Genomic DNA, 72089 nt, shown 5'->3' with positions numbered 1-72089 from the left:
ACTAAGACAGACATGGAGAAGGAAGATACACAAGAGCAAACTCAAAGGTGGCTAGAAGATTTCTGTATTTTCTTTGTGTAATTAAGATTTTAATTAAAAAGATGTGGAACAAAGGTATCTAGTCTTTAAGAGTGGGATCTGCCCGCTGAAGTGTTTGATAGATTCTTGCCCAGCAAAAGGTTTTCTGCAATTCCCCTGGAGTAGGTTTTCATACCATGCTACTTAGACAGATTTTTTAAAAAAATAGAGATTTTCTCCTTTGTGTACAAATCTGCTTGCCAGTTTGGTTTTTTTAAATGACAAAGATTAAAAATGGTGATTGGGACAAAATGATCAGGAAGTAGAACCAATTTAAGGGAGACTAACAAATCACCATCTCTTGTGGGTGACTGTTATCCACAAAATCTGGAGTCGCATACTGGTTTTTGTGCATCTTCTGTGACGTATTGAGTCCTTTTGCAGAGTTTACAGAGGTGTCCATATATGACAGAGAAAAGGAACGATAAAGGTAATAGTTCAGTGAAGCTTTAGGAAAAGTCCAAATACCTGTTGGTTACCTTCTGCCCATGACACAAATGTCAGAGTTGTTATTGTAAGAGGATAGTCATTCAGGTCTTTGATTTTTCATTTGCTCCTCTAAGAGCAGCTAATTGCTGATTCTCAAAAGAACTCGGAGTGTCTCACATGTTCTTCTGTTTCAAATAAGTCTCTTCATGATGAATAAACCGTCAATTGCTTCTGTATTGTTGTTAGATGCGTACTGTGATGATGATTTAGAACCCATGCCTATTTATGAGCCTGTAAACCTTTTCAGTGCTAGCTAAATCCTGCTTTTCAATGGCTGACTGCTCCCATAAGTGCATTTCCCACATGTCTGATATTTATACAACTGGGAAATGATGATCACAAAACTACTAATTAAAATATATAACACATAAGCTACCCATTGTCTAATTACATTTCTCTCCCAGAAAATTGTGCCTTTCAAGCAAAAAAAGGCCAAATTCTCATTTACACCAGAAATAATCGTACCTGGAGTAAATCTAAACCCCTCATTGAATATACCACTAATTTACACTAGGGTAGCAGAACTGAGTTTAGACCAGTAACTCATAGGCAATTATAAACAATTTGGCAATTAAATCTTTGTTAAATTTATTTTGCCATTGGAATGAAATTTTTATGTTATTTCTTGTGGTTATAGATGTACGTTTCACTGTAGCTATTAAAATAGTTCATTATATTAATGCACAATATTGTATTTGCCTTAATATAAAAAAACCCACAACAAACGAGCTTTTGTTACAAAATACTGTGTACCACACCCACATTCCTACTAAAGTAGAATAGATTTAAACCTTACTTTGCATTTAATTATATGTTTACATTTAACAGTAAATATTTGACTCTTTTCTATTATCCAGTTCTTCTAAGCAAGTTTATAACCGTGTTTTCAGGGTTATTTTATACTGGTTGTGATGTTCGACGTAGTTCGGGTTGGTTAACAATATCTCCTCCAATAAACTGTTTCAGACTGTTTTTCCTGGTTCAACAACTGAGCAGTGCAGTACCGTGATGCATGATTGTGACCTAGCTCTCTGGCTGTAAACACGCTCTGCAGTCCTCGTGTATTGCTACTACAGTATGAAAAACGGACTGGACAGGTACAAGAAGGTATGTCTGACAAGCCTTTGGGCTAGCTGATGCCTTGCTGTGCTCTCTTGTGGCTGCTGCAATCCAGAATAAATCACGAGACTTTCGAGGCTGTTGCAGGATTTCATTGATGCAAAGGAGAGAGGAAGACTTAGGATGCTGTTGCGCTTCTACATCTTCCTGCAAACATAGCGCTGTACAGTCTCGCTGTAGTTAAGAAGTCACAAAATGAATGGCTGACAGTAAATGGATGAATTTGCATCCTAGACTAGAGTTGCAATGCTGCAACCCACAGAATGAAGGCAAGTGGCTGTGACAGGAGAATGATCTCTGAGTGTTGCTTGTAGGTAGTGCTTTAATTCACAAAACAGGCGGAAAATTATTCTTGCCTGTTGTGAAGTAGGAGTACATTAATTCTGGAGCTGAAAGACAAGCCATTTAGCAGGGAAATGGCAGTACCTGAGAGAAAGTAAATGACAAAGACTGGGCAGTGTTAGAACAGTTCCTTGCAGTCATTCCTGATGGAGAGAATGAAAAATGGAAGTTCAGATGATAAAATCTAATTCTGTAACAAGTAGAGGGAGAAAGCAGAGCTAGTGTATGGAGAATTTAGAAAAGCAAGAAGGCAACTTTGTGTTGAGACCCACTAGGATTGAAGCTGCTTAGTTTTTTGTTCACAGAGATGGTACATTCTTTTGTCCAAGGCACAAACCCACGCTTAATTCTGAGACCGTAGTATCTTTGCTAGTATCTTTGCCTGTCAATTTGCTATTGATTAGAGTTCCAAAGCTCAGAAAACACTTTTACTCACCCATTGTTCATGGTGAGTCAAGGGAAACATATTAGGAACGTGCTTTTCTTCCTTTTCCACAGATGCTAGGAATCACCCACACTTCTGTTGGTGGCTTTGTTATTTTACCATCTGGATGGTTTAGATTATTAAAGGTTACATGTATTTCGAAATCTTCCCATACTCTGGATGTTTGACTTCAATATTTGTACAGTAGATCTTTTGGAGCTCTGCAGCTAGAAAATTATGCTAATTTTTTAGTACACAGAAGAATGTAGCTCTTGACATTCTGGCTGATTTGCCAGACCTTTGCAAACATCCAGGCGTTAGTGGTACCTGTATATATAATATTTGAATTGCAGCTCTTTGTTTTCAAAGAGATTGGTCATGGGCAAATAACCAGCACCTTGCGCCTGAGCTGAAAAATGTAGGTTAATAGGGAAAGCCGTAGAAGTCCATTTGCAGCCACGCAGAGTAAAGCACAGAAGAAATGCAATAAGTGACTTCCCCAGTGAGCACTCTTTTTTTCCAAATACATTTGGAAATATTCTGCTTCCTGTTCCTGTGGCTCAACAGGCTGTTAGAGCAGCCAGTAATGCACACAGTGCTGTCCAAAAGCAACAGGATGCCACTTACACCAATACCACACTCTCTTCTGGATTCTTCTAATACTTGGAGCTCTAAGCTGCCCATATGAGGAGCTGCATCTGAGTGCAGGTAAGTGGAAAGCAGCCTCCTTTGCTCTGAAAGAAGCTTCTGCTGTATCTGCCAAGCAATAGCATTGAAAGGGAAAAGATGTGTCAGAGAAGGGATGTATTTCAGAGGAAAGGGACTGAAGTATGAATGTCAACAGGCAACTTGGGTATTCACTGAACACATCTCCTTTGAACCCATTGCTTTGGAAGCAACACTGGCCCCTGTGCACACAGTAGACGATATTGTTCTTCACCTTGGCCAGCCTCAGTTTGATTTTCTTTTATCATGTCCATAAGCAGGATCATGATCCTCATACTTCCTCCCGTTACCTTTAGTTTGTTGCCAGAGGAACTATGCAGGACCAGGTGTCTCTGTCTTCAGATCTTGTTACTCCACATTTTCACCCAACGTTACACGCTTGATCCACACTGGACCCAGTGTCTACTTCTCTTCAGTTTCTCAGAAAAACCAATCTCTGAGCATTACACCATTCTCTGAGCCACAAAGCTGAGCTGACAATATGGGCTGGGATAGCCAGGTCACTGGGAATGTAACCCTGACTCAGTTGCCTCCTTCTGCATGAAATCATGTTTCTGGCAAAGACAGGAATGCTGACAGCTCTCCTGCGGCAGCCGGCAGGGAGTCTTAGGTACCTCTTTCCTCCTCGTTGTGTGGTTTACATGTGGCTTCATTATCTTCAACGCTTCAGTCTCATTCATTTTCACACACACAATATCCACTGATGTGCTGAAGGGTTGCTTTTTCTGTGTGTGAAAAACAGTACAGTGGAATATGACTCCAGGTACACACCTTTGCTCTTAAAAGTAATTTTTGAAGTAATTTCAGCTGCTTCTGTTAGACCACACACCAAGTAGTCTCAGGCAATACTGCCTGCCTTGCCTTTGAAATCCCATTAAGGTTCCTTAAAATTGGGCACCCAACAGGCAAGACTCTCAGAATGACCTGGCACTGTGGAAATGGAGGCCTTCATGTTTGGGGTTATTAATGGGCCTTTCTGGTTTAAGTCTCACTCTTCTGAGAGGCTTTTTTTTCAGTCACTGAAAATCTAAGTACAGACGTTTCCCTGGGGCTTTGTGAAGGCTCTGATTTATCTATTGTTTTCAGTGCATGCTTCCAAGGGGCATTCTTATTTTGCCATTGTCTTGTTTTGCTTTTGTATTGCATTCAAATTTATCTACCCTTTATCTCAATAAAATTCCTTTCTTTGCTTTAAGGGTAAGCGTTAGCTGGACAGCAAGAGTTTTATAATTTAAAACATCTCAGTAAGGATTCCTTTGTAAGTAGCCTTTGAGAACGCCTCTCCTCTCCCTTTTGGGGCAGCTTATGGCAGATGGCACCTTCCTCTGGAGAGGTGGCTGAGGAAGGGGCTGCCTACATCTGCTCTGCCTGCAGCCGAGGAAGGGGTCTCCGTGTTCTCTCAGCGGCCTCAAAAGCGCCATTTCCTTACCCGGAATATGTTGAGAGCAGTGCAAATGTCTAATGCCTTCTGGGGGCGATTCCCAAAGGGGGGTCTGGTGCTTGTCCTGGAGGTGTGATGGGTTTTGCCCTCAGCACAGTTCCTGCCTTGCTGCAGCTCCCGAGGCTGCCGGCAGAAAGGGTTCCTGGAGCCCGCCTGCATCGCTGGCAGCAGCCCCTAACCTAGAAGTATTTTCTGCAAAAACAGGCTTGCCGTTGTCCACAGTAAAAGTTTTTTTGTCTCATGCTATAGTGCCAGGAGACAGATGTTTCTTTAGGGCAGTTGTCTCCAAACGTTTCTGATCACACGAAAATCAGTAAAAATTTTTTGATCATGCACCCCCAATATCTGTATATTTATTTATTTATAAATTAAATAAATGTACTACTGTGCTAATATATTATGCACATTATAAAACATACACACAAAAAAGATGAGATAAAGGTGAAATAAACATTATTTTAAAAATATTTTATTTTGTTTTATTTCATTTATTTTTTAATGGTACAAAAAATATCTTCTTCCTGCACCCCAACGGGTGCACACACCCCACTTCTTTGGAGACCACTGCTTTAGAGCATGCATGGCTTTTGTCTTGTGTAACTTCTCTCATGAATCTTACTACCTGTCTTGGTAGCTGGCAAGAATCTATTCATAGGCACAGTTTTCAACCAGAATGTCACTTTGCATGGTTGTATTTCTAAATCTATGAGTCAACGTTTTTAGTCTGCTCTGCAACCCAATATCTGGATCGCTAATCTGATTACAGCTGAGTAGTTTTGTTTCAGGGAATAGTTTATTTGTGAAAATAATTTCTTTTTCTGGGGGAAAAGGGGAAGAGAGGGAGGGATCAAACTATCTGAACATTCAATTGAATTTAGCAAGTAATGTTCTCTTTTCCTTCCCCTTCCCCCAAGGAATAGAAAAAAAATGAGAAACAACTTGAAAAAATGTTTAGGCTTTTCCAAGTGAAAAGAAGTTTAATTTTTAAAACCGCCCAAGAGTAAATGAGGGGAATATAAAAAGGTTTTAAAAAAATTCTAACAAAAGGAAATATTTAATCCTTGTTCAAGAACAATCTCTTGGTGAACTAAAAATGTGTGTAATGTGTTAGGTTTTGCTTTTTGCTGGGGGAGGGGAGAACGCTGAGATGGCTTATGGGATTTTTTGTTTCTTTTTCCTATGAAAACTGCTAAAGCTTTTGCATAAAACTAGCTTAGCTTGAATCTGAAATGATCTGAAATGCTCTCTGCATTCTTCGTGAGTGGGGAGTGTTCATAAAGTTCACCAGCCTCAGAAAAGTTTTACCCAGCCTCCTTTCCCAAAGGTTCTCAGCTCTAGTGACAGGCTTAATTGTCACTTATTTTGCTCTCTCCCCTTGTCATGCCTTATATCAGCCCACAGACACGGTGTCATGGGCATAATCAGATTCTCAAAGCTGCATTGTGTCAAGAGACAGTACAGAAGCGATGCCCCAGCAGCAATACTGTTGTCTGCACCGGTAGGCTTCCTGCAGAACACTTCTGCAAAATCTGTCTGTCCCTTCAGCTGTCCCCTGCACACATGGCCCCACAAACCCAGCTGCACAGCCAGGGGCTGATGGAGAGGCAGAGACTTCCAGCAGGCAGGGCACGGTACCTGAGCTGTGACTGCCAAATGTCCAACTCCACCGTACTGTCACCTCTCGGTGAAATTACACAGTGTGGTATTTATAGGGGGCCTGATGCTCAGTCAGGAGCAGGTCTTCCATCAGCTTCAGGGCTCCTACGTTGCTCTAATACAGTCCTCTTTAGGGTGGAAGGTGAGTTATGGGAGGCTGCATGCTGACTGCCTCGTGCGCTACTCTGCTTGCTTTTTCTGTGTGATATAGTGCTTCTGTGTCATGGCTGATGGGCTTATGATCACAGCAAAACTGGACTCTGTTGGAAATACCTGACACAGCTCTTCCTAAAGTTGCCTTATTTGTATCTTTGAAGTCCATGCTTTGTCCTCTTTCTGTGGATCTGCTCTCCTTTGTACGTAGGGAACGACCCATCTCCTCCTCTTCAAGCTGTCTGAACAGCACCTGGGGTACGTTCAGGACAGCCACAACACTGTGCAGGAGCTGAGCAGAAGGCACCGCTGCCGCCTTCTGCCTCTTCATGTCCTGCCGCTGGCTGGGTGTTACCCTGGGGCTCTGGTGCTGGCAATGTTTGGGGTTTAGACCCCTTTGCTGCTTCCTCGTGCCCTGCAAGTGGTTGATTTCCTCCTGTCAGCATTGGCTTTGGAAGGGCCAAGGGTGCCCGGGTGGGACCCAAACGTCCCTGCCACCAGCCTTGCCTCTGCTTTGCCTCCTGGTGCTCACAGGCTGCTGCCCAGGCAGCAGTAGGGGTGGGGGTGTGGGCAGGTATTTTGGGGACAGTAGTAGTTTTCAGCAGTACTCTGAGCCCGCCATCTTCCAGCAGCAGCAACTGGTGTGCCAGTGCTCTCCTTTGTGCCCCCTCCAGCTCCCACCTTTCCCGTGGCAGCTCACCTGCCCCGCGGCTCAGCCGGGAAGGCGATGCCGAGCTCTGCCTGTGCCGCCAGCCAGCCTGGAGCCGCCTCTGCCCCGTCGGTCCCCAGGGCCGAGGGTGAGACATGACCACATCTGCCCAAAGCACTCGCGCAGATGCAGCTCCAGAGAGTCCCTGCCGCCGCGTCTGACACACGGAGGGACTCCGCAGAGCAACACTGAATGGAACACCAGTCGCTTATTCGAGCACAGGCTCAGATTACCACTTTTTTATGAATCACAATAGTGATACTAATACCTGACGAATCTCCTGTGAAGCAGGAGAATAGATTGTCTTGGGGGGTTGTAGTAAGCATTACCAATAAAGGTTAATGTTTCTTGGGTGCTTTTGGCCACGCACACAGGCATTGATGTGCTGATGTCTTATTTGTAATGGACATGGTGCGTGTGTCTGCTGTGAGGTGTTTGCTGTCATCTCCCTCAGATCCCAGGGATAACTCCATACGAATGCAAGGAGACAGACTTGATCTATGGTTAAATCAAGAGCCCTGCTACTGCCTTCTTGGCCTGTGGTCCGTTCACTTTTAGCACAGCTGAATCTAACATCTTTAGAAAATGTCCTCGCCTAAGTGAAACTGCTTCTGGAAGGGTCTGGGAGCTCTCACAAAGCCAGCTCCCTCAGCCTTAACTCAGGTGAGGTGAACACGGAAAGGCGGGGTGAAGATGATGAGGGAGAGCAGGAAGACCTTAAAAACCTCTGTCTGCTTCCAGGTTGAGGTATGACTCTGTTCTGAGAGCCACAGCTGTAAAGTGCTGGAAAGCTGAGAGGCTGACGGTAATTTCTCTATGGAGGAAAAATCACGTCACTTGTGTCTTCCCAAAGCATTTTAATTCCTAAACAGTTCTGATTTTTTTTTTCCCTAAAGTTTATCTGCAGCTCTTAATTTCTTGTCACCTCAGTGTCTTGAACTATTTATGACTTTTCCATGATGTCTTCTCTCTTCTGTCACTGTATTACCTGGGGAGATCAGCAGCGTTGCACCAGCAACCGAGCTGGCTGATAATGATATTTGTTAACTATTTGCTATTTGCTTAACCTGCACTGAAGAACTGAGGCTAAAACACTGTCTAGGAAAACAAAAAAGAAATTATATATGTGATGGCACTTGGAGGCCTCAATCATAGCACCCTGTAAGACAATCTGGCCCCTGGTCACCGAGTTCACTGGAGACGAATTTGGCCTCTGGCCATAGAGTCTGCTATTTGATGCTGGTGCCTTGACTTTTATGAGCATTTGGAAAGTGCTTGACATTACATGAGTGGAGCACATCATGTGTGGGAAGCATCTCAGTGGGGTAAACTGTCCGGAGCATTGCTGGTGCTGCTTGATGAAGAGATGTTTCTCTGCATATAAAGGGCTCTGCTCATTTTGCTAACAGCAACAGTATGTAAATGTAACGACCAAGTGATATTTTGAGACAGTAGCCCCTCCAGTTACAGCCTGATTGCATTCATCAGGAACTGCTCTGCATTTTAACTGAGAAAGTGACAGTCACTTAAACCAGGAAATATTGTTGTACTTGACCTTCAATATTAATCTGGCACACAGAGCTATGGCAATGTTAGCCAAATGGTGGACGGACTCAGAGAGAGCAATACTTATAATGCAGTGCATCCATATCCCCACCATCATATTAGAATCATTGAATACAAAATAGCAGAATTTGAGACTATAAAATAAATGAACTGGATAAAGACTTCTGCCAAATCACATTAGGGGACATATCTGTGAAGGATACAATGCTCAGATTATTTTGCTAATAGTCACATTACTGCTCCAAATGCATTTTTTCCTTTAAAGTAGAAACCTGGGGGTCAGAGAAGAAAACTGTAGTGCCTCCGGTTCATTCTCCAGATGAATCTGGGTCATTTCTACTTCCTTGCTTTACCAGGTCTTTTCAAAACACCCTATAGCAGTGGAGGCGAGCACGCTGCTTCAGCACGTGGCTCTGCTCTCGCCCCTGGCTGGCCTCAGTCATCCTGGATGATGTTTTCAGTGGAGATGCGGCTCTCCGCCCGTGTCACGATCTGCCAGGACTCAGTCTCGCTGCCGACCCCAGCGATGGCACTGACGGGCAGGTTGCAGCCACCGGCGTCGGGGCGGCGCAGGGCCACCCTGCTGAACGGCGGTGCTCTGCCCGCTGAGCCGCGGGGCCGCAGGCAGCCCGGGCAGAGTGCCGGCTAGGGCTTTGCACGGTGGCGTTTCGCCCACAGCGAACGCGAGGTCTGCGCTCGGTCCCCGTGCGGCTTGCTGGAGGGCTTGCCACGGCCTGGCATCTTCGGCAGCGCGGGGCTGTCCCGTGAGGACAAGGTCGCCCTGTCCTGTTGGCAGCCCACACGGTCGCCTCCTCACCGCTGAGCCGCACTGCAGGGCGTCTCGCTGCGGTGCCCTCAAACGGACCATTTGGCCCCCAGGGAGGAAAGCTATCTTTTTTCCAACTATGAAAGAAATAACATTAAAACCAGTTTTTGTACAGTCACTGTTGAGGAGAAAATACAATCTTTTTCAAAGGGAAGAAGTGCTCAGGGAGGAGGCAAGAAGTGCTCCTTCTTTCATGCTCCTTCTGCATCCACCTCTGGCTGCAGAACCCAGTTTGTATGTGAAGCCCAGGGATGTAGGTCGGGTACACTTGTGCCTTCTATGTTTGCCATGTTCTGTACTTATTTCTCTTTTCACTCCGTTACCCACCCTTCGTCCTTCCGGGAGCCTAGACAGATAACCTTTTAGTAATAATCTGAAATTCAAATACAAAGAATTGACTCCTGAACTGCCCTAATATTTGAGAAAGGTTTTAAAATAAAATAGGTTTTTCTGTGTCCCATTATTGGCCTGGCAGCTGCATGTGTATGCTAGGTGTATTGAGAAAGGCAATATTAACAGAATGAAAAGGTCAGAGTTATATAAAAATCCTTTTAAAACTAAATAGGCCTCCCATACTGAATTCCCCACAGATACACAGAGGTTAAGAACTGAGAACATTTGGGCCTTTGGCAGGTCAAGTTGTGCATCTGTAAATGCCCCCCAGAAACAAAAAAACCAGACAAGTCTAGAAGTACAGCGATTGTGGTCAGCCAGATTCAACTTCTGCTGTACCTACTCTGCAAGAAGGCCGGCTGGCCAATACACAGCTAAATACCTCCCTGAGCAAGTCAAGAGCAGCCCCACGAATACCAGGGGGTACCACAGAGGCAGGCACCAAGGGGCACCATGCAGGGGTGGGCAATACATGCATGCATCATTCCCCATAACCCCATAAACAAAGGAGGCAGATATATGTGGGAGTCGTTAAAGGGGCCATGCACTGGACAACACACATGCATTCATTTATTTAGACATATTTCTAGCTGAGTTTAGAGGTACAGCAAGGTGCATAGTCCCCATGTGTGCTGTTATCCTTGGGGGGGGGCAGCGTGAAGGACTGGGGCTGCCGACACCCCTGTGGCATGCTAGACTGAAACAGCGGATGCCACGCTGAGATCCCATACTGCATGGGAGAGGCACAAACGGGACTGGTGAGGGTCTGGCATTGCGCCACAAGCGTGGCTGTGGGGTGGAGAGAGGACAGACAGCCCAGGAGCGCGGGGGCAGGCACCTCCTGGCCCTTGGGTCAGGGCCACAGGGGCTGCAGAGGACGTCACGATGGGAAGATGACATGCGGATCTCGGCTTGCAAGAAAAAGCTGCAGCTTGTATAAGAAAGAATCTAAAGCCACCCTGCCCAGATCAGACCAAAGGTTTGTCTAGCTCAAGCCCTGTCTCTCACAAAGCCAAAACCACTGGGTGCCTGGAAGAGGCTGTAAGAACAGGGAGTTCCCAAGCCAGAGAAGCTGTTTTTGTCTTTAAAGAGCCCTGAGCCCAAATTCTTCCATGAATTTGTCTAATTACTTTTTGATTCACGTAAGCTTTTAGGATCTGTAACATCCCGTTGCAGAGTTCCCCATCTTAACTACATGTTTGATGAGGAAGCACTTCTGAACCCTCCACCTCATTTGGATGCTCCTGTTTCTCGTGCAGGGAGCAGTCATTCCCTGTTCATCATCGCCATGGCTTTAGTAACCTCTGGCACATCTGCTTGGGCCACCCCTTAGGCTGGTGAGCCGTACCCTGTTTTGACAGCCCCCGTGCAGAAGTCTTTTCAGTATCTGTCCTTCCCTGTGCCTGTCCCAGGTCGGCTCTGTCCTTTGAGGTGCTGGTGGGGAATTCAAGCTGCATAAGGTATTCCCTATGCAGATGTTCATGGATTTATTTAGTGGTATCACTGTGTTTTCTATTTGGTTTTGTATTCCTGTCTTACTAATCTGTTTGCTTTTTTAATTGCTACTATGTGCCAGGCTGACAACTTCATAGCACTAGCAATTGCCACTCTAAGTCTTTCCTGATTAGCAATGGCTGGTTTGGGGTCTGTCATTTGGTATGTAAACTCAGTCCCATTTTTTCACTTCTGAAGCATGTCACATTTTTCTACATTGACTCTCCTTTGCCATCTTTTCACCTTTTTCAGTACTGTGATGTCCTTTTGCAGTGCTTTGCAATAATTTTTCATTTTTCTTACCCTGCATAGCTAAGTGTCATCGGCAACCTTGTGGCTCCCTTTTTCAGACTGTTTGTGAACAGTACAGCCCTCAATCCAGACACCGCTGGGGATTAATTCAAGACTACCCTCCACCAAAGAAACGTATCATCACTTCAAGATGTATGCGTACACAGCTCTTGTCACTGAATCGCTTTGCTCTCTTACTCGTGTTGTCTTATGACTAAATCAAGTCCTATTTCAGTCGAATGACGAAGCAGTTGCCAACAGCCCAACCAAACCTCGTTTGAGACCCTGTAGCTAAATTACACTTTCTGACACTGTATGCGTGAGGGTGAAAAGCAGGTTTCCACGTGCATGGAAGTCAAAGGCCTCTGATCTTAGACTAGTTGCATTACCCCCCATGCAGTAACTGCTGCCAGACACGATCTCTCTCAAGATTGCGTTATTCCAGGTTATTGCAATGTGAACAAACAAAGAAACCCTACAGGGCAGACATGAGGTAATCTAGTTTCGTGCACAGGCATTACTCTATCAAAATAAGAGATGGAGGAATCCTTCCAAAATGTTTGTATTTCCTATAAATACATTTCTTACCCTTGCTGAAACCTTCATATTCATCGTTTTCTGTGGCACTGAGCTCCACTGTTTAACTGTGTGACAGAGTTAAAAAATATGGCTTTTACAAGTTTTGAATGTTCTGCTCCTTGTGGGGCATGGTTCCCCTTGTCACATCATGACCAGTCCTCTGCACCACCCACCACAGCTGTGCTTCAGCCTCTTCCTTCCTACCGCCCTCTCCTCTGAGCTGCAGCCTTCCCCATCCCTGTCCGTGGGCTGGTCCCTCCGGGCACAGCCAGACGGCCTGGGCAAGCCGGGCAGCCGGAGAGAGAAACCACCGCCTGCCCGAACACGCCATCGCCTCTGTGCACCATCCCCACGCCAGCACGTCCACGGCACCACGTGGCACAGAGTCCCAGCGGTGGCCAGGGCTCGCACCGGCATGGCGCACGCCGCGGGGCCTGGGCACTTGTCCTGGCGCCAGCTGGCTGCGCCTGCCACGTGCGGGTCCCCTTGGCTCCACCGGTCTCAATGCCCAGCAGTCGGGCTCAGCCGGAGGGGTGCGCCGCGCTCGCCTCTCCTCCGAGCCCCAGGGCCTGCCGCGCCGGCTTGCTTTTCCCATAGCAGAGCGTTTTGCTTCCTATGGGGTTGATGATTGCACAGAATGAGGCGGCTCTGGCTGACCCGGTGTCCCACTTCCCCTTGCTCATTGTTCCTTCCCGCTGGTCTCACAGCCTTTCTCAAGGGCATTTTTGTTGCTGGCAAATTGGACGATTTGGAAAGTGTCTCAGTATGGCCCCGTGCACAATGCCAAGGGCTGGCTCCATGCTGCCTCGCTGGGCTATTGTAAACTCCCATGCTGTCATTTTCTGTTACTTTCCCACTGATAAGTGAGTGCGTGTCCCCATGAAGATGCATTCAAAACTTTCCCGAGTGGTTTGTGGGTTTTTTTCCCACACGTACTACAGCCTCACTGACTTGTTTCCGTGCCGTTTCCCGAAGACCCGCGTATGCACAGCCCTGAGGACAAGCGGAGCCGGGCGCGTGGCAGCCAGGCACTGCCCACGTGCCCCGCTGCGCTGGGGTGAACCGTGCACCCACCCCAGCGCGGTGCCCGGCACCCGCCGCACCACAGCCAGCCCTTACAAACCTGTCAGCAAAACGTCTGTACACCGTGCAATGCAACAGCTCAGGAGAGCTCACCCACTCTTGAAAGCTTTGTTTTTAAACACTGAAGCACACTTCAGTCGGCTAAAGGGGTCTGAAGGCGGAACGTGTTTGACCATTTAGCACCGCCAGTGTTAACCAATATTAGCAGGTGAAAAATTAATTTTATTTAGGCTGTGCTGGCAGGTGGGTCCGAGCCTTGTCGTGCAGGGGCTGTGCTGACGGCTGCCTCCGGGCCAGGGCAGGCGTTGGCTTTTGCCTTCCCGCCGGGCATGCCTTCTGCCCGGCCTGGCCCTGCCATCCGCTGCCCCTGGCCTGCTCGGCCCGGCTGCGGGCACTGCCCGGCTCCGTCGGGACACGCTGGGTGCCCACACTTCAGGCAGCTGAATCTGAACAGGAGAGGTGGGACTGGGTGTGCCGCAGAGGAGCGCAGCTCCAGTCGAATAGTCGCTATGTTCCCGAACGGGTGGTTGCGGTCCTGGTCAGGCAGTTTCCCTGTAGCTGGATACTTGGGAAGAGGTCTCAGTGAGCTCCCTACCTCGCTCAAGAGCAGAAGGGCTTAAATGGGAAGGCACACAACAGGAGGAGAGAAATATATACACACACATATATACCTGTCAGGCACTGCCTGCACGGAGATCAGAAATCCCTGCCTTTATACAGGGTGAACAGAGTGAAGCAGCCACACGTTAACCCCAGACCTGACACTAACGCTTTGTTCTGCCTGCCTAAATGCTCCCTGAAACCTTGATTAGTATTTCTGTTCTAATCCACTTGCTAGAGTTGATGTGCAATGTTAAGTACCTCTGTGTTCAACCAAAAGAGTGGCTGCAAAACAGTGGAGGCTAAATGATCCCTTTCCTACCTCACAGAGAGGTTTTATGAGGTCTAATCCATTACTGTTAAATCCTCAGAGGAAAGAAGGTGTAGAAAAGAGGAGTATTAATGTCATCATTGTAATTGACTGTCAGTGTCACAACACTAAAGGCAAACAATTCAAATGTCAGATCTCATGTAAAAATATGTTTAAATATTTTCTTTATAGTTTACAAGAGGAAATAATTCCCCTAGGCATGCAAACTGAGATTTTTGCCTTTTCACTGGTGTCTCACGTTGCTTTACAACATGCTGTTCACCTCCTGGTCTTCAGGAAATCATTTTCCTGTTAGGAAGACCTGGCAGACGTGTAGCTCCACATACACAGTGCAGATTGGAGGGTGCCCTGTCTTCCAGGGGTCCCTGGGGTATTTGCAATGGCAAAGGAGGCTCAGTGCCTTGAGCATGCTTGGAATTGGGAGGCTCCCAACAGCGGGTGGCCACTGCATCAGCGTTGGCCTCCCCAGGTCCCCCAGCCCTATTTGCTCGCTGCTCAGGCCTGTCTGGTTTCCGTGCCAGAGCCTGGCTGCGGCTGGGGCTGGTGGTTTGGGTTTGCTTGTTGCAGAGGACCAGGTATAATGAGCTGCCCTTGATGGGGGTCCTGCTGCATGCTGTGAAGGAGACTTGCCTTCCTATTGCTCCTGTCCTTCCTCCCATTCCCACATTTTGGGAGCCTCTCCAGAGAATTCGTAATTTAGGGCTTGCTTCCTGCTCTTGAGGGGAATACCCTGAACTCACAGCAAACATACACAGAGCTGAAGTTGCTTTAATTTGAACAGCAGCTGTGAATGTCATTGCTCAGGCTGTGCCCCAGCAGAAGCCTTGGAAGCCAATCTGTGCTTTTAAGGTTATAGCTACTCCCTTTTCAGCCTGCACAACCCAACAGCCAGGATGGAAAAGGAGGAGAGGCCAGAGATTCGTTTCTTTTCGTTCCCTTTACCGTAGCTCTCTAGCAGCTCTCCTCGGGTTCCCAGTGTGCTGTAGCTGTGCCCAGCTGCTTGCTGCTGGTTCATTGGTATGCAAATGCACAGAAAAACGTCTCTTACACTCTCCCTGCTCTGTGCCATCCTTGCTGGCTATATTGCAGCGTGTTGTCCTTTAAAATCCCTTCTGCTTGAAACACTTGCCTTGCGGCAAGGATGGTGACATTACCCCCTGCTCAGCAGTGAGACTCTGCTCAGCCTCTCCTCCAGCAGAGAAAGGGAAACCTTCACTGAACCAGCTGCTGGATGCAGACAGGGTGGGTGACAAGCCACCCTCCGAGTCAGTAAAAAATGAGTTCATTAATAAGGCCCTACAGTTCCAACACGCCTGTGTTGTATTTGGGGCCACTACTTGCTTTTGCTTTTCTGTGTGATAAGCACGCGTGTCCCCCGAGAGCTGGGTGGGCGGGGAGACGAGAGCAGCACACTTAGGACCACAACAAACTTACACTGAGGGGTTTTGAGCAGCAAAGGAGCCATGATTTCTGAATGGGTCAGCCAAATAAAATGTGAAACTTTCTTCGCCCAAGATCAGGTAAAATAGCAATAAACAAACAGGTTGGTCACTACCAGGAAATCTCTGCTTGGACAAGACCAACTTCCAAGCAGAAGAATCTCAAAAGGGAACTGGCAGAAGCATCACTGCTGGAGTAACGCGTGGACACTGGAAATCTCCCCTGGGAAGAGACAGAGGTACCCAACAAGCCTTTTTCATTACTAATATCTAGGAATCTTCAATTACTCAGAAGAAGGAAAAGCCCCAACGTCTGGAGGAGCTGGAGAACTTGGCAAGAAATACTAGGTGAGAAATATTATGGTATTAATTGTCCCACTAAATCTCTCCCCCCCGGCCCCAGGTCTGGTATTTGGAAAAAGCCATGGTCCTCAGAAGAGCTCCTTCCCCCTTCACCTAGCCGAGTGGATTTCTGCCTGTGAAAAGGAACCATTTACCTGGAGGAAAAGTTACACTTTCCTGCCATACCCAAGTGCGTATAAGCTCTGACACAGAAACGCGTCTAGAGATTACGGGGCAGTTCAAGACCCACTATCCCTTAAGCCTTTCAAGAGATTACTAGAAGGAGAGTTAAATCGATCTTCCAGTTAAAAGTGAATAGAGCCTACTGCCAAGTAGCTGAGCTCCACTCAATGGCTGTGGCAAAACGAACTGCCGTGCAGACACGTAGTGCCAGTCACGGGGGCAAAGGCAGCGTGGGAGCTTGCACCGCGCACGTCTGACCTGGGAAGCGGGCTGTGACCACGGAGCGATTTCACATCGTGCCCAACAGCTTTCAGATGACTTGTCAGTAACTTTTAGCGTTTCGCCTCTTGGCAGCACCAACTATGACGTAAGTTACTGGTTTGCAGCACCCCTTGCAGGTGCAAGACAGTGAAAAGGGAAAATAAACAAAAGTATTAATAATGGCTGTGAAAATTTAACTTTTATTATCTGTTCACTGTATACAAAACACCATTCTGCATAGTGATAACTCATTTGTTGTACAGTTGACAGTGCACATCAACAAACAAGTGTTCAAGAGGTATACACTTAATGGAAAGGGCAGTGATGGCCAGTGTACATTACACACTAAGATCCCGTGACGCCAGCTGTATGGTTTAGGATGGAGAAGTACCTCATAACCACTCAATACGCGAGTAATATAAATGGGATAACAAGCATTTACCAACGAACCAAATTAAGAATGAGGATGAAGAGGGAAAGCAGAACTAATGTATCCGATACACAATTTCCAGAGTGATTAAGAAGTTTTACAGAGGTGGCTGAGAAGGATCCATATTTTTTCAAACACTTCCATTTTTCAAACTGTTAAAATTTAATGATAAATAACAGAATCTCACAAATCTTTAGGGGCAAAATGCTCCACATTTATTTACATATGAAATGTGTTTAATACAGTTGTAATGGACATAGTGTATAGTAACATCTGACAGCAGCAAGACTTTTAAGGAACCAAACAATTACTACCGTATATCATGCAGCTATCTATATATACACAATTTGTTTTAAAAAAAAGTACAAAATTTTTTTTTAGGGATACATACAAGGTATAAAATGCAAAAACAAACCAAAAATATAACTCTCACAGAGAACTATATATGAAAGGGACAGTACGGTACCTTTTTGTACTTTGTGAAAGCGTAACTAGTGATATTAGATACATGTTTGAAATGGCTGAACTAGCTTCATACGGTCTGTGCTAAAGCTGAAAGCCCCAATTATACTTACATAGGCTGGTGTGTTAGCTTCTTGACAGTTGTGGTTGTATGTAACACTGAGCACCAGAACATTTGGCATTAGCGTACAGAGCCGGGAAATACCAACCCCTGTAGCAAGGGTTAACTATTTTCTTTCAATAAACAGAAATAAAGGAAAATACATAATGCTGTGTACTCGCTTCTATATAATGTTTAATAAATTACATGACAAAAAACATCATCATTATAAACCTATTCCTCTAATTACATCTTATTTGTTAAATCCAGAGCAGCCCAGCCCTTTTGTAACAATTTGAGCTTTGATCACAAGCACCTGATGGCCTAAAAAATCACTTCATGATACACAGAGTTGTGCAATTATACTTTTCAAAAGTACTGAAATCATTCTAGGGGGTCTGCACCCATTTTGGTGTTGCCACCTAAAACCAGCACTGCATTTTACATATGCAGTGGTACTTTTTCTTCTTCCTTTTTTTTTTTAAATATATATTTTTAAAGAGAAAGTTTAAAAGCTTCCTTAAGACATTTAGAAGCACAAGTTCTTAGAATTTAAAATCTCCCCTTAGCTTGCTTCCCCTCCCCACTCCCCTCCACGCACTGCCTTCTGATGCACTTCCATTAGCTAAACTTTCTTTCAGAAGCACTCAAATAAGAAACAGTTTAAGAGAACCTAAGGAACTGCCCCAGCATTCAGAACTCTGTTTTAAAGAAACTTACTAGAAAAAAACAGAAACAAAACAGAAAAACCCAAATTTTCCACTAGATACCGATACAAACACATAACAAAGAGTATAAAAGTTATTAGTTTAAATATGTACAAACTCTTCAACTCAAATACTGCTTCAATGGTTTTGAGGGTATAGACAATGAGGTGAAGGGGACACTTTTATGCAGAATATATTGCAACAGCCTGAACAGTACTGTTAACGCTATTATACCTTGAACTTTCTGTAGCAAAAATGTCATTAGTATTCCAATGTGGAGAGAGATTTCTGCGTCCCAAATAATCTGATCACTTTTCAGCTGAACTCATTCTTTTTGACTTAATGAAGGCCATGCCATGTGTTCTCATGTGAGTGTTTAAGGCCGCTTCAGTTTCAAAAGTCTTTGCACACACTTTGCATCTTCTGTCTGATGCCGTACTGTCAGATGATTCATCCTCATGATTGGGTTTATTTTCTTGCTGATTATCTTCCCCAGACCCATTTTGTTTTGATACTGGCTGAGGCTCCTTCAGCTTATGTACAATGAAGAGATGTCTGGAGAGGGACACGTGAGATGTGTAGCAGAGTCCACATTCCCTGCACTGGTAGGAAGAGCCATCAGATTTATGCTGAGGAATATGTTCATGAAACTGGAGAAGATTTTCTGTTGTAAAGCCACAAACAGCACACTTGTGAACTTTAAAAACATTTATCTTTAGCTTCTTCAATGGCTGAGTAATTGCACCTCGTGGAGGCCTGAATTCCAGTACAGGTTCTTCCAATTTACGCTTTGGACTAGGAACCTAAAAAAAGCCATAAATGGTATATCATGTAAGCATAAATATGCAGTTCTTTTCATAACTATTCGTGACTTGCAAACTTCAAAAACTTTCCCTTGGTAGATTCCAGTACAACTTTGATAAATACAATATTTGAAATAATACAAGCAAATGTATGTTGTACATGTTGGAAAACTAGGGGTTTTCTTTACTATAAACTGCATGTAAAATCTGTCGTCAGCTCTGATAGAGCTACAGTATCTAATACACTGTATCTACAGTAAGTAATATTTGCCAGCGTAACTGCATCCAAGTACACACACCAATGAGACTTCAGTTGTGTACAGAATGTAGAATATCAGTCTAGGAACTTTTCAGCACTACCTTCTGGAACTCCATTTTAATTACTTAATATTACTTCATGCCTGAAATTTGACTTAACAGATTATCTCCTGATTGTTAGTAACCAAACTAACGTATTGCCAAAGGATGAATCAACATGCACAATTTTTTAAACTAATTAAACTGATAATTTTTTATATTCTCCTTGTTATTCTTCTGACATGAATATTCCTCAAGAATCCTCTGCATCCTATGTAGCTCAGATATGCTCCATGATGTTTATGAAGACAATGTATATAGCTGCCATATTTTCAACACTTAAATAAGAAGACAATATGTTGGGCTGAAGGAGTGTCATGTAAAGGACAACAGCACATTTTAAAAAACAGATATGTTTGTGTCTCTGCTGTCAGCTTTGGACAGGCCATCACAGGTGAAATTCTTTATCATACAGAGCCCAAAACACTTAAAAAAATGTTGTTAATCTCTGCATGTAAGAAGTCTTTGGACAGCACCATCATCTTATTTTTGCTTTCCTCCTAACACTCATCATCAATAGAAGAATAGAAAAGAGTATTTCAGCTGGAAGGAACCTACAACAATCATCTCATCCAACTGCCTGACCCCTTCAGGGCTGACCAAAAGTTAAAGTGTGGTATTAAGGGCACTGTCCAAATGCCTCTTCAACACTGACAGGCTTGGGGCATCGACCACCTCTCTGGGAAGCCTGTTCCAGGGTTTGACCACCCTCTCGGTAAAGAAATGCTTCCTAATGTCCAGTCTGAACCTCCCCTGGCGCAGCTTTGAGCCATTCCCAGGCGTCCTGTCCCTGGATCCCAGGGAGAAGAGCTCAGCACCTCCCTCTCCACGTCCCCTCCTCAGGGAGCTGCAGAGAGCAATGAGGTTGCCCCTCAGCCTCCTTCTCTCCAAACTAGACAAACCCGGAGTCCTCAGCCGCTCCCCACAGGACATGCCTTCCAGCCCTGTCACCAGCTTTGTTGCCCTCCTCTGGACACATCAAGTACCTTCACATCCCTCTTAAATGGCGAGGCCCAGCACTGCACGCAGTACTCACGGTGAGGCCGCACCAATGCTACATAGAGCGGGAGATCCTGCTGTATTTCAATCAAGAGATTGAAAGCAGTTTCACTGTAAAGTTTGTATCAAATAAGCTCAAGGCTGGGTATTTGGAAGAAAGTCACATTGCTTCTACATAACCTGTAGCTTTTCTACAGCTGTAGTTGCAAAGGTTTTGAAAGGTGCTCTTAAACCACTAAGGGGTAAGTCATATTCTCCATCAAACCATCATTCTCAGTGATCAAATCAAACAGAAAGTCGTTCCAAAAACATGTGCTAGTTCAAGCATGACAGAATTTGTTGCAGGAACCTTTGAGACATTTTTTGGGCTCTACTTCATAGAAGATCAGTCATTTATGGGATCAAAATACCTGCATCTATTTAAGGATCCTGAATGTATACCCACAAAAAATTCACTCTCAGCAACCGAATGAATCTTCTAAGTGATTACCTTTGTGTCTTCTTTTACTTCCCTTTCTTCCATATTGGTTGATTCAGTCATTTCTTTCACGTCAGGGTCTTTAATGCCATGCATCAACTGAATATGTTTTTCCAACATCAACCGCTTGGTAAAAGTACGTCTTGAATCTGGGCAGTGCCTACATAAACACAAAGCAGACAGGCACAGATTCAAATGTCATGCTTAACAAAACTCGTAGTGTTCTGAAGAATATAAATAGGACTAGTAAATAAATCCAGACCAGAGTACAATCTATTGAAGATAGCGACAATGTTCTTCCAATCAATTGCACAGGTAAGTATTGTAAGAAAATGCACATAATTACAAAATAAAACTAGAAATGTTTGAGGAATTTATATTCAGAGCAAATGAGAAGTTCTCTGAAGATAATATCCAAAATTTGTAGGTACAAAGTGTGAGCCAGAATGAAACCTGGGAGCATCCGAGTTTGTTTCTTGGACCTCTGCTAATGTCACCAAACTGTACGTTCTATTAGACGCTTTCCCAAATCCTCCTTAATTTAAATTTCATAGGGAAAGCAATCACCTTCCATGTAGGATGAATGCTAGCTAGCTCCAGATGATGCTTAATTCTGCATGCAAATCCAAATACTTTATCTCCTTGGAACTAGTAATTCCTTCTCAGCTCCCTTTCCAACCTCAACCTAACCAGCAGAACAAACTTGTCTTTCACAATCTGTGCTTTGTTCTCCCACACAGAACCAGCTGCATCACTTCGAAACCCCTCATGTGCTTTTGGGAAGTGTATTCCTCCTGAGCTCCAACGTTGTAACATATTGTACAGGTGCCTGGAGGAGGAATGGCCGAACAAGAACTACTCTCTTTCCGAGTCTCTCTCCTAAGGTTTTAACTTTTTAAATGCTGTTTCATTTAACTTTATTAAAAAAAAAAAAAAAAGAAAAAGACAGTACTGTAGGCATTCTGAAATGAAAACAGGGAACCACAATAAGCTTTCTGCTCAAAGGGTATGCAAAAAACCAGACACTTTGTACTTGTCATATACCAAGAGAAAGACTGTCTAGGCTAGCCAGCTCCTGTAGGTTGTGTCAGGGAACCACGGTGCAGAGAGACAGGAGGTTATACAGCGCTTTGCTGGAATGCTGTGCTATGCACGGCAGTCTCAAGTTTCCACACCACTGGGCCTTGTGGGCCTTGTGCTTTCCATAACAAAGCAGAGATCATACTACGGCAGAGAAGGGACTGCTAAGATTTCAGCCACAGAGAATGTCTGCTGCTTGCAGCTTCCTTTTCAGGACTTCAAACTCAGTCCCGCAGCATGCAAATACATACAAAACTATGAACGAAGAGATACAACAGGAAGTTTGTATTATGTATCTTATCTGATTGACATGGATTTTTCTATTAAATTATGTATCGTCTCTCCAGCCACTCAAACATCACTAAGGCTTTTTAGACATTACGCACTGTTTTATGTATGAGAAAAATACTACAAATACTGGCTTTTGTAGATTAGAAGAGTGGGTTGTATATTTGAGAGACTACTGAAAACAAAGTTCACCACTGTAGAACTATCAGCCATGCAAGCTCTCAGCTCAGTGCAATTTCAGACTTGCTTGCCAAGGCCCCTGAAAGACAGCAGACATTATGTACATGCATTCTCAGTAGCCTGCTATGTTTTATGCATGCAGGATAGCCTAAATAGTTTGGCCTGTCTATGTATCTAAATACCTGATCCATTTGAATGAATGGGACACTGGCTTTTGTACAATCAAGAAAAGAAATTCAACTAACAACGTTTTTTGTTGGTTTATACTCTGTTTCTAAATAAATAAAAGTAGAACTTACGAGCATGTATAAACCTTCCTAATGCCTTTGTGCTTGATACGATTGTGACGACATAAACTATGGGATGAACTGAAAGATTTGTCACATTGTCGACATGGATGTTTCTTCATTTGCTTTAAAAAAAGAAGAAAAATACATTAATTAAAAAAGCTCAGTAAAAGTAGTTCATGTGTTGAACCGTTTGATAATAGGAAAGAAACATCGCTTACCAGTGCCTGGTACTGTATCTTCAAGTACACACCACTCCTACAGCAACACTGCAGAAGCCAGAGGACCTGGACCTCTTTCAAAGCAGTGTGCCCAGCATGAGTTACACACACATCTATCACCAGTTGTAAACTGGTGGCACAGACTGCGGATGAAGTGAATTTCTTCCACCAAAGAAGCAGGAAGATCAGTGGATTATTTCTGGATCAGTAAAGGCAGTACGGTGAGAGATTTGCTTTCACTATAAAGTAACCTTTCCCTTCCCATCACCAAACTACATCTGCAGTTGCTGACTGAGAGAGCTTATCAGTCACGTACAAGGAGGGGTGAAGAGCACATAGTAAGGACCAAAGCAAAACGTCACGCACACTGACACACTAACAGGGCTCAGAAGTCATGAAGAAATGAGAGGTATGGTCCGATGCCAACTTGAGGGACATCTGTTTGGGGAACTCTGTGGGTTTTATATTACAGTTTAAGTGGAAGGAGAAAGAAAAGGAAGGAAGCTGAAAAGGATGGAGTGGTCTCTATCTATGTCATCCCAGCTGAACATGGCCACAGGAGCTCTAGTATCTGAAGAAATAACATCTCCAAAACTGCGGACTATACAAGCCCCAAGAATGAATGACATGGTCCTGTCCCTTAAATTCCATCAGTCCTAGAACTCCGTTCAAATGGCACATCTCATCAACCGGAGTAGCTGCAGTAAGGAAATGGAAATATTCCCTATGAGATTCCTGCTTCCTTTCACAGGTAACTAGATTGTTCGTATCTGTAATTTTTGCTGTTTTGGCAGTAACAAGGAAATCAAAACAACATCTTGGAAATTAAATCCAAACACTGATCAAACAAATCTAATTGAAGACCTTTCCAGATTACTTTTTCAGCTTACTTTTCAACAATCCAGCCAGGCCCGGGATCCCACACTTATCATTCAGTATAATGATTCCTGCCAGAATCAAGGTGTCCTGGGTCTGAAGAAGAAATGGATTTTATTTGAACCTCCCAAAAGAAGACAGATCATATGGACCCAGATTTCAAGTGTTCCAGTCTGAGGGACTAGCAGTCATGCCTGCTAGTCAGGTAGAAGTGAAGCAACAGACAGTCTCATACCATCAGTCAGGTATCTAGAAGGAAAATCATGTTCCTTGGATTGCTTTTTCCTGCTCTAGCAGCGATCATAGTTTTCCTTCATAGTGCCAATAACATTCTCTTTCCTGCATTTATTGGGAAACTGAAAAAAAACAAATAATATAATTTTATTCTACTATTCCAACTGAGGCAACTGAGTGAAAGACTTGGATCAATGCTTGAACATGGACCCTTCTTGACTCTTCCGGAGAATCCACCCAAGATCTGTCCCTATGTTCCAAAGCACTCAATAGCAAAGGTTTTCTTCATAGAATAATGTAAAGGGTTTGGCTCACTTATTCTTACCCTCTGAGGAAGTCACAAATTCCTAAACAATGGAGATGCACAATAATCCACATGGACATTTTAATATGACACGAGTCATTCTCTGGTGCCCAATATTAATTAATAATAATAAACAATTCTCAATCCTAAATACTAACAGGCTCAAGCCATACAGAAATGCTTAAGGAACTGAAAAACATCCATCTTATACCTGTGTTCTGAGTGCTGAACTTTATGTTGACGTTCATATTCTCCCTAATGGCTACATCACTCAGGAACAGCTACAGACAAGCCAGTGGAGATCTGTGGAGGTGATGTCATTACTGAAAATTATCATTTACTGCAAAGTTTGGAGTGAACAGTGGAAAGTTTGTACACGGGAAAAAGTGATGTCTGGAATGGCTAAAGGAGTAAGAGCTGTTACAGTGAGATGAGAGACCTTTTGCTATCAAGACCAAAATCACATGGAGTGTGGGGGAAGGAAAGAAAAGCAGTTCTGAAAGGTCGTTCATGCAAATGTGAAGCAGCCCATTAGGAAACATGATATGGTAATTTTATTGGGGCTAGTCAACATAATGCTGTTAGAGGTGCCGTACTGTTCAACCTAGACTTCCTTTTCACGTTTAAAGGCCAATTAAAATAAAAGGAAATCAACATATTTTGCTCTTAAATTGCTAAAGGTGAAAACCTGACAGTGTGTACACACAGTGCATATTCATTAATGCTAATGCATTAATCAATACATTTTGCAGTATGGTTTTTCAGTATGCTTATGACTGCAATGCTCTGGGAAGAACTTATAAAATAAAATAAAATGTGACGTCATATTAGGCCTTCTATCAAGAAACAGCCCTGCACCATGCTGTACAAACATACAAGCTCAACCACGGCAGCCCATGTATCTTTGCCGAGGCCACTGCATGGTGCGGATGCATCAAGCACTTAGTCAGAAAAGCAGCAGGAGGACTGTGCTCAGTAGGACCCAGTCCCTCGCACCAGGGGCAGAGCCTGGGGTAACCATCCATGACACCACACTCGTTCTAAATTCGTTGGGAAGATTCCAGATAGAGACCCAAACAGGATTTTGCATGCATTAGTTTCTCCAATGGCAGCCAAAAGCAAAAGAACTAAAAAATTAGTTCTGTAATTAGGTGCACCATGACCTGTTGTACAGCATCTCGTCTTTACAGGAAGAAAGAGGATGTTCAATTAGATGCACAGCAAGTCGGAACGGATAAAGCAATTCCTGCTTAGAAAACATCTGTCCTTTCATAGAAACACACTTACACACAAGTCCTAGGAAGCTCAGCATATGTCTACCTGGCTGAGTGCAGACATACACGATCCAGTTTCAAGCCAGGAGCTGTACAGACTTGTTAGAACTACCCTTTCTCTGGGCTAATAACATTTTTTTTTTTTTTTTTTAAATAAACAGCACTTTTAAGATCAGGCAGAGAGTCACACCAAGGTGGCTACAAATTTTCCTACCCTACAGCTGGCTCACCTTCAACCAGCTCAGGAAGAGGATACAGAAAATGTGAATCTGTCTGTCTGTCTGTCTGTGTAGACATTTCCCAATAAGGTCTGGAAACTCAAGAACCTCTTCAAAGAGGATATTCATGGCAATACCTCTCCTATGAATACCTCTGAATAATCCAGCCTGGGATCAGCTAAGAAGGGTTACAGCTCCAGACTTTCATTCTGATCTTGGAAAAGCAGCAATTAGAAGTTTGAAACTAATTATCTTCAAATACCTTGCATGACAATGGACTTTGTGAATAACTCATTAATTGCTTAATTAAAGCTTTTAACAAACATTCTGCATAGATCATTTTAGAACATTTAACCCACACCTATCATTCTTAAGAAAAACAGACTATAAATTAATTCCATTATTTATTAGACCCCTGTCACATACGTGGTTATCTTATGCTCATTTCTAGTCTCTCTACAATAAAATGTATCCATAAAAGTTTAGTTTTTGAATATAGTCATTCTGAAAGCTAACAATTACTGAAAATTTTGAGAGGTCTGGAAGGAACGTAGCAACTGGTCTTTATCACCCATTTCTGAAAGACACGGAGTTGTATCTCTATTCATTTTAATATATATATATATATGCCTCCCATGTTATTCGAGGAACCGCTTGAACAGGGATAAAAAATAGCACATAATTGTAAGCAATGAAACAGGCCTTTAGGCCAATATTTGAGTGCAACAATTATCTAATATTTCATAATAAGTGCTGTTCTTGAGGTAACATTGCACATTCTTATTAAACATCAGGGACGGAAAGATACATCTTTAAAGCTAGTATTTAGAAAGCATTATCAATGTGTTATTAACCTTATTTTACATGCCTTCTGCCACTTTGCTGTAGATGTGATCAGACTGGATATCATTCTCTAGTTCACTCTGAAGTGACAGTTTCATAGGGAGGTTGTGGTGTTTTGTTTTTAAGAATTGCATCAATGTAAAAAGCATTTGGTCTTAAACTTACTTCTGTTTGCCGGTAAAAGCACTGATGAGTTAATATTTGGACTAACAGGCAAAACAGAGTGGACCAAGAGTTTACATGCTGCTAAAGAGACTGATTTTGACAAAAAATTAAACTACGATTCTGTGAGTATTACAGGATCAGAAACAAGTACTCAGTGCATAGGCATGCAACAGGGACTGTAACACATTTTATGGAGTTTCTTTATAGACACTACCTAGCAGAAGTGTCAGGAATATACCTGCTAGGCTTGAAACTGAAGCAATTAATGGTTCGTCAGTGACTTCAATGGACAGAAATGCAAAAATGGTCTTTCAAAGCAACTGGAGAAATCAAATGGAGACCACATGATCTCAGCTGTTTGTCTACTTTTCATGCCCTCAAGCTGTAAAAGGAGAACCAGGTAAAAGAAAATGTAGTTCTATGAATCATAATCCTTTGGGTTTGTGTGTTTCATTCCAAGGGGGACTGGCAATGTAGCTACAGGACTCTTTACAGCCGGACAGCTGAAAGAATGGAGTGGGAGTTACTGAAGGCAAGGAGAAACATGGAAATAGTCTCCTGTCAGTCAGGCTTGGGTGCTATTTGCTTGAAGTTGTCATAAGAAAATTAGAGATGACACTCAGTAGTCTGGCATTTTCAGCTTTTCCATAAAATGTTTATAAAAAGAATAAAATAATTTGCACAACAGCTTTAGAGATAAGCACTGTAACAGAAACCTCTGGAAATGTGCTATCATTTATTATAGCATATTAGCATCCTGAAAACTACGGGTTTTCACTCAGGATGATTCTTCTCCACTTAGACAAAATAAGTCTGTTATCCCTTCCGGTTCTGCTCTTTTTCTGCAGTGCAGCACAGTACATTAGTTTAATTCCCTGCTTCCCAGCTGAGGAAAGAATCAGACCATTTTCACTAGCACACAGCGAAGGACAGGACTAGGTAGCAGACGACTGCTGTGCGTCAGCATTGGGCTGGAGCTTGCTACAGTCTGTCTCAAACGCAGCTAAGAAGGGTCCATCCGAGGACCAGTTTCACTATTGCCTACCTGCCAGTCTTTCTAATTTCATTTAACTGGAAAAGCTATTGGATGCAGCAAGGACATCAAGCTGTCCTTCTGCTGACTTGAGAAGACAGCATTCCCATATTTCAGTTTCAGTCCATTTTAAGTAAGCTATCTCAAATCCAGCTGCTTCAAGTACAAAATTCAACTTGTTCAACTCAGCTGACTTGGCTGAACCTACAAGTGTAAGATCAGAGCAATGGCTCGGCCTTAGAGTGTGTCTACCTTTAAAATGAAATGCCGTTTGGCACTCATTGGACCAATAAAACAAGACCCCATTCCCTGACTCTAACAGTTAATGAACTTTCAAGAGAGAGAGGGAACTGAGAAGGCACAAAAGAAGAAATAAGAACCTGGATCAGATTAGATGCCTTGGACGAAATACTGGAATATCTTTCACTCTTTCCATCTTGAAGAAATTTTGGTACTGGATGGACAAGCCTACAATTAAGTAAGAGCGTGTGGATTTTCTCAGTAGAACTATGTAGAAAATGACAAAAACTAAGCAGCCAAAGAGAGAAAGACGAAATAAATATAAGAACAGAGAAGAATAACGATGGATCTCAAAGGAGTTATTTGCAAAAACACAACTGAATTTGGAAAAAAATTACTTCGTATTTCAGGTTTAATTCATTTTTTTTGTAGTTGAATATTATTCATTTACCTTTCCATGTTCTTTCCTCATGTGAGAGATGTAAACGTCTCTCTGAGTGAAGAGCCTATCACATTCCCAACACGTCCAGCCAGGATTAGCGACTTTTTTAGGCTCTGCTTTCTTTATGGGAGAAGGAGATTTCTTCTCCAACTTTTCTGTTCCGTTGATAGATTTTGTGTCCTCTTTGTTGTGACTGGCTGAGTTCTGAGTTGTGGGTTTAGTACTGAGAGGCAGATTTATCCCCAGGTTTGGTGGCCCCTCAACACTTTTCAAAGTTCCATGCATAGACTACAATAAAAGAGAAAAAAAAAAAGTACAAAACTAACATAGATGTATACAGTTGTATTGACAAAATGCAAAGACCCTCTGAACCAAAAGTCTTCATTTACTTCTTTGTCATACTATTATCAGATTACATTCTTAACTTAAAGAAACATGATTAAGCAAAGGCAAGGCCTAGCATAAAGAGAAACTAGCCAACAACACTAACAGACACCATCCGTAGCTAAAGAGACGTTTTCTTCAGTGGCTAGATATTGTCACAAAAAAAAAAAAAAAGACTTTGTAGGTTAAGTTTAAATTGCTGTTTAATAGGGAGGAAAAAAGGGCTCAAAAAGTACTTTATGTTAAGTATAATTTCTTGCTTTACTTACCTAATATATTAGTTGAGCATCCTCATTTCAAACTACGTGACTAGAGATTTCCAAGAAGGAAAGGTTTTTACTGACAAATTTTGACTTGGCACACTGGTAAATAAGACAAGAAAAGGCAACTCTGGAAAGATCAGGTAACTATATTGTTTAGGTCATATTAATATTTTATGTTGAGGCTGAGCTAAGCCCTGTCTTACTCCATGCTCAGGTTATGAGCACCCGAACTTAGGGATACATTGCAATCAAAGGTGTGCAGGGCTGACAGGGTCCCCAAGACCAAGGGACAGCTAAGAGGTGTCTAACAAGCTGTTCTCAAGCACCCTGCAGCTCTTAGGTAGTAATCCTTCCTCACTGATTTATTTCTAGACTTTAAGTAAACAATCAGTAAGAAGGGAAGAACTCTTCCACCTCCTCCTCCTCCAATTTCTGGAGCCAGTGTCATATGCTGGCATGATACCTGAGCCTTCTAAAAAGATGACTAGTTCAGGAAGACCTGGGCTTCAGCTGTGTGTCTGAGTTTCATATATGAACATGGACACGGCAGGAATGAGTCAGCAGGGTTCTGGGCCAACAAAGGTAACTGCAGCCCAGACTTAACATACTGTTGAACACGGATCCACTATCAAGGTCTCTGTCACATCTAAAAGACTTGCCCTTTACAATGACAGTGTTCTGTTCTAATCATCTCATCTACTGACCTTTATTATAAGTCTCCTGGATGATATGTCTAGCCATCCCAAACATAATTATTTTTCCTACAGGTAACCTCAGAAACAAAAAAACATTCAATACGTTCTTGATTCTGAGAATATAAGAATACAAATCTGATACTCCAGTATAATACTTCAGTATCAAGTTCTTTTGTAAATCCCATGGCTCTTGGGACTACCCACTGGCTCTACAGCAAATATCAACCTGACCTGTAGAACATGTTCTTCTATTTAACAGCTGTTAAATAGAAGAAAAGAAAAGCGAGTAGTTTAAAAAACTAAAATGTTATTAAAAAGCAAAGTGCACAGGACCAACTGACTGGTTCTAAGAACAAACTGAAGTTGTGTAGTAAAAGAGGAGGCTGCCTTTAGTATCCCATTGCAGCAGGATAAGAAGAAGGAAGCGTGGAGTAGGGGGGAAGGAGGTTCCTATACTTTCAGGCAACTGAAGATTGACCTGGAGATTCCATCCCAGCTTAACTTGTCAGCATGTAAAATGTTAGTGCTCAACTTTCTAAATGTCTTTTAAATACAATACCTGCAATTAAATTTCTTATTTGAAAATAAACAAAAAGCATTAAAGCATAACATGGAGTCACAGTGATCACAGCACACGTCACCAGCAGAACTGGGAGTGTTACACCTCCAGTCCAGACCTTCACCACCTGTTCTCACTGGCTGTTAGAAATTTTCTTGTAGCGAGCCGTGAATATGCAATAAGGAAAATGAGACATACATTTTGCCAACAAGAAACATTCACATCTGCAGGAATTATTCTAGGTTATTTATTGTAGCTTTACATAACCTCCCCCTGAGCTTCTTTCTATCCCTTTCTGTTCTATTTTCATCCAGGTCTTCTCTGCCTTGATGGCTTCTGTCTAGCCATACCAAACAATTACTTTTTGTGCAGCTAGGCTGAGCTCTGCCCTTGTCTGGCACTTGTCTTCTCTCCGAGTCCTTTTCTGTTTTTAGCTATACTCTGTTACTGTTTTTTTCATTCCCCCTTAACTGAAGTCCAATTTATACTTTGCTGCTGCTGTCCCTACTACTATACGCACACATCCTAAATGTAAAAGCACTAGCGATTCTGAATAAAAGCAGTAATACTGTTACTGCACGTGTTTGTTCTAATCCTCTAATTTTACTCTCAAAAATGTATGAATCATTTATAGTGAAACATGCTAAAAAAACATTGGTTGAAAGTACAAATACTGGCATGCAACACTAAAGCCAAAAGAGTTAAATAGTGCCCAAATCTTAAGTAACTGAGAATAACTTTATAATGAGAGATGCTGAACAACTCTAATTTATGTAAGAATAGCTTCTGGCCCTAAATACAGTCAGATCATGCTCCTAAAATAGTTGTTTTCAGGTCTTACAGAAGTAGTTACGTACAGATATAACAATACTTTTACAATACCACCTGAGTCAAGAAAAACTAATTACATAAATAAGACATACACGGCAATATATGGAATTTGCCTATTTAGTTAAAAAAAGAAGCAATACAAGTAGATCAAAGGAAACAGAAAATAGGACTTTGCGTTGCTGCATGAGAGGACCATTTAAGATATATGGCATAAATGTAAGAAGATTCTTACAGTAAATATGAACTAGTTTAGAAACAAAGAAAATATCCAGTCCTTGTATTTCTGAACGTCTTGGGTCAGCCCTTCCCTATCTCCTCCTCAAGTTTTAGACTGGCTTTAAGATGAACTGTTTTTTCAAGACTCGTGATCTTGTTTTCAACACAACTTCAGAGATTTCTGAGGTTACAAGTGCCATAGTTGAGACTACAATGCAAAATGATGGTTTTAGCAGACAAGAAAGACGTCTGGTTTTCCACTCTTCTGTATACAAATTTTACTAAGTCTTATGTGTCACTGCAAGAGAAACCCACTGAATTAAGCGCTACCATTCTGGATTGTATTACTTTGCAATGGTGTAAATAACTTCAGCTGTTACCAGGCACCAGATGTTAATAAGGCATAAGAAATTCAGCACTGCTGACAGATTTGGTACACAGAAAACAAGGTAACACAGTATATTTAAAATACACAGCTAACAAATTATAGCCAGGGGACTGCTGATTCTGAAAAACATGATTTGCAAGGATGACAGTAAATCTTCTTCAGTTATAAGGGTATTTATGAGAAAATCCACATCAAGTTTTTTTCAAAGCATGCATGTGTTCATGTTCGTATGTAAACACGCACACAAATAACCCCTACATCTATTAAAGAAACATACTGGTTCCTACCAGTGAATTCTGAACATCAAAGGTTTGATTTTATAATGTACTCAGCATTCTCAGCTCCTAACAACTGGAATAATACTTAGAATACTGTAAATAAGGCTCAATACTTACTAGGATCGGACTAATTTACTTCACTATACCCATTATTATTTTGATAAAATGACCTATTGAATGCAATGCACTGAGATATTCCTAGTATACCAAAATAAACATTCATATAGAAAAACTGAGTTAGTGATTACATCACAGATACGCTGAAGACCATACGAAATACAACACTTTAACATTTGAGAACATTATTCACAGATTACTCTCTTGGAATTATTAACATCTCTCTCTTTCAGCAGTCTTCTTGTTATTCTGTGCCTTTTTACAGTATTTTCTCACAGCATATATTGCATGACAAATGGTATCTATGAACGAAACAAGAGAAGATGCCTACACACCTTGATATGATCCATCATAAGCTGTTTCTGTGCATATAGAAGAGAACAGTCTGGACACTTGAAAACAGACACCTTCTGGTTTTCAATGTGCTGATCAAAGTGGCGATAGAGCAAAGGTTGTAGAGTAAACACAGTGTCACACATAGAGCATTTATATATTATTCTAAAAACAGAAGTACAATAAACAATGTCAGTCACGTTGATGATCTAGTTGCAAGAATCATGATGTTAACTTTTTTTCTCAGCAGAGATAAGATCTGACATGTTTAAGCAATCATTTCACACTGCCTGAAAGAAGTTAAAATTAAACTAATTCAAAACATCCTCCAATTTCAAAATATGGGAGCAGTAGAAAAAAACAGAAAAACAGAAAAAAAAAATCATTAAAAAGTGCAAACAAGAAGCCAGAAAACAACAGCATATGCCAGTTACATATATAACACCAACATCTGCTTAGGACACTCTGAAAGTTAAATGTCTTCAGTTTCTGAACTCACATTGTAACTAAAGGACAATATACCTGTTTCAGGTTGCAAAGGCAGTATGTTTTAAGGGAGCGATTGATTTGATAATAATTGGTAATATACTTCAACATAAATTTATGTTTGGCAATGTATACGGCTTTGAACCTCCTGAATGCCAAGCCTAGGCTCTGTTAATGCTCTGAAGCTGAAACTTCACAGGATGGTATTTCCCTCTTTTGCAATTACAAGCCATTAAGAATTTGTCTATCGAAGCAATGTAGAGACAGCACCGAAACCACAATTTCCTCTCTCAGAGCATACGCGACTTTTGAAATTAGCTACCTAAATCTCCCATTCTGACAGGCAATATTCTAATCAAAATTGTAACAAAAGCTATTTATGTTTTAGTAGCTGCATAACTGGTGAAGCAATGCATCTATTAATATGATTTCAAAAGTACTTTAGAAATAGATATACTAATTAACAAAGAACTAGGTAAGTACTGGACACTAAAAGCATAGTCCCTGAAAATGAATATGATAGCCAAAATTCTGAATCACAAAATGCTAAGAACATTATTAAACAATCTGAAAATAGTTGTATTTTTAGCAGATCCTTGTCATGTGTCTGTCCAACAGACAAAAACCATACGGAAACCAGAAACATAATCCTCTGATCTAAATGCTGCAACTACTACATGACAGTAGTTTGAAGCTGGTTTCATTTTGCTGATGATTTTATAATGAAAAGTGTAGTTTAAATTGCATTCTAGGTAATTATTTACTTGATACTTTGCTTGTTGTTTTTGCTTATCTGTATGTTTGATTGTATCAACAATGATTTCCCTGGCAACTAAAGGCGAGTAACAAGATTAGCCATTCGAACTGCAACCCTTTAATGTATCTGTTTATAAATAGTAAATAATTCTATTCTTTCAGAAATTTCACACTTTTTTTTAACTTGGAAAATGAATGAAAGGAAATGACATATGAAAGAAAAGTAACAAAGAAATTTGCCATAGATCATCAGATGAGAGAGAAATCTAATCCATTAGCCATCAGTAGTGGTAGTACTTCAGAAAAAGTTCAGCTAAAATAAAAGAAACCCAACAACAGGTGCTCAGTACAAGGACAGGCACTTCCTCTGAGAAAGCAGTCTTCCTAATCCCATCAATTAGAGGTTGATCTCTGTCCTAAAGAATGACTTTGCATTAAAAAACCCAAACCCAACAAACCCTGCTTGCTAGAATGCTGAATTTTCTCATTATCCACATAAACGTTCCAAGTCCTTTCTATAGTCCTCTAAGCAATTATCATCAATAGTACATTGTTCAAGAGCTCTAAAGAGCACTCCGCACTCTGTTTTGAGATGTACACTTAATCATATTAACTGTGAAAAATATTATTTTTGTGGTATATCAAGTGGTCCCAGTTTCTCACATATGCTAAGATAAATTTAATTATTTACACAGCATCCTCCGACGACCTACTGGTTTCTGTGAACCCTCTGCACGGGACGACATACTCTGCACATGCACAGCAGAATACACCTGCTAGCTTCACCTAGTGAGCACGGAGTACTTAGAAAGGGGAGCCCCCTCCCTATCCTCTGACCCCCCACATTACTGTCCATAAAAGCTTCTTAAACATTATTCAAACCAAGTATTTTAGTTTGTCACATTATTACTGATCTATACCTCTTCAGAATCCCAACTTCTTGGATAATTCTCCTATGAAAGGTCGTAAAGAGCTTGCCAGAAATAGGAAATGCTGCTTGATAATAATTGGTAAGAAAGACATCCCAGGTTCCTAAAATGCAGTTTCGCCTCATGTACCTCACATCAATATAAACCCACCCATCTTACTAATAGTTTTAACTGAGATCGTAAGAGACAACTTCTGGGGGGAAAAAGTCAAAGGATCACCACCCCAGCAGGTCAGCTGAATTGAGCACAGCCAGAAACACAGAGAATGTGAACCTTCTCCAGGCATACTGCTATTACAGGCACACTCCATGGGATGCGCTGTTTAAGCTCTAAGGGTAGAAAGAGCCAAAGGATTCACTATGCAAGGGACCATTTTCCTTGGCCACAGCACACAGAGCTACTAAGCATCTAAGCATGCTCCACTGTCTTGGTCCCATCTCAGCAGAGCAGCCAGAGATAATTTAAAGCAGTGATTTTACTGTCAGCCCTCTTCACTCCATCCAAGAAGAAAAACAGAGTTTCCTCAGAAAAGTACTTGCTGTAGTTCTGTAGTGAATCTGCTTGTAATGTCAGAAGCTAGAGAGCTGGTACTAACCACACACATACCCTAATCCTGGGGCACCAAATATTTTTCTTCTATCCCTTACGTCCTGTCTTTTATAACACTGTCTTACATCTCCATCAGCAACTTTGTCCAAAACTCAGGAAGCACGATTACTGACGAAGCAGGCAAACAAGCTGAGGCACAAGACTGTGTTCATGTGTTTCAGTTTGTGCCCACTGCCTTTTGTCCTGTCTCTGGGCACCACGGAGAAGAGTCTGGTTCCCTCTTCTTCATGCCTTCCCATATGGTATTTATACACACCGATAAGGTCCTCCTGAGCCTTCTCCTCTCCAGGCTGAACAGTCCCAGCTCCCTCAGCCTCTCTTCACACAAGAGATGCTCCAGTCCCTTATTCATCTTAGTGCCCCTTTGCTGGACTTGCTCCAGTACCTCCACGTCCCTCTCGCACGGGGGACGCAGCTCTGGGTCCAGCACTGCAGTGCTGCCCCAGCAGCGCTGAGCAGAGGGGAAGGATCACTTCCCTCGACCTGCTGGCAGTGCTCTTCCCAAGCCCTCAATGACCACGTTCCTGGGTAATGCAGCACTTGTGAGCACTGACAGGAGAAAGTGAATCTGCTACAAAAAAATCTGACATCTTTCTGAATTTATCACATAAAAGTTATATCTTTCTAAAAACACTAAGAGCCGAATATATGTATTTTCTATGTAAGCTAAAAGACTCTACTCTGTTTTCACAGAAGCACAAGAACTATCTGGTAGAGATCCAAATTTCAGACACGTTTCTGGGAGAAGGCTACTGGGTTAAATTCATACCAACATACCTAATAGTATGAGTTGTGACTATACACACTTCGAGTATTTCTTTCAGTCACATCAAAAGCATGATTTTCAATCGTAAACACATGCAACTGAGTTTGTTTTATAATTGTTTGTTTTATAATTTGTTTTATAATTGAAGTAGTCAGTATTTAACATCTAACAGCTTAAAACCCTGTCCAAAGCTTAAAGACAGTGATGCTTAGTCAGGACATAATTTACAACCACCTCAATTCAACAAGACACTTGAGTAAGGCAGGCACTTCAACTGCAATCACACCGCCAGGGTGTTTACTCAGTAACTGCTCCTGCCCCACAGTACACACCAAAACAGGCATGGTACACGCACTTTTTCACTTTTCAAAAATCCGCTTAACAAATTCACATATTATCTTAGAATAAATACAGATGTTATCTCACAGGAAAATACTTTCGTATCACATAAAAGCTGTTTAGCGTTTTGAAAGCTTCTGCACCAAAGTATGGTATTTCTCCTTCCCATAGTTTTTTTCTCTAAAAAAAGGGTACTTGTGGGATAGTATACTTTGTACCAATAGTACAGTATATATCCATAATCTGGCTTGATAAACAAGAATTTCTCCAATATCCAAAAAGAGATCGGCCATGAAAAATACCTTAGTGCTGTTCCTATGAAGTTACACTGTTTACTGAAAAAAGAAAAACACAGATAAGCTTTGGTTTCCCATAAAAACCATGTAGCATCTTAGGTATGCTACAGGAGAGAGCTTCACAAAGTTGAAAGACAAGACAGCCATCCATTTCCCTATATTAAAATAATCTAATTTCATCCCACTGAGGATCACTGCACATAAACTTCATTTGTCATACACCAAATAGTTTACTGTATCTGTTCTGAAACAACCATTTGTAATGTAATTGTAAATCACACAGTTCCAGTAAACGCCAGACGCACACAGCCATTTATCCAGTGAGCCCAATTCCTGTAAACAAAAAAGTGTGAACCAGTAAAGAGTCCCTCAGGACCGGACTGGCCTCAGCCCACTTACAGGACCGAAGTAGTAACTCTTCCCCAGCCGCCCCGACATGCTGACACAGCGGGCCTTGTTTTCGGCTGCACCTCTGTGATGCCCAGAGGAACGCCCAGAAGCCAGGCTCCACGGCCATGCAGAGTTCAACAACATCTGCCTACCGGGTGAGGTTTGAAACTCACGTTCAAGGGTCAGACACCTTTTATACACTCGATGAAAACTCAAAAGCTTCACATTTCCAAACACAGAAGGCTACTGCACCCTTCTTTTCATTTGTTTTAAAATTTTTACTTCATAAGAACAAAAATTTAACTGAGCTTATGTAGTCATATCTATAGCATTACATGACTGTATTACATTCCTTCTTTTCAATAACGAATTTGTTAAGCTTTCAAAATGTACGCCAGTCATATGCAACATACATGCTAGGTCATATGATACAGATAAACCAGCAGCAGCAGATTGGTCAACTGTGAATTTTATTTCCTCAAATACAACAGTGCTTGTCAGCTCTACTCAGTGCTGGTCAGGCCACACCTGGACCACTGTGTCCAGTTCTGGTCCCCACAACTCAAGACAGACATGGTCAGACTGGAGAGGGTCCAAAGGAGGGCCACGAAGATGATCAAGGGGCTGGAGAACCTGCCCTACAAGGAAAGACTGAAGAGGTTGGGTCTATTCTCCCTGGAGAAGGCTCAGGGGGACCTCATCACAGTGCTCCAGTACTTAAAGGGCAGCTACAAAGAAGACAGAGGGTCTCTCTTCAGAAGGAGCCACATGGAGAAGACAAGGGGCAACGGGTACGAGTTGCACCAGGAAAGGTTTCATCTTGATACAAGAAAGACATTTTTTACAGTGAGAACAATCATTCACTGGAACAACCTCCCCAGGGACGTGGTGGAGCCCTCATCACTGGAGGCTTTCAAGATGCAGCTGGACAGCGTGCTAGATAATCTCATCCTGGCTCCCTTTCCCACGAAAGGCTGGACCTGATGATCTTTTGAGGTCCCTTCCCACCTGGGCTGTTCTGTGATTTTTAACACAGAACGTTACAGCAGATAAACCAGAATTTGAGCAATGTCACAAACATCTGATGTCAACTTGACCAAGATAGTTGAGAAATATCCTCAGAAACCAACTAATTTAAACAACAAAAACATTTCCTTTTTAAATTGCTACTGAGTAGCAGAAATACATGCAGTTAATTCTGAGGAAAACCACATGTCCTGATAGCTTGAAATAGACCTTATTAAACGTGAAACAGCAGTCAATGCGAGCATCTTGAGTGTTAGTGGCAACACTGTACTACCTACAGATGCTTGTGAAATGGAAGCAAAGAACTCCAAACACTGCAAAGACTGGGAAAATCCTACTAGTCACTCTGCATGCATTTAAGACAGCATCTTGATTAAAACTGGCAAATTTAAAGAAAACATCACTTCTTAAGAGGAGCACTCAATTATGGATTCTATGATTTACTACAATACAATAGTACTTCATAAAATTTTAGTCTTTTTATAATAAAAATAAATTAATAAAAGAATACAATTATAAGCACATCTATATGGAAAGAAAACTAATGCAAAATACTTAATTCATGAAGTTGATCAGAAACAGTTCATCAGATCCAAGCACAATTCAAGAAATCTTCTCCACTTTTCATATGTGAAGTATCTTACACAAATGGTGATCTTAATCTTTCGGTTTTCTCTAATGAAAATTATGGGAATCTGAAACAAGTTTTAGATCAAATGTTGGTATTTCAAAGCCTCTCACTAAAGATACCATCCCTAATTAAAACAAGGTATCATTTGTCACTGGGTGGAAATGTCTTAATTTGGTATCAGACAGTAAGTTTGTTGCCGTTTTGCTTTAATGTAGGTTTAAACACCCTAAAGAATACATCTCCTGTTAATATGTTAGAAGAAACAGTGATAAACCAAATTCTTCTGAAATCTGGTTATTACATTACATGGTACCTTGTTTCTCTCTCTCATCTGCTTTCTATTTTCCTAAGTCTGCAAGTTGTTAAAATGTACTAGTGTGCTCTGCGCACTCCAGAGAAACAACATGGAGTTAAATACTTGAATATTTACTCTCAATAGTGCACTCGTACCAACAGAGGAGAAAGAAGACAGAAGAAAAAGGTCTGCAATGAGAAGGCATCAGGCTAAGACTGATGAGATTTGAAGCCTGATTTTCACATGCATTGGCACCTGCAGCTGCCACTGGCTTCAGCGGAGGCCTTGAATATTCAACATCTTTAAAACAAAGACCCTGAAGCCGAGTTCCTACTTGTGCCCTGTGTTACCATCTTCAGTAAACCACCGTGTTTATGCACAACTTTCCCAGCTACAGAACGGAATCAGCTCTGCTTTAACCCAGAAAAAAAGAGATCACGTATCGGAAAAAAGCTTATATAAACAGCTCTATAAATGCATCTGTTTTGATTTGGAGAGGCAAGGCCGGAAAAAGTTTAAAGGCTGGCACCTCTCACTTCGTAACACACTGGAATTGCTCGCCTTGAGACATGACCGTCTTAGGGAAGCAAACCCCTAGCTCACCACTCCTAAAACCTACAGCTTTCGTGAAGAAAAATCTAGTAGACAGAAAGAGGAGAACAGATCCTGCAGGAAAAGCAGCCCCCAACAAGCGAGTGGCTGCCTGACCAGAAGAACAGGGTACCACAGGTGGCTGTAGCCCACGAGACTTGCCCAAGGTCAGCCCAGAGATGACAACCGCCACTTCTAAAACCATCTCTCACAAGTACACACCCTGAGCCCTGTGAACTGATGGCACTGAAAGAACCAATTTTCCGAATCCACCCAGATGACTATCTGTGAGCATGTAATAGGAAAAAAATAAAATAACTTTTTCCCACCTTTTCAACCAGATGTTATGAAAATCACTGCATAAGCCCTCACGAGTCTTAGCAGTTCTTTTTGGAATCACATTATCGTAATTCACAGTAAAAATGCAGATGAGCTCAGCAGATTAAAAAATAAGAATGAGCAACACACTAGCTGCCTGTCCAAATCGTTTTTGTAATTACTGTACTACTCTCTTGTAGCGCGCAGTGTTTAAAGAACTGCTATTGCTATGTTCAGGGAAATTTAACCTTTGCCAAATAAACTGCCAGCTAAAAACTCATGAAAACATTACACAAACTCCACACGTTACCAACAGGATGACAAACTGTTGGTTGTACAGTACGTGACTCTTAAGATTATAAGCACAGGACAGAATGCAATTTCACAAGTTATTAAAATGCAGGCAAGTGCAGTAGAAGATTAATTTTGCTTACTTTGGTTCGCCTATCTTGATACCCGGGTGTTGTGTATAGGCATGGGAGTGTGTGCTGGGAGCAGATTTAAATGCCATGGGACAGATAGGACACTTGTAAAAGACTTCACAGTGACAACCTTGAATATGAGACTTGAGCGCCGCCACATCAGAGTATACAACATTGCAATGCACGCAGCTGCAAAAAGAGTGGAAAAGAGTCAGTTCAGCCTAGCCCAAAGCAGTACTGAACGAAATGGAATCAACACTGATTTTCAAGCAAGTGGAAGAGATAAACATATATATACAACTGGATAAAACTATGTTATTCTGTCAATTTAAACAACCCAGTAAGAATCAACATAAGCAGAGATTTGCATATCAGAAAGTAAGAAAAATTTTAATTTGAAAATTTAAGAGATATGAAGTCAGAACATGTTTTTATGGCATTACAAAACAGACAGAAGGGTTGACAGAGGATTATTCTATTGATTGTAAAAAGAATGCTTAAACCCTCTGCAAATTTGTGAAGAGATTTTACAAAATGCATTTTTATCACATGCAGTGGATTGTATAAGGTATGCCACAGCAATTTAGAAACTACCACCAAAATGGAAAACCAGTAAGGAAAACATTTTCACCATTTCCCCTGTTTAGATTTAATGAAGACATACTGGTAATGATTTTCTGTACATGTAATCAAATCAGCACTTGGATTTAAAAACAAAAAAAGAGTAATTTAGACTCAGGACAACTAAACCGAATCTCTACAATCAGATCAATCTATCAGATTGGAATTCCGAAAATATTTTTCAAAAACATACTTCCGCTGTGTCGAAAATTTGTGACCTTTCCGCATCTATTCTAAAATGAAATTATTAAAAAATTGAATATTAGTACACAAGAATTTGTATACACAAGTCCCTTTTAGTGCCATATATCTCCAGTACTAAATGCTACCAAGTAAGTCCAAGAACATACTGCAATAAGCAATTACAAAATAACCCGTCAAATGAAGAAATCTCTTATTGACCAGTATTTTGCAGTAAGTTTTACAATTTAAACATATAAGGCCTGTACCCTTCTACAATTTTAATTTTGGCATCTATCATGGTAGTGTGATTGTTGTCATATAAATGTCAAATTGTTTTTTGATACTGTTTTAATGCCCTGATGATAGCAATAAATCAGGAAATACAATTATACATTGCATTCAAGAATTCAGTTTTCCTTTTGAAATGTATCATCTTTGAATTTTATGAAATGTCGTCCTTTCTTTTCTGAGCACTTAATTTACATTCTTAATACTATTAATTACGTTTGTATCTATCTAGTCTCTGCTTACCAACGCATTTTCTAAAGTAAATAGTCCTTGTCTTTTTTGGGTCTGTTAAGATCTTCTCTGCTCACACAGAGATGAACATTTCTTCATAGCAGTACAAAGCACGATCCTCTCATTAACAGATCTACTCTTAAGGTGTCACCTCAAGAGAGCTGGGTCACGTTTCTCGCCTCCCCATCCCATCCTGTCTGGACTTTATTCTCTAGTGATGTGACATAATAAATGATCCTCAGCATCCACCATTGTATATTAAAACAGTTCTTAAGGACCAAGCCGTCCTTTCTTGGACTGCTATAACATCTTTCTTGTTTTCAACTTGGAAGGATGCAGTTAAACTTAAGGTTGAAATTTTCAGCCAATTTAGTTCGGACAACTAGCCTGAAGTTCGGACAACTAGCACTGAAATCAAACTGAACTCCCTCACAGAGGTCCTTTGGAAAGGCAAGACAGGTTATGCTGTTCCTCAAGCAAATGCACCATGGTGATAAGGAGATGCTGAGGAGTCTAAGAACGAAGACATTAACTTTTCCAGATAATGCTTTTCTTTGCCTAGGTATTTCTGGTTTAGTCTCACCATATACAGAAATTCTGGCTTAATGTGACATGAGTTGTTTATGATACATCTTGAAAAGTTTAGTAACTTTAGTTTAGATTCACAGTGAAGGATTTATGAGTCTTCTGGTGTTACTGGTGCAGGACAGAAGTCCCTGAAGATGATTCCGTGTACAAACCCAAGAGAGACAGGCTAGAGGGGAAGGGAAGTAGAGCGGAAGTAGCAGATGTAAGAAATGTAGGACAAGACAGACTGCTGTTTGGGAGAAAAGAATAAAAGAGAAGAACCCAAAGAAGCGCAAAGAGCTGAGAGCTGTGTCAGGCCATGGATTCAATCTGAAAACAGACTGCCACAGCAGCTGGCTTGATGCAGTAAAAATGCTTTCTTTCCTTAGTGGAAGATTTCACAGTCATCCTAGTAAATGAACTTGTGGCACCTTAAGGGGGAAGAAGCTGCCTACTGGTAAGATTTTAAATCACCCTTCTCCAGTCAGACAGGATGAAGTGGAAGTGTTTTAGGAGCGCTGAGCAAAGCTCGGCTGTACAGGTTGCTCTTCTGATCTCTTGCTGTGCTGCCTGCCACTCAGTGCGAGTGAAATTCTAAGATGAAACAGTTTTTCAAGCCTTTCAAAACTTAACATTTCCACGAAATGCCTCTGATCCCCATTTTCTCAGTGAGTTGCCATTACAGGGAAACATAAGAAAAAAAGGGAAACTGAAGAGTAAAAAAGAAGAACCAAAAGACCAGGCTGTTTGAATGAGAAAGGTAATTTTCAAGCGATGTAAAGCTGAGGAATCTTGACTTCCCACAGAAAAGAGAGCAACCAGAGAGGTGCAGTACACCCATGAGCATTTTGACAATAAATTCTGGCAGGAAATACTGAAAATGACTGTTCTACCAGAGAGAACAATCTAAAATTCAATGTTTTGAAAAAACTCAAAAGGTTTTTTTAAGAACTTGAAATTAAGAAAATACATCTGAATTGTCTAGACCTTATAAACTGTGAAGTCCTGAATCTTGACATTTTATGGCTGAATGAGATTAGCTAATATTCTGATTTAATAACATACAAAAGCAGATGCCCAAAACAAAGCAGAATCCTAATGTGGTATTTATTCCAAAATTTGTAGTACTAATAGCATTGTTGCCATGACAACCTTAAACCCATGAAGCTGTATTCTACAAACAATGCTTATGAAAATGGAAAATTACCTTTAAAAGCATAAATTATACATAAATTGACAACAAAAATAATCATTATACTGACCGAAAACCAACTCTTCGGGTATAATGCAGGCAGTTCTTAGTGACATGAGTCTGGAAGTGGACAGATCTGCAGATTGCTCCACATTCAGGACACGTGTATGGAGATTTATGCTGATGAATTCTCTGGTGTGATGCAAAACTGCACTGGTTAGGAAGCAGCATCTGGCAGATATTGCATGTCTTCTAAACGATAAACCAAAATAGATGAAAAAAAAGGTTTGGTTCAGCTATACGTAAGGTCTTGTGTCAAACACTGTAATATATCAAATAAAAGGTTAAATGTTATGATTGTGATGTGAACCAAAAGAAGTAGGCAAGTACTAAATGCAGGCCCTACTGACAAACCTTGTAGGACAGAGCTGGCAGATACTGGCAACCAGACATATTGGCATTCTGGGCCATTCTGGCACAACAAAGCTCTTTCATATACCCCTGACCATGGGAGATGCATGTTGGTTTAGGTGCCTCACAAGATTACCTTAACAGCGCAAGGGGCCTAAGTACAACTTGAGAATCAAACCTTATGGTTTTAATTCAGTGCACCACATAATGTAAAAAAAAAAAAACCAAACCAAACCCACCAAATGTACTATCTTCACTTTCTTTGATCTTTGCTCCTGATGAATTCTTATGGTAATACCCATAATACCACTAAAATGGAATATTATCAGGCAGAAAGTGCACAGATAATTTCAAAATATGTTTCTCAGGCTAGAATACAACATCTGCATTACATCAACATATTGTGCATCTGAGTAAAAACTAGAGACATACAAAATATTTACAAAGCTTTTCTTTGCAGGGCAATCTTTCTACATGCAGGAGTAACTTACTAAACTAATTCTTTGCTTGTATTTTGTTACACAAAAATAATTTTAAAAAATCTTCAACTACATGTTGACTATATGCCAAATCAGAAATACTGAAATTCTCTGGGTGCTTTGTGCCATTTTTAGGATGAAATGCAAATGATACAACCCAGCTGTAAACAGGCTTCACTTTTGCTCACAGTTGCTTTCCATCACTGGGGGGCACAAAGAGCCAAACCTGTAAAAGCATTCCAGAAAATGTTTCATTTACAATAATACATCTCTAACATCTCTAAGCAGATAGCTGACATTCTGTATGGAGCTATGCTTCTGTTTAACTTTGATCATGGAAGCTGCTTCACTGACTTCAACAGAAACACTCATGGTCTGAAAGTCAAGCACAAATACAAGTCTTTGCAGAATAGGACTTCAACTCAGCTTCATTTCGTAAGACTTTGCTTTGTAAGGCTTTTCAAATTATTATTTCTTATGACTTGGGAGTTATGAATCTCACCAGTGACTTATGAAGATCTAAAAACAAAACCAAGACTCCTTCATGACGTGGGTAATTTTTTAACATGAGATTTATGTATTTTTAGAAATGTTACCCGTAAGAGTCTTGCAGATGTAGTGATGTGTACATTTTGCAAGAATATAGCACAAAACAAGATCTCCAGAGCTGCATTATAAATGATTTACTAATCTATGTATGAAGAAATCCTGAAATAAATAATTAAGAAATAATCCCTTTCCTCATGGTAAAACAGTTTCTCGCTAAAAAACAGGTGCTTCACAAAAATTCACTCCCTTCTTCCAATTTAGGCGACTCTCCTTTAAATCTCTTTTAAAAAACAGTAAGATCCCGATCATATAATAGCAGATTCAAAGCTACCATTGTGGAAGAAATAGTACAGTGTTACAAATAGCTTTCATAGGAGTCTGACTTACTAGTATTAGCAACTATGCCAGTAAAAAAAATAACCTGTTCCCTTTTAATCAACAGGAGACAGACACTAACTCCAAAGATGGAAGGAAAAAGCCTTTATAGTCACTGCAAAAAAGGATTTTTTTTTTTCCTAATAGAACACTGTTTAATATCAAGGTCTAAAGTAACTTCTTAATTGCCTTAGCATTTTTACAGTATTACTGATATTCTAAGAACAAGTATATTTTTGTATTACAATCTGTACACTCCATTTTAATTTTTTTTCCAAAACAGCTTAACCTAAATGCTTTTTTTGAGGGCGCATGCAAACACTTTGATTCTTTTTTTAAAAACAGTAATTTTAAGTAGAAATGTTAACATGAAACATCTTGTCACACACACAGAAGCAAGAAGTGTATTTTCATACGGTTCACTTTTAATATTTACTTTGTGAACATGGTGGCCTGATACGTTTGAACAGAGTCTTCATCCAAACATAGTTCTCAAATGTCCTGACGACAGCAAGATGGCAAAATGCAAAACATTAAAATAGAGGAAGTTAAGCAAAGAAAATCTACCATTACTCAAATTCAGGTTCAATATTAGCACTACTGCCAGCCTAAAAGATTAGTAGATAGCATGGATACATTTACTGCCCTTGTGGAAGGCTTTGCCTGAGGTTAACTATCTGCGGGGATTTTGAACTATCACCCTGATTAGAGCCTTTGTGACACAGTAAGTCTGAAATTGTGTTCAGACACATCTAAATATTCACTCTGAAATGCCAAATATTTGCCCTCAATTGACCAGACAGCTATGGCCGGAACCACCGACTCACACCCTCCAAACTGAACAGAACTGGTTTGGAATGTTAGCTTTTGTCTTCAGCTCAGACTTAAAAGCAAAACCCTGACTAACTGTAACTCTACTTAAAACTGCCACATTTACTTGGCTTCAGTACCATTCCTAAAATCTATCTTTTGCCATTTATGTATTAATAAGCAGCAATATAATACTGGGGAATCTGGAGTATTATTTGATTACGTAAGAAAACAGCAAAACAGAACTTCTTACTCCAATAATAGAAACACAGGGGGTTTTCATAGTCCTTCCAAAGCCTTTCACCTGCAGCACTACAAAAGGAAACCAGGATGCTATGCCACAGAAGAGCCGTACAATATTCCAGCCCCAACTAAGCATATCTCCCTGTTTTGCAACAAGCAGCCTGCAAGATTCATCTGTAATGCTAGTGACTCACACTGACACAAAATGCCAATAATGCTATTTGTTAAGGCCACTGGTTTGCTATTTTGATGAGTACAGTAAAATGTTTAATTGTAACTGATTACAGTAGAACAATAAGAATCTACTGTGAAATTCTGAAATTCAGCATGTTTGCTTACCAGTTTATTTTGGGCTTAAGATGGCATTAACTTCCAGTTCTCTCATTCCAACCCATACCAAAATAAAACACAGTTTGTGAAAATCATCACCTGCCTGCATTTAAAGTCAAAGTTTCAGAAAAAAAAGGGTTAGAAGAAAAAATGGTAGAGGTGGAAAATAAAGATACACAAGAACTATGAGTATGAAGGGAAATAAGCTATGTAGTTTCCATGGGAGCTATACACTTATATCTGTAAATAAGACAAACATTAATTAGCCCAGGTTTGCTACTTTCCCCCCCCCCCAGTAAGTAGATGAGGGTTTCATTCAGCCAGGAAACCTGTCAGTGAGTGGTCCCATTCCCTTTAACAGGAATATTAATGGAAGTAAAATATTACAGAAAAGTAACAACTTTATAGGGAACATCTTTTAATTGCTAGGGCTGTTTTACTATTGTTTATTTTAAAAGAAACATTCTACCTTCAAAACAGGAGTTTAAGAAGAACAAGAAGTAACAGATATTTACTGCTTAGACTCATTGAAAACATAAAAAAGTACACAATTTCCATTTCAAGAGCAATTAGGTGGGCACTAGAAAGAATAGTAAGCTGCAAATAATAACTTTTTTCCTATTATTTGTTTGCAAAATCCAAATGTTTATTTTTATTCTTCCTTCCTTCCAAAGCTAAAATATCTATTTCATCTAACTTTCCTGTCTTCTTTCCCCCATAATAATGGTAGTTTTACAACAAAAAGCCAGTGCCAAGCACCTAGAAGGAAAACGTAAATCAGAGTATTTCTCATCCAAGCTTTTCAAGGGGTAACATATAATGAAAAAGTGCCAAAATTTTTTTAATAAACGCCTATACAGAGTCTTTCTTCAGCAAATACTACCCTTGCAGCAATGCTTGGGACAAAAAATGGACAAAAAGGTAACTTATCAAGAAAGCAGGATGTATTGCTCTCACTAAAGCAACTGTTCAGTTAAACAGTTTCTATGCTAGGCATTTCAGTATAGCTACAACACTACAGTAAGTAATAAAACGCAACGTAAAAAAAAAACAGCACAGAATTGAAAACTGGTACTTGATATATGAAAAGGACTAAGAAAAATAATTTTTAAGAGGATATTTCAACAAAACTTTTAGAACTACATTTATTAAGTGTTCTTTTAAAATGGAACAACATGAAAATAGCTTCTTTTCCTCCAGTGCTTTGCAGCAACAAGGCTTTTTTTTTTTTTTTTCCGAAACCTGGCAATCCATGGCCTAGCAAGCAGGTATTAAGGCCTTGTTCATACATCAGCTCTTCAAAGAGAGCAAGTTTCCAACAAGAGACACAAACACATTGATAGGTAGTAGGCAATGCTGTTTTCTGTACCTTCATGAGCTTTCCTCCCTGAACAGCAGTATCTGTGTACCCATACTTCTCTTTCCACCTAACTGCAGTTATATTTTGACATTCTATGAAGATCTCAGTTGCTTTCCCATAGTAAATCACCAGGGTAAACAACATCTAACAGGACATGCATAGAGAGCAAACTCAGCAGCAACAGGGCAAAAGCACCAGACAGGTAGCAGGAAAGGGCAAAAGTTGTTTCTACAAATGTTTAGTTTACCTGTCCATACAGAAAGTGAGTACATCACTTCTTTATCTTTGTTCTTCTCTATTTTTTTCGTTTTATCCTTACCTCATCCTCCCAACCTATTCTGAGCATATTTGTCTGTCTCTCATCCACTTGCTTTATCTTGGGGCCTTCTTAATTGCTTGATTTTATAGTACCAAGAACAACAGGGTTTTCACAAGGACTACTGGATCCTATACCAAATGGTACCTAATGGACCTATTATGGAAAAAAAGATAAATCTAACACCAATAAGCACCAGCAAAGCAGTTAGCTAAAAAAACAATTACTGAGTATTAAGTAACTCAAGAGCTGGTGCTGAATACGCTCATGGTCAGCCATTAGATACTGTTCAAAACTGCAGCAAGATCTAAGGCCAGAATACATACTGCTAACTTCTTTCTGACAAAAAGCTTAAACAATCTCGCTTTAGGTAGGCACATCTGTAGTATCTTACAAACAGAAATTCACTCACATGGCATTTCACTGTGAATCCAGGCAATTTCAGCCTAAGTCCACTAGCCAGTTAGTAAAGTAGGAGCTGACGCAGAGCCACATAATCCATATAGTCAAGATTATTTCCACCTTCAAATCTCTTTACATTACTACGTGTAGTGGTGGGTGCAGTGTAACTGCTTCATGCCCACAGACTAGGTCTTAAGTTTAGTGAACAGATTCTGACAGGAACCTGTCTGCACTTCTATGACTAGTGGATTCTTTCCTAACTGCAGGACTTAAAAACCTTTATCTCGTACATTGCTGTGCGATTCCCAGGAATATTCCTGGGGCATTCCTGTCTTGATCAGTCTGAGCATGTTTGCAGGTTTTCAGCTTCCCACATAGCAAGAAGCTGCAACACCAAGCTCAACTGAATGCTTTGAAACACACCAGAATCCCTTTTAATTGGCACGCCCCAACAGAAATCCAACTGTATCATTTAATTAACGACCTTAACTCTTAGAGGATTATAAAATACATCGCACACTGATTAATATTAACTTTTATTGAATGACGTGTTTCTTTCAGATTAGGCCACATACATTAGTAAAGAATTTTAAAACGGTTTGTAAGTTTAACCCACTAGTAATCGTAAGAGGAAAGGAAAACCAACACAAATAAACAAATGGTCACACAGCAAGAAATGCATGCTAGTGAACACCACTTTTCACTTCTGTTTAAAAAAGACCTGAGGAAAACAGCATGCATATCCTTTCAATAGAATCAGTGTGCCATTTATTCATTGCCTAGAGTCCCTGTAGATAAGAGGAATGCCTAGCTCACTTATGGTGCTACATGAAAATAATAAAAACTGAAGACAAATCAAGAATGAATCAGTTAAAACCATCATTCAGATTGAACAGGCGGGCTGTTAATGAGGGTGCCAATTAAGTGGATTCCACAGGATACTCAAATTCCAAAGCACAGAAAGAATCATTAAAAATTCTTAGTAAAGACCATTATTAATTTCAGTATTATAATGTTCAGCTGTAAGAAAGCTAATGCTAAATTTTAGCAAAAGTATACAGTGCAAATTTCAGACTTCAGGGCCTAAAAAAATTCTAAGAAAACTCTTATTTAAAAAATGTTGACATTCACTATGGAAGTGCTTGTGAGATTTTTTTGTGGTTTTCATTTATACTTTTAATCATGGAGGTTCAGATAATTAACAGCTAAATGAAAGTAAAAACATATCCATAGATGAAACATTGGAATTTAAGCATATGATACTCTACTTGTCCACTTGTGTCTGCAGCCTGCTGGAAATGAGTTGCAAGAGATGTCTCATCTTGGAAAACTTCATTACACTCCAAACACTTTAGACTATGTCTACAGAGTTTCGATGGATCTTCATCTAGTGGCATAGCTGGAATGACAGGTGTACTTGCTGGGGCTGATATTACTGTCCCAGTTATGCCAGACTGTATCTTTGTTACAGTATGCGTGCCAACTCCCACAGGGCTTTGAAGCATAGATGTAGCAGTATTGCTTGAAGGAGATGCTATCATTTGATCTGCTGGGACTGGTTTTAAAATCAGGTGTGAACACTGCATTACAACTCCTTTTTCCTTGTGTCCACGAGCATGGGAAAGAAGACTACATTTATTGTAGAAAACTAAATTCTTTGTACAATGATTACATGTCACTTCAATTCGCACGCTCCTCCTGTCATAATGCTGGGTCAGGCTCTTCTCAAGAGCAAATGAGTCGCCACACTCCAAACACTTGTAACCTCGTGTTGGTAATGTTATTCCGGCATTGGCAGGGGGACTAAGGTTTGGGATGTAAACTGGTACAGGATTGACACTACTCAGCACCTTATTGAATGCTTCCACTACAGAACTTTGTAGAGATGACACCACCTGGACTCGAGACACTTTTTTAGAAGGCTGTGAGGCTGCTGCAGAAATTATTGCCTGCTTTATTTGTTGCTGAGGTTTTGTTAGCACTTGGCGGAGTTCAGAGGTGGTTTGAGCACCTTGAGGCAGAAGATTAAGGTTGGCAAGATGGACTGTCTTTGGCACAAGTTTAGCACTGGCAAGGCTTGATGCTGGCACCACAACAGTTTGCTGTTGTATAGCATTGGCAGCTTTTATAATGGCGCTACTGGCACTCTGCACTGAAGCAGCAGATATCACAGTGGCTTTCACTGTAGTATTGTTAGCAAGCTTCAAATTAATAACTTGTGAACCTGCTGTTTTAACTGCTGAAACAGGGAGAAAGGCAGTAGCCACTGGTTTGATAGTGACCTGTTTTGGTGCAAGTTCTGCAGATGCAACTGCATTGGTGACAACTGTGGACTGGAGAGGAGCTCTAGGAGGAGAGGAAAGAACAGCAGCAGAAGTTGGTGAGGACAGGAGAGATGTCATGGAAGTTACCATAGAAGCAGTCTGCTCTGGCTTTTTACCAGAGTCCAAATCAACTTCTGGCAACACTCTAGTAACAGTTCTCTTTATCTCCCCAGAAGAAGTCTTGATGGTTTTTATGCGAACTTTAGGAATTGCTGGTGTTGACCCTGCAGGAGAAGATGGAGACCCTTTGCTACTGTTTTCACTTGATACACTTCTGGGACTATCAGGTGGTTTGATAGATGGCTTTTTAGCACCATCAATGAGACTCTGAGATTCAGGTGATTTTTCAATAGCCCGCGGACTTTCACTCATGTCTTTTGGTAATGGAGAAGATTCTCCTGAATTAGACTGTAAATCTTTACTGGTATCTGTAGCTGCCTTTTTAGCACTCAGTGCTGCAATTGCAGCAATGCATGAAGAAAGCTTTGCTGATGACTTTGCTTTGGACTGTGAAATGCTGGCAAGATTTGCTTCACTTTTTTCAGTACTCAGTTTTCCATCAAGTACCCTGTTTTCAAGAAGCTTCTCAGAATTGTCTTTTAGCAATTTGTCCTCTGTTTTCCGAGCTTTAAAAGGCTCATAGACACTTAAATTCATGGAGTTTGTCTCTGTCTCTCGTTTAGCAACTTTATTTTTATCTATACTACTTGAAACTGGGATTCCAGATTTAATCAAATTCTCCCCTCCAAGTGCCTTTAGTTTGTCATATTCCTGCTGAGATACAGATCCTGCCAAGACATTTGCTCTGAAATTTGCACGCATCTCCTCTTTATCTGGGGGGTCATCCACCTCAATTTTTTCATCATCATCAAATTCTTCAGCACTTGATATTGGGCTAAACTGGTTGAAAGCGGAATCCTTCAGTGTAGTCTCAGAAGCTGACCCATCATCTTTAAGTGACTTCCCTTCATCTTTACTGTAACTATCAAGAGCTGATGACGTTAGAAAGCCATTATGCAAGCCATTGCCTGTGGAATGGTGGCCATCCTTGTCCACTCCTTCGGAAGAATCAATAGTACGCACATTTTTCACAATGACACTCACACCAACATCAGATGATGATGGGGCATGAGAATCTTCATCTGTGTGAGCATTTTGTTTTATGTGGCTTTCATGGTCATCATGTCCAGATTCAATAGCTGCTTTTGGATCAACCATGTCTGGTATGTCAAAGGCTGCAAGAAGGTCATCGAAATCTGGGGTCTTCATATCCCCCATGGTCATGTATTTGATTGTAAGCAAATCTGTAAAATAAGCAGAAAGTCATCATCTCAGTATTTTAAGCTCTAATAGCACTGTCTTACACAAAATAAGCGTATGTTCACATATGCCATGCAAAAAGGTGTTATTTCACTTCTGAAGTAATATTTTCAGACATTATACATTACAGAACACTGTTCCAGTGCAAGTGTACAGTCAAATTATTACACCAAGAGCTACAGTAGTCCATCAACTTCACAGACTGTGACCTAGTCATTTCATTCTAGGCACAAATTTCTCTTCAGTGACTTTATTCCTCTCCCCTCTCCTACACTCCCTCCTACCCTCTCCCACATACACTATGATTACAGCAAGATACCTAGACTTCCATGAAAATAACGTGAGGCACTTGCAATTCCTCCTAAGTCTAGATTTTCCTTGACATTTGCATTATCAACCTGATGAGCCTTCTTGAAGACGGTAACAAATGTGTTTCTACTAATAGTTTAAGACTGTTGCACTGTTTTCTATACATTAAATTGCTTTATAAGAATGATGGAATAAGTGTCTCCCAGTGTTCACAATGCTTTTTTTCAGCAACTCTAATGAAGGATCTGCTGTATCTACACTGCTCCTGACAGGTGTCTCAGCTACTTTAAAGGCCTCTCATAACAGAGATTGTACAACCTCCAATGTAATTTATTCCAGTCATTCACAATTTTCACTGTTACATGTTTCCTACTGCATAATCTGAATCTTTCTTGATGCAATCTGAATGAACTACAGGAGATTCTATTGACCTATCCTCTTTGCAACAGTACTTTACTCCGAGACCATTATCTCCCTTCAAACTTCTCCTTTTTAGGCTAACCAACACCAGATCTTTAGGGTTTTCTTTCCCCTCACAGATAACATTTTCCAAATCCTGTTCTTTTTGTTTGCCACTGGCCTCTATTGTTGGGTTTTTTTCCTTCCAATTCCCAAACCAAACAGGTAACTCAAAACTGAAACTTTACAAATGCTGTGTAAAAAGAAGAATTAACTTTGAGTATACTTTTAGATTTAAATCCCACCATGACATTTGCCTATTTCCACAGACGTTTCAATAATATGCAGAGGTGTGCAGGGGAATCACTTGTAGAGGTCTACAAAAATCAGTTACAGAAAGCGCAGGCAGACATTTTTTCATTCTCTTTCATAACCATGCACAGGTATGATTTGTATTGTTGTGACAGAGCTGTTTTTAACGTACTTTCATTGTTCAGTAATTATCAGGCCAAAGTTAGTATTCAATGTGAAAAGATACTTAACCAAATAAGTGTTACTGTTAGAAAGTGCCCATTTAGGAAGCATCCTGTCTGTCCTCCTGCCTCTGTATCAGCACTAAAGGACTGGAAAACATTCTTACTATATAGCTCAGTGGTCTGTCTCCAGTATCAATTAACATAGGCCATCAGAGAACCACGGTGTGACTAACTGCAGCAGTGCTCTCCAAGCATCTCGTGTTAGCTCAGATAAGCAAGAAGCTACATGCCCCGTGGCAGAAGGTCTGTTGGAAGCCACTTGCCAATGGAGATGCATCCTACAACTTCAGTAGCTCACTTCCTCCTCCTCCTCTTAGCTCATTATCTTGAGCTCTGCAGAGAAACTACTTGCTGACTGTTGAATTCAGCTGTAACAATGCTAAGAAAAACTAATCAAAATGCATATATGTTTAAATACATATTTTTATGCATATCATTATCAACACAGGCAGCACTCTAACTGTTCCTCAGAAAGATGCAGTTTATTAAAGTGGTATAACCCCTTTGCTTGACAAAAATCTGTAAGACTTATGTAGTCATTACGGACTCTAAGAAAGGCAGCTGAGGAAAATCTCTCAAGGATACTGGAATACACTGTCCTGGTTTAACCCCAGCCAGCAACTAAGCACCACACAGCTGCTTCCCCCTCCCCCCTCCCAGTGGGATGGGGAGCAGGATTGGGAAAAAAAGGTAAAACTCGTGGGTTAAGAACAGTTTAATAACTAAAGTAAAATAAAATATAATACTAAATAATAATAATAATAATTGTAATGAAAAGGAATATAACAAAAAAAAGAGAGAAATAAAACCCAAGAAAAGACAAGTGATGCACAATGCAATTGTTCACCACCCGCTGACCGATGCCCGAGCAGCGATCCACCCCTCCCAGCCAACTCCCCCCGTTTATATACTGGGCATAACGTTCCATGGTATGGAATATCCCTTTGGCTAGTTCGGGTCAGCCGTCCTGGCCATGCTCCCTCCCAGCTTCTTGTGCCCCTGCTTGCTGGCAGAGCATGGGAAACTGAAAAATCCTTAACTTAAGATAAGCGCCACTTAGCAACAACCAAAATGTCAGCGTGTTATCAACATCATTCTCACACTAAATCCAAAACACAGCACTGTACCAGCTACTAAGAAGAGAATTAACTCTATCCCAGCCAAACCCAAGACATACACACAGATATTTCATAGAATACCTTCAAATAAATATATAACGGTTTTGAAAATTGTTTACACGGTCCACTTAATGGTTTTGTTGCTTTGTCTAACTTATTAACTCCTTTTCCTTGCACCAAGGCCTTCTGCACAGCTGAACTCAGCATGTGACTCTCTATAAAATATGAGTACACCATTGCAACTGATTAATTTACTCTTAATTAACTCATAATTCCTTTACTTAGTGGACAATATATAGTAGCCTGTCATGGTAAATGCTCATCATCAAGACTTCACTACTTCTGTAAAGCATATGGTTATAATCTATACTTATCAGACCTAAGATTATTTCATAATGCTGGTAATTCTGGTTTTATTGTGTATTTAATTGTAAAATTTTAAAATCCATTTATTCAAAAGCAAGTTTCTAGCCCTCATGCATTTAAAACTAGTAATTGGGATAAAATGAACATAAAGATTTAAGAAAAGAGACTAGACAAGTAACCAGTACTGCTCAACTCTCCTGCAGTATAATCAGAAGCTAACTCATCGCGTTCAGCACACGTGGCAGTAGAAGCCTTCCTATACCAAAGCAAGATGATTACCACACTTACGCACAGTGCTGCAGACTTGGACTTTAGTCTACCCTCTGCCTGAAGGATTTCAAGATCCTGTGAAAGGGCCACAATTACAAAGGCAGTTATCTAATAAATACAAAAATACATACACACATAATATGAAAATTACAAATAAAGTTCTTATAAGAATTAAAAAGAAAAAAATCCAGAGACCAAAGCATATCAAATCCATGTAAAACCACACAAACAAAGCCTTAATTGACACAGTTTTTAATGATTTGAGATACTAATTATTTGCACTTTGACTGTACATCTGTCCATAGGTGTCTTTTTACAGTTGTTATATACACTCAAAAAGAACTAGAAAGTCTTCCTAGTCTAAAACTTCCTCTAATTACATATACTGGAATTTAATTAACATTTAGCAATAGCAATGAACTAAGTAAAGGTCCACTTACACAGTATTTCATCCAAGTATGTTTAAGAGCAAAATTGCGTAGCAGAGGAAATACATTTGTCCTTTACCGAGAAATTCGGTTAGGCTAATTCCAAAATGGGAAAATATCTCAAAAGAATTCAGAGGTCTGCAGAGCTAAGATCATAAATTTATCCATAGAGAGCACAATGCATAAAGTTGCAACTGTCTTTCAACTGTATGCAGAAGGAGCAACTCCCATGCTCTACCAGAGCATGAGAATGAAATGGTTTCTTCTACATGGGGGACTCAAAATTACTGCTGCCCTTATGAAGGATCTCTCCCATTCTTCAAACTTTTAAAGGAATCTACGTTAAACAAAAAGGGACAAAAGACATGGCCAGTCTTGATAAACAAGTAAGCAAAGTTGTAACCTGGACATTTTATTCATCTATTCCTCACTACTCTAGTAGACCATTTTAAGATTCAGTATATAAACTATGTTTCCACCACAACTGCCGGGACTCTGAAGCCACATTCCTCCCTTTTTTTCCCCCTCCAAAAACCTTTCAGTAACTCCCTCCCTTAAGGATAAAACTCCATCTTTTATCCAAGATCAAAATCAACTGTCACCTTGGCTGCCAGAGAAGCTGTTAGTCTATTCCTTCTCTGGGCCAACACGATGCCTGTAAATACTTCAGAACAGGAAATGAGGCAAGTTCCTGGTTCCCTAGGAAATCACGATTTTCCAGGAACTGGAATTTCTTTGAGAATTGCTTTTGAAGTGCTGAGAGCAAAGCTCAGTGTCTCCAAAGAGACACACAAAGGTGTAAAAACCTAGCATCAGAGGGCTGCCATTAAGATGATCTTCAGAATTGAACTGAGAAACAGTCCACAGGGTGTGCAATCAAGGATACATTCCTCAGACTAAACAAAAAAAAAACATATTTAAAGAAACAACCTGCAAGACCTCCACCTCCTCAAACATCTTTGTCCAAAATACAATTTTTTTCATTTTTAGTTTCTAAATAGTAGAAACAAAATTCACCTCAAAACAGGGGAATGCTAACTTGAAGTATATATTACGAAGAACAATGGGCAGATGATACAATAAATTAAACGCCCCTAATTTTGTGGGTACTCATATAAAGAGTCAGTTCTTTGATTTATTGACTCTGTCCAAAGTACTATTTCATTTTCAGATGACAGTCTCCCTTTGTAACATTCCTTTTCCTTCCCATGGACTAGTTCCATTTCCTGCCTCTCCACCTGGCTGTCTGCTGATGTTTACCAGGAGAATGCCAGGAAAAGCCTATCACTTTTGTCATAAGATTTGCAACCTTTAGGGTGCTTGAATTACTTGAGAAAAGTTGTTAAAGAAAAGAAGTTTCTTTAAAAATTCAACCATTACTTTGCTTTCTGATTATTCAATGATAAAAGTAAGTAAAAAGGAAAAAATTCTGGATATGGCCAGTAGGAATTACACTGCTAGAGAGCCACGGAGCAGCGAGGTACAATGCTTCTGGATTCTGCTTTTTTGATGGTGGGTGATAGGATTTCTGGGAAGATACCACTGAGTCTTAAAAACTTAAGATAGCAGACTCTTTATATACTTACTTTGTGATTTCCATTAATCTCTTCGGTGACAACGTCCACCCCTATGTGTGCATCAATATCTTACTGAAACATAAGGTGCGAATTAACGTCTGGAGGATAAACCAAGATTGTTTTGTTTGTGTTCATGCTTTGTTCAAAGCATGTGTGCATGACTTTCTACATTCTTCTTTCATTGGAAACGCATCGCCTGAAATAAGTGCTTCCTATGAAGAGCACGAAGAAAATGGCACAGGTTTTAGCCAAAGGAAGACACCCCTTGGCTGTTCCACTGTCTTACTTTTCCCAGTTAGCCTTTTTACTCCAGTTCATCTGATAACACATTCCAGTGATGCACTCACTTGGGTAATTACGTCAAAACAAGAACCAGGCCATGAGAACTCTCTACTGACCGTGGAAGAAGCAAGCAGGACAAGAATTTGATGCTACACCCATGAGAAACAGTTAGGTCCTTGTAAACCTTTTGGGGCATTCACACCCTGGCTGTTAAGATGGAGAGCCTAAGGATGTTATCCAAAGATTTTTAAAAGGCTGATCTCCAGAAAAAGGGGAAAACTGCAAGATGTAGTGCATCCGGGAGCTTCTGCCCTATTATCAGGGATTCCAGAGACCATTTTGCAATACTGCTGTCTTACAGCAACTATTTGTGTACATGTGAGGAAAGCTCAAATATGCAATGACATAAATATCAACCAAAAAAATATCAGGGCTTAGGAGTAAATAGCTGCTTCTGAAGGATTAATAAAGGCAGTTTTGTTTTACTACATGGAATTTTTGTCACTCCTCCTCAAGCCCTGTATCTATACCCGTTCCAGGTGGAGGGACTCCAGCCATAGGAGGAAAAACAAACAAACCTACCCTTTCACGCACTCTGCCAAGGCAGGGCGGGGGGCGGAGCAGAGAAACACACAGAAGAAAACATTTTTTCTTGCTTTCTAAATATGATTTATGTTGTAGCTTGGGCTTTAGGACAGCTGCAGATGGGGCACAGTATTCTCCACAAGAAAGACCAAGCTACCTATAAATTGCTGCTGAAATTAAAAGGTACTTTTTGGTGTGAAGCTAAGCAATTGTGAACACTCATACCAGATTCGTTTTGGGGAAGTACAACATCCTAATGAAGAAAACAGAATCATCTGGCAGCGCCCAGACAGGTCACATCTCGAAACGGCTCAAAACTCTGACTTTTGTCTGTCAGGTACAAGAACAACTGCAAGCTTTCCAGGCCTAGCAATGACAAATAATCCTCCTCCCTTTCCAATACTTTTCCAATTAATATTCTCTACGCATGAAGGCTTCTAACTATCGTTTCTGGATCACAAGCATGGTGTTACATGCTTAACTTTTATTCTTTTATTTCATCATTAATCTTTAAAGAACTGACCAACTTTTCGTCCTTGACACTCACCCTCCTGCTCATCCACATCTTCATTGCTCAACCACAAGTCTAGTGACTCTATGCATTGCTTTAACTGTCTGTACTAGCCCCGTCTTTTCTGCCGTATTAAATTTAAATTCCTACCCTTTGCCTTCAAATCCCACATAACTGTCTGTACTTACAATATGTAACTCCATGCTTTTCTTCCAACAACTACTCAACACAAGCTTCCCTCAGCAGCAAGCCACTTTATTATTTAAGGAAATAGGAAAAACCCCAACTTTAATTTTCATCTACCTATGGAATTCATGTTCTTGTGACTACATTTCTTTACCTTCCCTAAACTCTTCCTACAGTTTTTACCTCCATTTGTACTATGTACAGTTGTGGACTGTTCACTCTTTAGGGCAGAGACCTTTTCTTTTTTATGTTCTTCAAAGAAAATCAGCGTTCTTTTCAGTACTGTGAAAACAGCAGCATTGAGACACCACTTTTCAGTGTCTACCACATGGTAATGTCTTGATTCTGGAAGAATAATTCTGGTATAACCATATATAACAATTATTCTGTTATAGTTAGACTGGTATAAATTCCCAGTTAGACACACTATTCCAGAACAAAATTCTGATAATCTGGTATAATTACTCCACTTCCAAACACGAGTAATGATGCCTAAATAATATCATGCTCATTCTGGAACAAAATGCCTACACAGGGAGTAATACCAGCCTAATCAGCATAAAAGCATATTTAATTTTTTCTTAGTTTCTGTATTGTTATGCCAAGAAATTTCATCAGGTATAGAATACTTAAGTGATTCAATCAGAATTACAGTAACATATATGCTAACATTAGGCAAACATCAGCCTAATACACAGATTATGAGCAGTCCATTAGTTATTCAACATATATTAGTAATTATGACTAACACTTCTGATTGTTTACTTTGAAAGCTAAGTAACTGAAAGAAAGACAAAAGCAATATGCTAATTCAACCACCAAACCTTCTTCAGGAAATGAGAACCACATCTCAAATCACAACTTGGTGTGGTTTGAAATACTCAGCAGGCAAGTAGGATACGCAAGAGGCCACTTTAACCACAACCAGCAATGTCTATCATATTCACATAAAATACAGGTTCCTTTTCACTTATCAAAGGTCCCATGAATTGTTACTGTTGCAAAACTCAGATTCCTGCTTCCAGAAATATAACTTCCATAACAGGCAGCATTTTGATTTCTTAGGATAAAGGTTTCATTTACCATCCATAGTATCAACAAGGTCATGCCAGTCCTTACGTAAACATCTTTGTGAAGTATGGGGTGTTTTACAGTTAAAATTCATACCAAGCAATCTGCTATTTCAACATTATACACCGTATCTATCTGCCTTAAAAAAAAAAAAAAAAAGGAAAATCCAATTTGTCTCCATGCACGAGCCTCAATGAGTAAGAGAAATCTGCATTTGCACTCTGGTTTTCTAAGAGAACATTCTACCAATTTTCTTCCTCCCTCCTCCCCCTCAAAAAAGCTTTGGAGGGTAAGTATTAGCCCAGTATTTCAAGTATTAAAACTTTTAGCTTTTTTTTTTTTTTTAACTCAGTGCAGTAACCTTGCTGTTGACAGTTTCAGAAGAATTTCAAGATTTATTCTTTACTAGCCCAAAAAAGTTTTCAACAGGCATTTCACAGAATCTCAGAATAGCTGAGGTTGAAACGGACCTCTGGAACTCCAACTTCTCTGCTCAAAGCAGGGTCAGCTATAGCAGGACCCTCAGGACGTTGTCCAGTCAGGTTTTGAGTATTTCCAAAGACGGAGACCCCAAAACCTCTCAAGGAAACAGGTTCCAGTGTTTCACCACCCTCGCAGTAAAAAAGATTTAAACCATTAATTAGCATTCAGACCTACTCACATTCACTTGCCTTACCACCCACTTATGATGATATCTAAATGCATTTTTAGAGCGCGCCATCAAACAGAAGCAAGCTATGGAAGCTTACCAAACCACTGCCGATACGCTGCTGATCCAGAGCACAATCCAGCTCACGCCATGGTCAGGTAGAACATTTTGGAATTGGGACAGGGTAAGAAGCTACACAAAGCTCAGCTAGTGGTTGTGATTTAGAAGGCTGTCTCTGCGGCCTGTTTCCACAGCAGACAGTACCAATTCACATTTGACTTCGATCCACTTTCATGCAAGCTGTACAATTAAGATGCTATAAACAAATCTGGATGCCTCAAGGAGGAAAAAAACTTGAATGCCCACCTTTCTCAACTATTAATCCAAAATATTATTCTGTATTATACACAAAAGACAGTATTATTTTAGAGTAATTGCTAAAATATTTTCAAAACGAGAAAAAATTATTTAACAAACCCGTTCCTCCACTCATTCTACTTTTATTCATCTAGTTCTAGAATACCACAGAAGCCTGTTAAATCCACACACTGGCTGCAAGAATTGTTTTAAACTAGCAAATGCTGAAAACAAACAAGCAATAAAACCACCAAAGTCAATGCATTACTAAGTGTATTCTGCTGATTTGAATAGAAGTGCAGTTTGGTTGTAATTGTTTACACTATTTTTAACTTTTCAATTAAGGAGTGTCTTCCATACAAATTTTGGGAGTTCAGAGTCACATACACCAGGAATGAAAGCAATGGTAGCAAATTACATTTGGGATGGCAGAAGATGGAAGTCATGGCAAAAATCACAAAGATAGGGAATAGCACTTGTATGATGCTGATGGTGTATTGCTATAACCTGGCACAGAGACAGACCTACAGTGCATGTGTATGCACACTGTCTTTTCCTGGGAAACAAAATAATCTGGGAGTCCCCAGAGGCCACGAGGATGATACTTATCTCCATGCACAGGATGCAGATGCAGTCGCAGCCAGACTAAAGCTTGAGAATTTATGTTGCCTTGTTTGCTGTTAATTCATAGAGGCAAAACTTTTCCCAATCGCTTTGCCCCTGGATTCAGGTTTAGAGCCTTAGGAATACAAGATCTCTGCAGAGGAGTCTCTTATTCAGTCTTTAATGTGAGGTATGGCAAAGTGCTATTTGTGCTTATTGCTTAGCTGAGTTTTGCAATTATGGATTACCAAGCCAAGTCAAACCAACAAGTAAGATATCCCCAAAAGGAGCCTGAGTTTTTTTACAACTGTAAGCATGTTACCACCGTTTTCAAAACATATCCATCCCTATAACTGATTATAAAAGAGCAGGCAATTGTCTTTGTACTCCTTTCTACTATATCCTGCACCTGATTATGGATTCTTCTTATCTGGCCTGTTAAAAGATGAGCTCTTTTCCCCCGCAATAGGTATAATTAAGTTAAGACAGTTCTTGAGAATTTTTGTTTATTTTCTTAAGCAAATTTCCACGGGGTTTTTTTGACAGTCAAAATAGAATTACTTGTAGCTTACGACTCCTTAGAAGCCTCATCTTATCGTCTAACTCCTCCATTTTTGAACTTTCTTATTTTTTTGCCAAACGGGTATCTTAAGTTCTCTTTGGGTAAGAGAAAACAGGAAGGGAAAGAGAAGGGGGAATCTTCTGAAGTCTGTCCATTTCCTCTTCTCACACCACCACTGAACTACCTCTAGCACATTTTAAAGAGAACCACATGCAACTGGTTCAAAGTTCACTATTATCAGCCTTTGGCTGGCAAAAAGAACAGGGATATTTCAACACATGAGCAAGGCATCTCCTTTCCCACACCATATGGAGCTGAACAGACCATCTCTATCTACAGCTGGCCAAATGAAAACTACCTGTATTCATCAAGAGATCCAGTTAAGGTTTTGGGCCTAGCAACTTCCTGAATCTCTCCTAAAATGGAGAAGAATTAATGAAAAGCAGGTAAATCCCCATTCTTTTTGCACTCTACTTAAAAATGAATTATAAAAATAGCTTAATTTTGTACTTCTATATGTAAAATGGGCTGGGACAGTAACACATGCATAACTTGGATGTACAACAATAATGAATGGAATTTTGAGATTCCCAATTTAATGCAAATTTGAATCACATTCTAAACAGCACTTGCTTCCTGCCTATTTCCTTTAATGTACTTTTTTTTAAGCGGATGGCAATTCTTGCTCAGAAACAGCATGAAGCAGCTGCAGACAATCTTGGCGAGAGCACTCCAAGTCAGGCAGGGCCCGCCTGTGCAACACCAGCAACAAACAGGCCCTAAAACATTAGGGTCAAGTTTTGGTTTTTTTTAAACATACATTCCCAGCAATCTGTATGCATATTTATATTTTAACACACATTCATACTTCTAAGAAAACCAAAGTTAGTTAATTCATTCAAAAGAGGCTTGGAAGTCGATAAATCATTACCCTTATTCTCAAGATCAAATACCTGAGACAAGCCTCAGTGCAAAATGAGATCATGACTGCTGATACAGAGGACCAACCCTCCAGCATTAAGCAGCATTTTCTGCTGGAAAGCTGGCCTACGTGCAAAATCAGAATCTCCTGGTGAAGAGCATTTACAAATATTATTAGACTAAAAAAAACAAAACTCACCAAGAACACTGTGGACTCCAGCATCTATTCAGGTTTCTCATCTTACAGCCTACAAAAATCCCTGCAAATTCAAAACCTCCTTTGCCAAAAAAAATTTCATAGTACAGATAGTGTTCAAAAATCCAAACAAAACAGATACACTGAATTTTGCGACAATTCAAGAACTTACAATTTAAAACTGCTTACTATTCTGGTAGACAGAAGAAAAAAAATCTAAAAGGTGCTCTCATATAACATATGAATTTTAGCTGACACTTGGAAAAGAACATGCATCATCAGCAGCAATAGATACTATTCCTACCATGCAACAAGAATTCATGTTTGCATGCATAATTTTGCTACAGATGTCTATAGTCAAATATAGAACCTCTGCATCCAAATTATGAAAAATATGAACAGAAATCAGCACAGTGATGTTAGGCATTTTGCTCCACCACACAAGCTATTTACTGCCCTATCAAATCTGAGAAACCACACATTGTAGCCGCATTAAAACCCACAAACCCATAATTTCAGGCTAAACATTAGCATGCTATTTTTACTTTTCTACAATTAATATCTAAATGCCTTACGTAATCTACTGCAGTCAGAAATAAAAAGGTTCCCTTGTATTGTCACTCTCTGATGCAGGCACCCTGCCTATCATCAGCCACCATACAACTTACCAATATCCACAACCTCTCAAGGCTTTTAAGACCGTCTACTTTATTCTGCTGAGGACAGAGGAAAAGACCCTCATTTCACACTAGAACAGAACATTTTCAATGTTTTGCCTCCATATTTATCTTGATTGTAGACTACCAAACCAGCTAACACAGCCAGGACTGGCCAGATTTTTTAAAAATCATACTGGTTAAGATTCTAGAGTTGCTGATTTCCTGTTATAGGAAGTAACAGTTCTAGCAAAAGAATCCCCAAGGCAAAATGTTTAGTGTTCCAATGTGTAAGCTCTAACAGCCTTTGTTCTTCCCTTTGCTATATTCATTACTGCTTTCTTCTCTCTCCCCCTCTCCCTCTCTCTGAATCCTTCAGCTTTCACTATAAGATACAAATGCCAGCTCAAATCTAAGTACACATTTATTTTTTAAATGAGAGAAAAAAAAAAAAATTCCTATCCATTATCCATTGCTTTGAGTTAAAAGTAGTCATCCCTCAGGAGCTGATGCACTGCCCATCCGGTTTCCTATTCTTATTTCATTACTGCACAATATTATAATTCATGCCACTAATAACCCACTGGAGCTCCATCAAACCTCTAAAATACATCTTTCCACTTGGCTGCTGCAAAATCCTCCCCGGGTTACAACAGTTTAAGAAACACCATCCATACTATTTATTTTACATGTTTTTTTCTATGTAGGCTATATTAAGTACATGTTTAACACTGAAGACCTTCAGAAGTAAGTATCGGGTTACTCAGATATGGCCAAACAAGCAGACTTTAAATAATTAGACAGCAAATTCTGAATGTGTAATGCTGTAATACAACACAGAACAGTTCACTGCCATGTGGTCCACAATTTATGATTGTCACTCAGAGGCCTATTCCGTATCACTACAGTGTGAAATAATCTATATCTGGATATAAGATATTTCAATGAAAACACTGCATTTAGCCACGATATCAGTAAGTCTTTACAAATAATAGCTTTAATCCTATTAAAACTGGAGGACGTTAATAGCATTTCTTTAGTAACACTTAAAACAATTGTCTCCATACTAATGTGCCAAGTGTGCAATCAGGAGCCAGATTTACTTTTCACACACATGTACCTTCATGCTATCGTTATATTCATACCCAAAACACCACATCTCACCTTGTGAACCTTGACCTTTGAAAGATTTTTTTAGCCAATGCTCAGTTACTGCCACAGATGCATTACCTCTGCAAATATGAAAGGGTTAAAGGCAGCCCCAATCAATAGGCCTACAAGGAAAAAAAAAAAAAAAAAGGGAAAACGAGTATGCCTTACAGCATCTTTGCAATGCTTTTATGCACAATTCTACAACAATATTGTTTCCTTTTGGCCTTACAGAAAGGCACAGCACCCCCCCCTTAACGTCTCCTAAAGAAGAAAACCACAAGACAGCACCCTGTAAATAAAACAGCATGCAAAGCAGCATTCTTCAGTCACAAGCATAACTACAATTACAAATCATTCAATCAATTTTATTTAGTTTAGTTTTAAAATAGACTGCATAACCAGTGTCCCACCCTTGCAAAGCAAAAATATTTTAATAAGGGTCATAAATCTCAGCTCTTGCCCATTCCTTAAGCATAAAAAGGCACGAAAAGCCAAAGTAATCTCAGTTACTGCAAATATGTACATATATATACAGAACCCTTTATGACTATATTTGCCACATACCAGTGCTGTGTGTCTAAAGTGTGCATTCACATACTGTTTTGGGATGGTATCTTTCTGCAAGCTCCTCTGCTTTTGGCTGCCATGAAGGGAGGAAGCTATCCCACTGTAGTAGCTCAGTGACTGCATTGTGTTCAGGAGCTGATCTGCCTCAAACCAGTTCCAGCCGGTTCTGGTCACCCTACATAAAAAGCTATGGCAACACTCGCTGAGTTGCCAACAAGTCCCTGAAAATCGCAGGGGCTCTTTTTTCTGTGGTGGCGGTGGGGACGGCCGCAGCCCTGTCCCCCTGCTCCCCTCGTGCCCGGCCCACGCAGCCCCCTTGCTCCCCAGTGCCGCCCCACACGCTCCCTTCCTCTCCTCCCCCACTTACCTCCCACAACCTGGCTGAAAGCTGTGAGTGTGTGCGTGCCTGTCTGTAGCTAACAAAGAGACCGCAATAAAAATCCTCACAGGATCTCTCTTGCAGCACCAGGCAGGCTCGGCCACAGCACTGGGAGACAGACTGCTAACCAAGGACCGCTCCCCCCTCTCTGCTCCCCACAGCACAAGGGGTGGCTGCTGATCAACGTCACATCTGCCCCCTCATGCCCACGGCCGTGGGGTGGCCGATCAGGATCTTCTCCCGTCCGCCCTCCCCACTCCTCGCTGCATCTGGGGCCGCTCAAATGGCATTTTCTCTTCCCTGCACAGCGTTACTACAAAGATTACCCACACACGCGCCTCCCTCCCCTCAAGAAATCCATTTCCGCAGCGGCGAGATGCCTGCAAAATAGTTCCTTTGCCCCCTCCTCGCAGCACCGAGTTGGCTGCTGAGCTGATTTTTTTGTTTTGTTTTGTTTTGTTTTTGCTATTCAACTACCCTTGAGGCACTGAAAAGAAGAAAGCTGCAGACCCACGCCTGACCAGCCCCCCCGCCTTCCCACACCCACAGCTGTGGGGGAGGCCAGGACACAGCTCTGCGCAGCCTGCACGGCTCCCACCCTGCAAAGATGGCTGCTGATTACAGCCGTTTGCTGGGTCCCACATCTCTCTCTGGGGCGATTCCTAATCAAGGTCACGGCTCCCTACGGTGCCAAAGTCCCTCCAGAGGAGGGCTCTGCACCCACCTTTGCCCACGGCAGCTTTGCTCCTAGCCCGCTCCCCCTTTTTTCTCTGCCACCCAGGGCCTTCCTCCTGCGTGGCTGACAGTCACCCCAAATCGAGACATTATTCACCCCGCTCCTGTTTTGGCTACTCACCCTTGCACTGGTACAACCAGTAACTACCTCCGCCTACGCGCCAAGCCCCATCCTCTCCGGGATCTGCCGTGAGATGGCTCTTCAGCAAGGCTTTCCTCCAAGCCAGCTGCCACGCTAGGCTACACCAACCAGCCCCTCTGCTCTCCGGGCTGCACCTGTAACTGTTAGCAGAGGTCTCGGGCACAACCCTTCACCCCCCCTTCCCCTGCGGAGAGAGCTGAGATCTGGCACTTTCTCCACATCCCTCATCCCCACCCCATTCTGGGGAAAACGACCATGTTCTTCCGCTGCCTCAGCCCCGTCTTCTCCGCACAGGCGGCTCCAGCCGGCCCTCCCTCAGCCCCTCAGCCCGGGTGGGCTGCTCCCGCCTCTGCGGGCCGCCGTGGCCCCGGGCACCTCGCTGACGGACCGCGGCCCCCTCCCCTCAGCGCGGCGCCCCCGCCCGCGCCCCCCCCCCCCCCCCCCCCGCCCCCCGCCGGGCCCGCTCGCTCCCCGGCCCGGGGTCGGCCCTACCCGAGCGGGCCCTGCCGAGCCCGGCCCGGCGCCGGGCCCCGGGCGGGAGGACCGGCCCCCGCTACGCGCGGGGGACGCCTGGCGAGGGGAGGCCGTGGCCCCTCCGGCGGCAGGGAGAGCGGCCGAGCGGGGGAAGGGGGGAGGCGGCGGGACGGCCACGTCCGAGCGATTCCCCCCCTCCGCCCCCCGCCGAGCCGGCCCGACGCCGCCGGCCCTGGCAGCCGCGGTGCTCGGGTGGCCGCGGGGCTCCGGCAGCCGCCGCCCTCGCAGCGCCGCCGCCCCGGAGCGGCCCGAGCCGCGCCGAGCCGAGCAGGCCCGGCAGGCCGCTCCGCCGCAGCCTGCCCGCGGCGCGGCGGGGCCTGCGCGCAGGCGAGGCGGGAGCCGGGCCGGGAGGACGGCGACCCCCACCGCATGCAAACTCCGCACCCCCATGCAAACACACCTGCTGCGGCCCCGCGGCCCGGCCGCGGCTGCGGCTGCTCCAGCCGGCGGCCTCAGGCGGGCATGGCTAAGGTCCGCGCTGCCTCGGCCGCCTGCGGAGCGGCCTGGCTAAGAGATGGTGGAACATAATGGCAGGGAGGCTCTGCCGGGACTGAGGAGAAGGTGGGGGTGGGGGTGCCTCGGCTTGCACAGATGGGGGAGACGCTCCCGTGTGATTCCGTGTGAAACGGCTCCCTGGAGTGTGCCGGGGGCGGGGAGGGCTGCCGCTGCCTCCGAGCGCTCCGCGGGCAGGCGCCGGGGCCGGGGCCGGCCAGGTCGCGGCCTCCCGCGGCCCGGAGGCGGGGGGGGGGGACGGGGGGACGGCTCTCCTCGCTCTGCCGCCGGCGCCCGCCGAGCCCAGGGCGGCCGGGGAATCCCGCCCCGAAAGGGAACGAGCGGTGCCGGCGGGCGCTCGGGCAGGGCAGCGCCGGCGGGCCGGTTCCGATCCCTCCCCCGGGTCTTCACCGCGGCCCTGCCGGCAGGGACGGGGCAGGCCCGCTACGACGACGCCGGTGGCCCCGGGCGCGGCGGTGCCGGCGGGAGGCCCTGCCCGGCCGGCTCGGAGCCGCGGGGTCCTGCGCCTGGGGGCCCGCCGGGCCGGGCCGGCAGCTCCGCCGCGCTCTCCCCGGTTGTGAAAGGGTCTCCCTTCCCCTGAGCGCGTCAGGCCTCGGAGGGCAGAGCCCCCGCAGCGCGGAAGGCAGCTCTGCTGCCCGGCGGCGGCGGGGCGGGGGCGGGGGGAGAAGTGCCTCCCGCCGCCCCCCGTCACCCGTGTTTCGGTCCCAGGTCGACACAGGACGGCAGAAATGACCGGCTGTCAACGCGGGCGTTCCCTTTGCTTCACAAGCGTGGCTCTGCAGCGCGGCTCCCCCGGCGGCGGAGGGGTCAGGAGCCTGCGCGGCCTCGGCCGGGGAGGCGGCGGGGCCCGGCGGCCCGGGCTGCGGCGGGGCCCGGCCGCCGCCTTCCCTCCGGCAGGCTGCGGGGCCCCGAGCCATCTCCGCGCACCGCAGCGCCTCGCAGAATCGCAGCCTAGAGCTTTGTCCTGTGTTGACGCTATCGTACCTCACACACGCACACACAAAAGATTAACATGAAATTAGTAGGTCCTTCCTGGAGGTGGTTTGGCGGTTTCGGCTGTTGCCTCCCATGACACGCCGCGTTCGGCGACAGGCTTTTGTTTGCTGCGAAGCAACCTGGAGTTGATGCCACCGTTATAAATTTTAATATGAAATTTCCTCCCTTTCTGTCATGGGACAGCATATTTTACAAGTGTGCAGCGTGATTTCCAGAATTTAAAGTTCCGCGTGTGAATCGCTTTATTGGATCATATTAATGGCTTTAAATGTGTAACGCCCATCTCAAGTTTATGCTATAAGCTTGTTTTTTTAGAGACTATATAGACAATAAATAGATACTCCGGTTGAAATAATGATGTTCTATTAACATGTCTTACCAGCCTGTTGTAAGGCAGCAAAGTCGCAAAGGCCTACTGCGTTATTAACGCAGCTCCTGATGGGGGATGCCCCGCCAGAAGCTGTGCTTACAGGTATTGATCGGGCAGGCTCATACCCTGGCTGCTCGCACCCCAGCACACGGGACTGCACCAGGGGCAAATTCGAACTTGTTCCAGTTAACCAAAACAACGGCAAACTGCTCCGCTGCCAGCTGTGGCAATCAGTGAGTCTGACAAGTTTATAGAATTTGAATGTAATAAGTTGATTTGGTAATTTATACAAAAAATAAATGGATTTGTGTTCTGCACTAGTTTTAATGTTCAAGATGGGCCATGAAATTCAGCTCGCGCTAGCCTAGGGCTCATCCTGCAAGTGACTTGTAGAATTAGGCCGTAATATTTATAACACCCTATTTCTTCCCAATTAACTAGTAAACTGATCTGATAAAAAAGTGAAAACTACAGTCTGTTTTCTTACATTGCATTTCTGCGGTCGGCTTGCATAATAATATAAAGAAGATGGCAGCTGCTACTACTACTTTTGTATTAATATCTGAAATGTTAATTGATTTCACAGTTTATACATGGCGTAAAGGTCCTTGTGCATGCTGTCTTTCAGACAGATTTATTTGTTTTCCTTCCAGCCAGGTGTCCTTGACATCTCCATGGCAGAAAAAGTCTGTCAAAAACTAAAATGAAGAGAATTTTAAGTATCGTTCACAAGTGGTGCCAGCCTGACAGCTCTTCTCCAATGGCTTTTTAGTTCAAGCACACAAAATAACAGGCAGTTGCAATGCAAGTGTCCCTACAGTGTCACTTCTGCTTTGTGAGGCGTCAGTAGGTTGTTTAGCACGTTGACCTTACACCTTAGATCTGAGGTTCAGTCCTTAAGTCACCTCCAGAGTGTTGTGACTCTGCGGGTCAAGCTGTTTCGGTTAGCTGCTGGGGAGGCAACGGGTGGTTTTAGGTTACTCTGGCATTTCCAGAGGTGGGAACTGGAGTCCCTCGCTTTATCCTGTCTCAGCAGCTGGGTCTCTACAGGGATGTAATTTACGTAGTGAATTGGGAGAGTTTCGGTTCCCCACAGCTGCTGAAACTTCACCCTTGAAGTTTCCGTCTGAAAGTACTTCCTTACCATGTTGCAGCCAGCTAGAAGCGCCATACCATGGCCCCCCTCTCCGTGGGGAAGGAGAAGACCCCGAGGGTGGCTTGGAAAGGAGGGTGGTCTGGAAGAGCCCGTGCCACCAGCAGCGAGGTGCTCTGGCTGCAAGCAGTTGCTGGCAGCACACAGAGTTGACAATCCAGATTAGACTAGGACTCGCTCTTCTGTATCAGATGACGAGTGACCAAAATAGAGGTCCCATTCACGCCCCCACAGACACTATGCCATATAATCCTTAGAACCAGTGGCAGAAGAAATTACTGGTTTTTGAGATGATTCTGTTTTCTCCACTGGCTTTGCGGTGGCCAGGAGCAAAGCCTCTGACACCGCTGTCCTCGCGGTGGAGAGTCTCAGTCAAGACAAACGAAACCACCAGTGTATTCCTTCCACTGCGACTGCAGAACAGCACTGAGGTGGGATCTCCTGGTCACCTGTGCTGACGGAGCAGTGAACTTTGCTGTCGGGTCGCGTGCCATGTATTTAATTCTCCAGGAACTGCGAATCTTTAACCCCACCTTTTCTTTTTGCTGAAGAAAGAGCTCCAGTACAGCCCGCTATTACTTCTCAGCTGTCAGCAAGGAGTGCTGCCAATTCAAAACATTCTCCCTTTGATGCTGCAGGGAATGCTGAACTTGTGTGCAATAATAACTTCTTAATTACTTAACTTCTTCAGGGTTTTAAGGCTCTTGAAATCCAGAACTCTAAAACGTGGTGTATTCATCCCACACTTCCTGTATAGGAATCAGTTTTAACTGTATCAAATATAAATAGCTACAAACATAGCTTTTACACGTTAAAAATGTGCTGGGGCCAAAGAGGATTTTGCAGGTGGATTCACACAATTAAAAAAAAAGGTCAATTTACATTTTATTTTTTAATGTCAGAATAAATGATGCCCTTTTTGTCTTCTCCCAATTTTGTTTGTTGTTTTTACTCAATAACAAAACATTTCCTTCCTGGCTAGTGAAACATTCTTAGCTTAAGCAAGAAGGGTAAAATACAGATTCCATATTTCCAATCCTAAATTTCTTTTTTAGACTAATAGCTTTATAATTTTTAGCAAAAACTTAATACTATCTGTTACTTCAGTTGCTTTTTTAGGTTTTCACCTTAAAATTTCCTGTATCATATTATCCATAAAAGCAGAGCAGAAGCCTGCATTTCTTGTTTTAGAATACTTACATTTTTCTTTTTATCACTGTTTAGAATGCGATGGTACTTTTCTTTAATCACTATATTTAAACATTCAGTATTAAAAAAAACAGCTAACAACTAAACTTCCCCTTTTCAGATGCTCCTATTACTATTCTCTAGATATTTTCTTGGCAAAAAAAAAGCAATTTCCTTTCCTGGTTATTAAAATAAGTCTGCTATTATATTTTGGACTAAAAGCTCTAGGATTGCTTTTAGAAAGATGAGATTTATTAAAAGAAAGGGATCTCATATGAGATAAGATGAAGGACTTTGGGAGGGAGAAATCTGT

At 41.9% G+C, this 72089-nt stretch overlaps 1 protein-coding gene across 2 annotated transcripts; it reads right to left on the bottom strand.

Annotated features, from left to right (window-relative positions):
• Positions 1–18121: 18121 nt before the first annotated feature.
• On the bottom strand, positions 18122–67190 carry ZNF532 (zinc finger protein 532). 2 transcript variants are annotated; one of them, XM_050912733.1, is made up of 9 exons: positions 67002–67190; positions 50090–52449; positions 43617–43798; positions 40477–40653; positions 32613–32775; positions 28556–28834; positions 22709–22821; positions 20874–21021; positions 18122–19027 (listed from the first exon to the last, which is right to left on the bottom strand). In XM_050912733.1, the coding sequence occupies exons 2-9, from the start codon at positions 52427–52429 to the stop codon at positions 18533–18535; spliced, it is 3897 nt and encodes a 1298-aa protein (XP_050768690.1). In that variant the 5' UTR covers positions 52430–52449; positions 67002–67190; the 3' UTR covers positions 18122–18532. The 2 variants fall into 2 exon arrangements, with proteins under 2 accessions (XP_050768690.1, XP_050768691.1); XM_050912734.1 differs by lacking the exon at positions 67002–67190 and adding an exon at positions 65212–65290.
• Positions 67191–72089: the final 4899 nt, after the last annotated feature.

This window comes from Gymnogyps californianus, chromosome Z, assembly GCF_018139145.2.
Source record: "Gymnogyps californianus isolate 813 chromosome Z, ASM1813914v2, whole genome shotgun sequence".
NCBI lineage: Eukaryota > Metazoa > Chordata > Aves > Accipitriformes > Cathartidae > Gymnogyps > Gymnogyps californianus.
The sequence above is the reverse complement of the archived record's forward strand: the minus strand, read 5'-3'. Positions and strand labels throughout refer to the sequence as shown.

Excerpts from the sequence above, each read along its gene's own strand:
- ZNF532 (XM_050912733.1), bottom strand. The coding sequence starts at position 52,429 with ATGACCATGGGGGATATGAAGACCCCAGATTTCGATGACCTTCTTGCA. Across the intron at positions 32,776-40,476 it reads ATCAAGATAGGCGAACCAAA|AATAATATATAAATGCTCTA; the intron begins GTAAGCAAAATT and ends TTCTGTTTTTAG. Across the intron at positions 28,835-32,612 it reads TTATGATGGATCATATCAAG|TCTATGCATGGAACTTTGAA; the intron begins GTGTGTAGGCAT and ends CTTTTATTGTAG.